Source organism: Cryptomeria japonica, chromosome 11, assembly GCF_030272615.1.
Source record: "Cryptomeria japonica chromosome 11, Sugi_1.0, whole genome shotgun sequence".
NCBI classification, from domain to species: Eukaryota; Viridiplantae; Streptophyta; class Pinopsida; order Cupressales; family Cupressaceae; genus Cryptomeria; species Cryptomeria japonica.
Window position 1 is genome coordinate 60,186,660 of NC_081415.1, and position 72,089 is coordinate 60,258,748.

Below are 72,089 nucleotides of genomic sequence, written 5' to 3' on the forward strand. Positions count from 1 at the left end.
CCTCTGTACTTATCAAACTTAGGTGTCACAAAGTGTGTAGGAAATGGAGGCATTGGAATGCTTTTGTCAAATGGATACGGACATATGTCTCTCATTGTGTAAGATGGCTTTGGTGTATTTATGTCCTCCATTTTATTTTGTAAGTCCTTAATTTTCTACTCCAAATTGTTCTCAGGTGGACATCGACTTCTTGGTTCATACCCCATGCCTGAACCACCGGGTGGAGGAGCATGTTGCATATATGGATGGTATTGATCATACACATGTTCATATGGAGGAGGTCTATAGTAATGCTGCGTATAAGGACCACTTGGTATAGAGTCATGATGAGGAATGGAATATATGTTTTGTCCATGTATACCATACTCTACATGCATGTCATGAGTTTGTTCTAATGAGTTGCCCCCAAATTTGACGCGGGCTTTCTTTGTGTCCAAATTTTGATCATGCCTTTGGATATCCAATTGCTTTGGTGGTTGGTCCTTAGCATTGGTATGTGAATGAGTATATTTTTCTGCATAAGACTTCCATAATGGTCTACGAAGGTGAGTATCGTATGCTTGACCATGTGTGTATGGGACCTCAGGTTTTTGAAACAAAGATGATGGTGATTCAGGAATAATATGTGGTCCTCTATTGCCTCCACTATTAGGCCTCCTTTGATCCATGTTGAGTTGAGGTTCTTGCAAAGGTTGATGTTCCATTATTTGAGACATGTCAAAATTATGAGGAATCTTGGCTCCACTTTGTGCCATCACTTGTAAGAAATATTGTCTATCTCTCCTCATTATTTCTTCAACCAATCGATTAAAATGGGGATCCATAATGGAGTCTTCCACTTCTGCTAAATGTACGAAAAAGTTGTCCATATTGTCATTGTGTGTATCATTGTTGTTTGTAATGTCCATGTTCTCAACATTTGGAATGTTTCTATAGGCATCCATGTCAGGTAATGTAGTATGATCAGAATTGAAAAAGACATCGTTATCCTACTCATAGGCACTCATGTTTGCGGACTCTTGAGCCTCTTTAGTTTCTCTCCTAGATTTTTGGGAATGAGTTTCAACTATGAACTAGGTCTTTGACCAAGATGTGTGAGACTAGATGAAAATGGAAAGAGTATCGAAGAACAAGAGTTGGATGGAATGTAAATGAATCTGAGGTGTACTTGCAATGTCCAAAGTGTAAGACCAAGTCTGTATGTAGTAGAGTAGGTGTGGCTTCCAAAGAGATGATAGTTTCTCTTGATGAGGTAAGTTGACCTTGACTCTAAGTAAGACCAAATGAGACCCAAAGGTGATAGACCTTGATGAGGGACCACTTAGAAAAATGTTGTTGTATGTAGTGTGTTGACAAAGCAAGATGAGGACAGGCATGTGACCTTTTGACTCAAGTTTAGACAAATGTGAATGTAATGCAAGATGTAAAGTAATGATGAACTTTGTGAGACCCAAAGATAGGTTGAATGCTAGATAAAAACCCAGAGAGATAACCTAGGAAGCTCAATAAGTCTGAAACTAACTATTCTTGTTTGTTGAACTGTAAATTTTTCCAATTTGTGAAGTTGTTTGTTGTGACCAAATCTGAATTTTTTGACTGTTTTTCATGACAAGATGACAAAATGTTGATGAGGACTCAATGTTTGCAAGTGTTTAGACTCAAAATGACTCAAAAAAAAGTGTGTTATTTGATGTTAAAATGTTTGGCATACACTTAAAGACACAAAAGACACAATGTTTTATGTTTGATCTTGAATGTTTGAATGTTTAAAAGAAGACAAGCACAATTCCTAAGGCTGGCCAGGACAATAGTTGTTGATCCCACATGGGGTTTCCCCCGAGGCTACGTTATTCTAAGCAGATACCTAGATGCTTGACCCCACTAGCTCTAGCCTCAGCACTCACTTCTCTGGGGCAGCCAAGCATCAATCCCCACAAAAAATCCCATGGCGAAATTTGTATCTCTACTAAGAACCGTATGTGTGTGGGTTGCTCTAAAGGTCCAACCTCCTGACCCAACAACTAGAAGGATTTTGGATTTCTAAAACAAAAAGGTGCCAGTAAGGGCATCCACTCGTGTGGCCATACATGCGACACTTTCAGCTCTATAAATATAGAAGGCTCATAGCCAGTAGGGGTTACGCCCTACAACTGATCAAATAAATTTGATCAAACGGGTTTATCAAGAGACATAGTGTCGGTATGAACTAATCAACACACGTTACCCATGGTTTTCACCATGGATATAGTTGTTTATAGTGGTTCGGAAGAGGTGGGTTTTCCTCACTACCACTTGGGTCGTTCTCTCCTCACTATTAGTCCTAATGACCACACAGGGAGACAGACCCTCTAAAGATTTAAAAAAAAGAGCCTATTGCTCAAGACACAAAAGACACTAGTTCAATTTTAGTGCACCAATTGAAGTGTTTGATAATCTATGAAAACAAGGCACACAATAAAGATCAAAAACCCTTGCCAAAATATTGTAACAAATATTTGTTAGTAGTTTTGCAATAATACCCCTCCTGCAAGCACACAAGTTAGGTAAATTTTAGATCCAAAAGACTTTATGAAATAGGGGCCTTCAACAATGCGTTTTTTTGACCAATTCAAAGATATGATTCATCATAAAAAAAGACCAGATGTAAAATTTCAATAAATTTCCAGAAATGTAAGAAAATCCAAAAAAATTGCTAATTTGCTCCACAAATTAATTTTTTTATGAAAAATCATAAAAAAATCACAAAAAAGGCACAATTCTTCCAAAAAATCTGAAATTTTTACTGGACACTCCTGATGGTTTTCCAAACCTATATTAAAAACTTTTTGTAAAATATCCAAACAGTTTGTGAGATATGAGCAACATAATACAAAACCCTAATTTTCAAAGATCCATTTTTTTAGGAATGATTTTGCATCCAATTTAAAATAAAAAAGAATATAGCTTGTGTATAATTATGATATATTTCAAAAAATGTAACAAAATCCAAAAAATTTGATAATTTTCTCTCAAAATTAGTTTTTTGTGAAAATGCATAAAATATTCATAGAAAATTCAAATATGCTCGAAAAAATATGAAATTTTTCTTGAGCACCTCTGATAATGTTCTTGACTAAAAAAACAAATTTGATGCAAAAATGCATAATCATTTATGATAACTAATCAAAATAATGAAAAACCCTAATTTTTAAAGATCCAATTTTTAAGGAAATATTTTGCATCAAAATTAAAATCACAAAGAACATATCATGTGTATAAATCAGAGATCTTTCAAAAAATATAAGAAAAACCTAAAAATTCGCTCATTTTCTCTCAAAATTAATTTTTAATAAAAAATCATAAAAAATTAAAATATGCTCCAATAGATCTGAATTTTTGTTTGAGAGAATTTGATATTGTCTTTAACTTGCCAAAATTATTTGGTGTAAAATTTCTAAGGCATTTGAAAGATCGGATCAAATCTCTCCAAGATCTTGATTTTGTGTCCAAAACCGTAGCTGCACAAGGTTATTCTCCAAATTGTTTTAGAAAACAACAATATAGGGTTAGAAAAACCTGCAAAAAACATAGATCTAACAAAAATCCATGTGCCATGGGGCATGCCAAAATGTTTATGGTGAAAAGTGGAAACAACAATATTGAAAGACTAAATGAATTCAACCACAAAACCCTAGCCTAACAACAACAAAGATACACCATAACATATGAAGATTACCTAAGACAATGCAAATCAAATGAAGTCACAAAGATTATACCATCACATGTCCAATAGGGTTTGAATCTCCATTCTTCCTATCTCCATTGATCTTGCTTGATATATTTGCTCTTAGATTTTATGTCTCCACAAGAGCTCAACAAAGAACGCAAATGTGGTTGCAAGTTGGCTTGATCGCATATGAAAGTTCAAATGCTAGAATAGTCAGGGGGAGTATATTGAATAGTTGATTAGAATGATTAGGAGAATAGATTAATTAGTTGAATAATTAGAATTGAATGATTCATTGATTAAAAGAGATAATGAAGGAAGCATCTCCTTATATAGAAGGCACTATAAGAAATGGAGGGATAAGATTAAGAGGTGTAAAAGATAAACGGTCAGCCAAGATTAGAGGCTAGGTAGAGAAAATAAAAAAATAATGAGAGAGTGGGTAGTGCAGGAATTAAGAGATGAATGACATGTGTCATAGGTAGAAAAGGCTAAAGAATTAATTAAATAAATAATTTTTTTTAAATTAATAGAAGAAGTGGGATCAATTAAATAAATAAAAGTATTTATTTAAATGAGAACTAAGGCTAGAGGAGGATAAATGAATTAATTAAATAAATAAAGATTTATTCAATTAATAGAAGAATCAGGCTAAGATAATTAAATAAATAAAATAATTATTTAATTAGATAGGACAATTTTAGGTGTCTACAGTAAGTCTATAAGAGAAAATCTTATATTAATAAATGATTATAGCATTTCCTTGCTTCTACTTGATAAATAGCTTGGTAGGTGACTATGTAGGCAACTAGGTTAACTTGTCATTCATTGGATCCCCTCCTAGATTACATGTAATAAACCTGCAAGACTAATAAAATAATACAAAAAGAATTTTGCATAAATGAGAGTAGCATAATATTTTTATTATTTTCACAATGCCACTTCAAGGCAACAAACTCCAAATATAGCATACACTCCGATTATAATTATCCAAGATGCCTTCCACTCAGGATGTCATGTCATATATATTCTCCCTAAGACAAACCCTAATATCCCATGCATGTAATATTCTAACTAACTAGAGGTATGACTTACAAAGGATATGAATTCATATGCTTATTTAATATCACCTATCGGTGAATCACAAAATAGATGCATCCACATATTTATTTAACATTGCCTATTAGTGACTTATGAAGCATATGCACACAACTAATACTAACTATTATAAAGAAAAATGGGGTGTATAACATTGTGTCTCCCTTCAAAAAGATTTACCTTAAAAGATTGAGATGAGGAAAGTTGGAGAGAATGTTGGAAGGTTCCCATGTAGTTGATGGGTAATGATGAACAACAGATACCCCAACCGGTACTAAGAGTGGGGGGGGGGGGTGGTGAATCAGTACAGATAAAAAATTTCTCAACAACTTATCTAGTTAAAGCAATACCAACGAGGTGTCATCATTATTGAATTTAACCACGACAATATAGGTTAAACACAGTAAAATACTAGACACCATAAACTGATAATTCTGAACACTTCAACTATGATCAATACTTGATATCAACTTCACCCATAAACATATGCATGTAGTATACTAGTAATACTATAACCCATTAACTGTGCATGCATAATCTTTCAACCAAATAATTCATAAACATCACATGAAAAATGCATAACACATAACACACAGAGTTTTCATGTGGAAACCCAAATGGGAAAAACCATGGCGGGGATGAATACCAACAAGCTTATTTTTGAACTCTTTTGAAGCTCGCCCTATTAGGAGCCTAGTCCGATTAAAGAATTTACAATAGGTTCTTCTAAGAACCAATCCTGTTAACGATCACTCGATTAAGGGATGGCTATATACCCTGTTAAAGGTTACCTTGATAGAGGATTTGAAGAACTCAATGATCTTGAGTCACCTAGTTACAGGTTTTACAATAACCATGTTAAAGCTACACGGTAAAGGGATTTTCCAACTGCTGAAATGATTAGAAGACAACATGTAAAACTCTGATCTGATAACAACACTACATGCTAAGGCAGATCCTTTTCAGTTCCTCTACTCTGCAATCACACTCTGCAGTTCTCCACTCATTGGTCTGGCAAGTATCTCATCACTCAGATACACACACACACAACATTTGCCAACAAATTTTCAATAACAAACATCATCGACCTTATAGACAATAGTTAGGTCAGTAGCATAAACCCTAAACCCTGAACATCTTAGGTTGACAACACATGTTGTCCAACCCTGACCATCCAAACACATTGCATGGAGCATTACAATTTCAAACAGATCACAAGACAATCTGCATCATTCATTCTTCATCGTACATGGAAATTAGTAACCCATCATGATCTCTTCTCATATCGTTTAAGAAGAATGATCATTCCCGAGGTAGACTCAAACACGATCAATCTTCTCATGCAAGATCCTCATGAAAAACCTTCACATGCACAAAGCTGACGTGGAACCTCGATCACATTCACATCTCTTATCTAACTCATCACAGAGTGTCATCGGTTGCATCGCACAAGCTGGATTGCCAAACCGATAACCCTAGAGCTGAGACTACCAACCGGTAGTCACACTTAGTGAAACCTCGACACTAGTTCACTGCATCTCCTCGTATCTCTTCATACCGGTTCACTTGGTTGGCATTACAGTACAAAGATAGATTGTTGGCATTTCAATAAGGATATTGAGAAGGTTGTTGAAGATTATTGATATAACTGAAGAAGGATGATAACTGTCTTAATAATATTATTTTGTCATTGATGTCAAGAGATTGATTTTCTGATTCAGTATGATGTTGCCATATCTTAAGAAGTATGTTTTGATGACTATTAAGAAGTCGGTAAGAGACACCGAAAGAATATGATAATAAAGGGGAGTAATAAGTTATTCAATGGGAAACTATTACCGAGTTAGACAATAATGAGATCATGTTGTTTTGATTGTTTTGATATCCTACATACGCTTTTTAATACTGTACTAAGTCACTGAGCAAAGGAACCTAGTCGATAAACCCTAAGGTTATCGATGTCGGTAAATGAAGACAAAATGTCTACCGAGTGAAGTTCAGTGTTAACCGAGTAACAACCGAGTTATAGAAGAATGTATTGGATGAATACAAGCATTATTTAATGAAGGACAATGATGAGCTAGAGTTGATTAAATGATTGGTATGTCGTGCATAAAGTTTGTTAAGGATCTATGGTAATAGAAGATCGGCAGGAAGATCTACATCTCAGATTGAACTGCAATCACCTTGTGCAAGTTCCAAGAAAGGAATACAAGTCCCAAGGCAAGGTAAAACTTTTTCAGATTGAAGGATACATTGAACTTGGTCAAGTGTGAAGATCTGATGGCTAAGATTGATCATGGGAAATATGATCAAAGGAGATTAAGCGGTGAGAATTGTTTATAAATAAGGAATTGTTGATAAACACTGTATGTGGGAAAATTGTAAGCACAGTGATGCTACATTAATATTTACCAAGCACAGAAGCTTGGAGATCTAATTGAGAAATAGATTGGAAAGCCCAGCAAGCCCATCAAGGGACAAGATAAGTCTTATGACAAGATTGTTTTGAACAAATAAGAATCTGCTTTAGCATTTCAGATGCAAAGTTGCAGATAGAGTTTATTACAGTTGTTTATTTTGTAAGTGACAAAAATCTCTTAACCAAGTGGACTTAACAGTCTTATTTGTAAATCCTCTAACAAGGTGACATTCTAAATGAGTGTTTGAAATCCTTTGACAAGGTCACTTCTAACAAAGTGCAAGATCCTAACAGATCTAGGGGAAATCCCTTAACTGGGTCACATCTAGCAATGTATTTGTAATCTTTAACAGGATTTGCTTTTAACCGAGCATACTCTAGAAGAGTATATTTCTTAGTGGGTCCGAAATCCCACAGTGGTTTTTCCCTATTTGGGTTTCCACGTTAAATCTGGTGTTATAAGTGTTGTGATGATATATGTTCATGAGTTTAAATGTTTTATAGTTTTATCTATTTTCTGTAATACATGCTACCGAGGTTGAATCTGTTGGATATATTGAAGATTAAGTTTGTATGATTCACCCCCCCCTCTCATCCTATTATCTATTGACTTAGAGCTTTACTATTGGCATCTGTACTTAACACACTTGAACTTGTTAACATCAATGACAACATATATTATCATCATATCAATATGTCGGTTCATCATATGTCAATGATATCCAACAATCTCCCCCTTTGGCATTGATGTCAATACTCAGTGTAGCATTGCAATTATAAACATCATAGACTAGTTTAATTGCATCATCAGATACCTTCTCCCCATACATCAAATATCTTCTTCCCATACATCATATATCTTCTCTCCCTTTGACAACAATGCCAAAGTGGAGGCACAAGCTTCCAAAATCTACTATGCTGCTCCCCCTAAGGAGTAGCATCCTTGAACACATCAATCCTAAAAGATTTGTCATTGTAGTACTTGACTGATGTGGAGCACACATCTTTTAGTTGACTTCATGAAGGGGCAGAACCCCTAATTCACCTCTCAAATAGTTAAATGTAATCTTCAGTAAGGGCTTAGTGAATATATCTGCTAGCTGCTCCTTACTGGAAACATGTTGTAGTACAACCTCCTTATTCTAAAATTTCTCTCTTAAGAAGTGATATTTAAGCTCAATATGCTTAGTTCTAGCATGAAATACCAGATTCTTGGAAATATTTATCGCACTTGTGTTATCACAAAATATGTTCACCGGTTCAGATACAGGTACCTTGAAACCTTCCAATACATGCTTCATCCAAATTGCTTGAGTGCAGTTCATAAATGTTGCCACATATTCTGCTTCAGCTGTAGATTGGGAAATACAGCTTTGCTTCTTACTTGTCCATGATACTAGTTTTCCACTGAAAAAGAACGCTCCACCAGTTGTACTCTTTTGGTCATCCACATTACCTGCCCAATCGGCATCAGTATATACCTTGAGATTATAGTCACCATTATATGGGTACCAAAATCCATAATCAACTGTTCCTTTCAGATATCTAAGAATCCTTTTGACAACTAAGTGGGATTCCCTTGGACATTTCTGAAAATGAACTACTATGCCCATTGCATGAGCAATATTTGGTCTTCTATGCACCACATAGTGCAGCTTACCGATCATTGACCGGTACTCCTTCTCATTCACCAGTGTTGAATCATCTTCCTTAGTCAGTTTACAGCCAATCACCATCGGTGTACCAACCAGTTTTCTTTCCTCCATGCCAAAAGTCTTCAATATCTCTTTGACATACTTGGACTGGGTAATAAAGATACCCTCTTTCATTTGCTGAATCTATAAACCAATGAAGAATTTTATCTTTCCTATTAAAGACATCTCAAATTCTTTCTTCATTTCATCTGCAAATGCATGACTCATTTTATCATCTCCTCCAAAGATTATGTCATCCACAAACACTTCACAAATCAAAATCTGATCACCTTCTGATTTCAAGTAGATGTTGCTATCTTCACTTGTTCTATGAAATCCAATTTTCACAAGATGAGAGTGTAGTCTTTCATACCATGCCCTAGGTTCCTATTTTAGTCCATACAGGGCTTTGTGTAATCTACACACCATGTCACTATCTTCTGATAAGGAAAACCCTTCTGGTTGCTCTATATACACTTCCTCTTCTAGGATTCCATTCAGAAAAGTAGACTTCACATCCATCCGATAAACCTTAAATCCCTTAAATGCTGCAAATGCAAATAGCATTCGAACACCTTCTAGTCTAGCCATAGGAGAAAAGGTTTCTCCATAGTCTTCTCCCTCCTCCTAAGTATATCCCTTGCATACAAGCCTAGCCTTGTTCCTGACAATTGTGCCTCCTTCATTCAACTTATTCCTGAAGACCCATTTGGTACCTATGACATTTTTATGTTTTGGTCTGGGCACCAAAGACCATGTTGCATTCTTTTCTATCTGGTCTAGCTCCTCTTCCATTGCTTTAATCTAGTCTTCATTTGTAAGAGCTTCTCTAGAAGTCTTGGGTTCAAATTCAGAAATCATGCAAGAGTTCTCCTTCAATTTTCTTCTTGTGAGTATCCCTGCATCTTTATCTCCTATGATTTTCTTTGGATCATGATGTAGCTTCACATATCTAGGAATGACTCTAGCCTGATCTGCTAGCTTTTCTTCTTCTTCTTCACTGACCTCTTCTTCTTCTCTTACTGCAGCTTCTCCCAGTATAGGAACACTGAGATCTTTACAAGTTTCTTTCTTAACCAGTTCCCAGAAAGCTATACCCAGTTCATCTTCCACTTCTTCACTGCATGTTTTCTCAGGTTCCTCAAGGGATTCATCAACCCCGACATTGATACTTTCAACAATTTTTTGAGTTCTATTGTTGCAGCACTTGAGAGCTTTGCTCTTAGTGGAATATCCTAGAAATGTTCCATCATCACATTTTGCATCAAATTTGCTCAAATGCTCAGCTCTCTTGATATTGCACTTACTACCAAACACTTTGAAGTAACTCACAGTAGGAGTTTTCCTGATCCAATATTCATAAGGGGTTTTGTCTTTGCCTTTCTTGATGAGTCCCTAGTTCATAGTATAGACTGCAGTGCTCACTGGTTCTCTCCAAAAAGTGTGAGCAACCTTTCCTTGGATCAGCATAGTTCTAGCCGCTTCAACTACAGTCTTGTTATTTCTTTCTGCTATGCCATTCTATTGTGGTGTCCTTGGGAAAATAACTGCCTCTTGATACCGTTATCTTTACAGTACTTATTGAATTCATTAGAAGTGAATTCTCCTCCTTGATCAATTCTCAGGCATTTTATCTTTTTACCACTTTCTTTCTCTACTAATGCTTTGAAAACTTTGAATTTTCCAAATGATTTAGACATATCTTTCAAGAATGTGACCCACATCATTCTTAAGCAGTCATCAGTAAGAATCATAAAATACCTATCTCCTTGAATACTTCTAGTTTTCATAGCACCACATAAATCAGTATGCACAAGATCAAGTAAATGTTCTGCTGAGAAAGACTTACCTTTAAAAGTTGAGGAAGACATCTTCCCAAGTTGACATTCTCTGTACAAATAATTCTTAGGTTTGTTCAGCAATAGTAATCCTCTTACTGCCTTAATATTACTAGAGCTTTAATAATATTGTCAAAGTTCATATGACAGAGTCTCTTATGCCATATCTAACTATCATCAAACTTAGCCATTAGACATCGGCTTATCTTGGCATTCAACTGAAATAGGTTACCTCTGGTCTGCTTACCAGTGTCAATAAGTTCACCACTCTTTCCAATTATACTGCAGACTCCGCCTTTGAATTCCAGAACTAGTCCTTTGTCATTCAACTAAGCAACAGTCAACAGGTTATGCTTAAGACCTTCTACCCATTAGACATCATCTGCACTGCTCTTTCCATTCAGTGAGATGGATCCTTTACCTTTCACCAAACATGATGCATTGTTGCCAAATCTGACAACACCTCCATCATATTCCTCTAGAGATAGAAACTTTCTCCGATCGTCAGTCATGTGGTGAGAACAACCACTATCAATTATCCACTCATTAGAGTTGTTAATGCGAGAGACAAGAGCTTTCTTGTTAGACACTTCTTCCTTTACTGCTACAAACACTATGTCTTCATTTTCTTCATCCTCTGATTCTTCATCAGTGACACCTTCATCCATAGCAACTAGATAATTTCTTTTGTTTGCTCCTTTATACTTTCTGAACCTCTCTGGTTTATCCTTATTGTCATTGTTAGGACAATTGATAGCTATATGTCCTATCTTGTTCCAGGAAAAATATTTCAAAGGAAGTTTACCTCTATACTTTCCAGTTCCCTTCGGAAGTGTTTTAGCAAGAAGAGCTTCGAACTCCATCAGAATCTCTTCATCATCCATATCTCTACATAGTCTGGATTCATAACTGGTACTAGGTTCTTTTCCTTTTATGGATGGTACAGTAAATGCCTTAAATGTTGACTCAGTCTTCTGAACACTACCATCATAGCTATTCAACTCATATATAGTTAACTTTGCAATAATAGAATCTAAGGATACCTTGGTTTTATCAATAGACCTTAGTTCCTAGATAGGAGCAACTTTGATTGCATAAATTGGTAACAATGATCTAAGGAATTTACTAACAACAGTGGTATCATCAATAGTTCCACCAGCACTTTTGATATCTCCAACCATAGTCTTAATCCTAATGCCATACTGTTGAATGGTCTCACCTTCAACCATCCTCATATCCTCAAATTTACCTCTAAGGCTCTCTTCCTTAGCTTTCTTTACATGCTCATCACCACCATATATGTTTTCCAATGCATCCCATACCTCCTTAGGCATGTCCTTGTCTTGTACATCAATAAACTCAATGTCTGATAGGCTGCTGATAAGGGCTTCCATGACTTGCCCATTTTCCTGGATCTCTCTCTTCTGATCATCAGTCAGAGTGCCAGTGAGAGCCACATAGGAATTCTCAACATAGCTCCAGTGTTGATCACCCATACTCTTGATGTAAATCTTCATTATGTCTTTCCATATCTTAAAGTTATCTCTATTAAACTTAGGACCTTCCCTCTTCATCATTACAACATGATCTTTTACCTCAAGCGGTCAAACTTATATCACTGAGGACCTGGAGGTGCTCTAATACCAATTGATGGGTAATGATGAACAACAGATACCCCAACCGGTACTGAGAGGGGGGGGGTGAATCAGTACAGATAAAAACTTTCTCAACAACTTATCTAGTTAAAGCAATACCAATTGGTTGTCAGCATTACTGAACTTAACCACGACAATACAGGTTAAACACAGTAAGATACCGGACACCATAAACTGATAATTATGAACACTTCAAATATGATCAGTACATGATATCAACTTCACCCATAAACATATGCATGTAGTATACTAGTAATACTATAACCCATTAACTCTGCATGCATACTCTTTCAACCAAATAATTCATAAACATCACATGAAAAATGCATAACACATAACACACATATTTTTCACATGGAAACCCAAATGGGAAAAATCATGGTGGGGATGAATACCCACAAGCTTGTTTTTGAACTCTTTTGAAGCTCGCCCTGTTAGGAGCCTAGTCTGATTAAAAACTTTACAATAGGTTCTGCTATGAACCGATCCTATTAGAGATCACTCGGTTAAGGGATGGCTATATACCCTGTTAAAGGTTGAAACCCTATTAAAGGTTACCTCGCTAGAGGATTTGAAGAACTCAATGATCTTGAGTCACTTGGTTACAGGTTTTACAATAAGCTTGTTAAAGCTACATGGTAAAGGGATTTTCCAACTATTGAAATGATTAGAAGAAAACAGGTAAAAATCTGATCTGATAACAACACTACATGCTAAGGCAAATCCTTTTTAGTTCCTCTACTCTGCAATCACACTCTGCAGTTCTCCACTTATTGGTCTGGCAAGTATCTCATCACTCGGATACACACACACAACATTTGCCAACAAATTTTCAATAATAAACATCATCAACCTTATAGACAACAGTTAGGTCGATAGTATAAACCCTAAACCCTAAGCATCCTAGGTTTACAACATAGGCGGTCCAACCCTGGCTGTCCAAAAACATTGCATAGAACATTACAATTTCAAACAGATCATAAGACAATCTTCATCGTTCATTCTTCATTGAACATGGGAATCAGTAGCCCATCATGCTCTCTTCTCATACCATTTAAGAAGAATGACCATTCTTGAGGTAGAATCAAACGTGGTCAATCTTCTCATGCAAGACCCTCATGAAAATCCTTAACATGCACAAAGATGATGTGGTACCTTGATCACATTCACATCTCTTAGCTAGCTCATCAGAAAGTGCCACCGGTTGCATCGCACAAGCTGGATTGCCAAACCGATAACCCTAGAGCTGAGACTACCAACCAGTAGTCACACTTAGTGAAACCCCAACACTGGTTCACTACATCTCCTCGTATCTCTTCATACCTATTCACTTGAACTTATTGACATCAATGAAAACATATATTATCATCATATCAACAGGTCAGTTCATCATATGTCAATGATATCCAATAGTAGTATCTTCAAAATGTAGCTATTTCTACTAGATGGGACTCTCTTCATAGAATGAAGATAAAGATTCTTTGTGTGATTGTCTGATATAACATCAAGTTCTAAAAATATGGAGCCCTCCTCAATTTATTTAGGTAGTTGTTTTGGAATTCAAACAACAACCCCAATCACTTTCTTGAAGCAAGAGACATGAAAAATTAGGTGAATCTTAGAAGATGGTGAGAGTTTCAGCTTGTATTGCACCTCTCCAATTCATTGAGATCTTCGTAAAGACTATAATATGTGGGACTCATGTATGACCTCACTTGTTGGATAAAGAAACTTTCTTATAGGATTAGAAATGTAAAGAACCCAATCATTAATGTCAAAGATATGTTCTTTCTAATGTTATTTAACTTTCTATTTCATGTGATCTTGTTCTAGGGCTAGATTGGCATTATGGAGATAGAAAATTTCCTCACACTTGGCCAAAGTAATATCAACTAATACAACCTCGGTAGAACCTAGAATTTAAGTATCCAAGAAAATTAGGGAGTCCATAGAGGGCCTCATGGGTGACCATCTTGGAAGCTCTATTATAAGTGGTATTATACCACCCCTCAATTGGAGGTACCCATCGAGTCCATTGTCCCTATTTCTTAAACACAAAATAATGTAAGTCAGTCTCAAGATATTTGTTGATAACCTCTATTTTTCTATAACTTGAGGATGATCAATTGAAATCGTGTTAAATTAGTACCATGTAAGTTAAAAATACTTCTAAAAAATTATTGGTACAAGGATGATAATTATAGCTAACAATGGAGTGGGGCATGCTATAGACTTTAAAGATAAAATCAAATAAGTATTGAGCAACCATAATATCAATGTAAGGGTTAGTTAATGCATAGAAACAAGCATATTTGGTCAAAAGCTCATAAACTAAAATCACATGTTTACCCCCAAATACTAGAACCCCCAAAATAAAATGCATAGAAATATTGGTCAAGTCTTATCCAAAATAAGAAGTGGCACAAAATTCTTGAAACTTTGATAATTTCCCTTTATTTCTTTGATACACATCACATTCAACTTAAAATCCCTTGACATCCTACTTAAGTCCATCCCAAATAAATCCCTCTACTCTCTCATAAGTCTTCAAAAAGCATGAGTTTCATATAGTAGAGGAGTGAAATTTTGAGGGTAACTAAAGCTTGACTAGAGTTGGAATTTGAAAAAATGTGTTCCAATTAGTTGAGGACTTAACATACTCATCTAATCCTTGATAGAAATTATAAATCCTATACCAACTATCTAATGATATTTTGAACCCTCATAATATCCAATTCTCGCCAAATTTTATCTATCCAATTTTATACCAAGATATAAAGAGAAAGCATTAAACCTTCCTCATCATACTAATAAGAGAGGACATCCACAACCACATTTTTCTTACCCTTCTTGTAGATAGTTGCATAATTTTTTTAATGATCTCTCCCAAATTAAGTTATCCACAACTAGAAGCTAGGGAATGCAAGTCATTTAACAATACTGGCTCAAGAAACTAATGCAATTAATAAAGAACATATTAATGTAGGAGGCAATTGCATCATAAGGATGTCACATGTAGAAAAAAAGCTTCACAGGATGGACACCATATCTAAAAATATTGTGGTAAACTTGCAACAGACTTTCAAAATACCAAAACCAAATTCATTACCATGAAAACTATTCCCTGGACCTGCAGGTTGAGGTCTGATCTAGACCAGTTACAAATCCCGCCCAGAGAAATAAACATAGCATTCATCCATTTATTCGAAATATAAATAAAATTCCATCTGCATTAACAATATATTAATAATGAATTAAAATACATACATAGTCACTTTAATTTCATATCCCTAAATTTGAGACAACTATGTTTGTCATTCTTGAGAGATCCTAACTCTAAAAGATATTTCAAATGATGATTGATTTTAATATGGAAGTTCTATCCCAAGAGGTAAGGATTCTCATGTTGGATAGCATGGAGGATAGTATTTCTTTTCATGTGTAGACTTAGACAAATTGCACCGTGTGAGTTGGTTGCTAATGAAGGCATCGGGCCCAACTTATTGCATCAATATTGCACCTATACCAATGTTAGAGGAATCACATTAAAAAATAAAGGGTTTCTAAAAATTTGTTAGGGTGAAAGATTGAGTGGAACATATGCTATTCTTGAGCATAGTAAAGTCCAAATCAATTGATTTGGTAATTTTTAAGAAATATTGTCAAAGGTTCAATATTTTTACCATAATTATGAACAAGCTTGTGATAATATCCTATCAAGCTAAAAATAACATGGAAAATTTTGAGTGACTAAGGTTGAGGTGAGTCCTACATTACTTTAATCTACCTACAACAAACATGGACACCTTTATGTGAAACAATGCTACCTATATACTCCACCTTCTAGGCACCAAATGCACACTTATAACTCTTAGAAAAAAAGAGAATGCTCCTCTAAAATCTTGAAGGCAATCTCCAAATGAGAAAGATGATCAACCTAGTTTTGATTGTACATGAGAATGACATCAAAGAATACCAATATGAATCTACATAAATAACTATGAACCATTGTTTTCATGAAGCTCTAAAAAGAAGTAACATTGATTAAGCCATAGTGTCCTTCATGATCCCTCAAGGTTGCTTTAGGTATATTAGCATCTTTAACATGAATTTAGTGACAAAAAAATTAAAGATCTAGTTTAGTAAAACCTATTGACCCCTAAAAGTTTACTTAACAAACATTAACAACAAGAATAGGAAATTTATATTGATTGTTAGTTCATTAAGATCACAAGAATTAAGGCATATGCACCATCCTCCATCTTTCATTGAAACTATAACTATGGGACAATGAACTCTTGGATCTCGGTAACCATCTTCTCAATTTAATTATTTTTCTCAAATGGGTGTTGACAAGTTTGAAGATATGGAGCATGGCTACCAAGAATGTGGTGATTGACATCCTCATGGGACCTTTGGGACCAAATTATTTGAGATCATAAAATACTTGTTGATAGTTATCAAGTAGGCATTCTAATTTTGACAAAGAAGTAGAAGGATATTAAGCATCTAGAGAGTGGAATTGTGCAAGATGCCAAAACTTCCCTTCTTAAGAAAAAAATCCATATTATTAGAGCTAACCATATCAATATCATCAACCTTTAATTCTTGTAATCCACATTATTTTCTATTATGGTTAAATTCGATTCACAACTAGGTATAGTCACAAGTTAGTGGTCTTAAGGTTTACAACCCATAGACACCCTAAATGCAAATATGTGCCACCTAAGAAAAGGGAAAACGTACCAATTTCCAATAGATAGTCCCCTATAGTAAGTTGTACATTATGACACTTTCCCCCTACAAGGCATAAATTAGCATTGGCCACCATAATTTGAAAGAGTTTATGCATCGATATGATAGTGGATTCAGTGGCAAGTGAAGTTATGGGTGCTACCCCATCCATCAAGAATATTGCCTTTTTCCTGTTGATATAGTTAATGTTTTTAAGTATTTGGGGGGAGAGAAATTGATAAAAGTTTGAATATAAATATGAGTATTAAGAGTAGAATTTTATTCTAGGAAAGCCAAATATTCATCCTCATTTGAAGATTTCTTTAATTCACCAGGGGACCTATAAAAATCAATGAGACATGAGTGTTTATCTATACAATTATGAACTTTCTCCTATTTTTCATCACAATTGAAACATATTCCATTGGCCTTTTTCTCTATCATCTCCTCTTTGGAGAGTGTATGAATGTTGGGTTTAGTTTTTCTATTTTGGGGGATGGAAAGAGGAGGACCCAACAACTATTTTCTAGGCTATAATGTTTTCCTTATCGCTTGCCTACCTAAAGAAAGAGCATTGGTATAGAATATTAGTTTAAGAATGAGAAGATCTACCTAGAGATCCTCTTTTAGACGGCTTATGAAATTACTTTTGAAAAACCCTTCATCAAGGCTATAATTCTAGTTAGCCAATTTCTAAAACTCTACTTTAAAGTCTTGTAATAAATATATCTAGTGTAAGTTAGTGAGGGCACTAGAAAAATATTCATAGGAACTAGGGCCAAAGTGGAGGAGGGGTTCCTTGTGAAAATTTATCCAGGCAAGGAATGAACAAGTCTTATCTAGCAATTGAAGCCATTAAATGAGTTTCTTGCAAGTGAAAATGTGTAATAGAGAGTTTTTGATACTATGGAATTTTATGTTTTATATAATATTAGTTAGCCTTGTACAACCAAATGGTAGGATTTGTATCATCAAACTTAGGAAAGTCTAATTTATAGGGCATGAGATTCAACCTAAATTTGGAGAGTGGGATCTATTAGTAGTAATAGAGGACTAACCTCTATTTGAACTCTACATGGTTATCATCAATGATGACATCTACTTTGATGTCTTATTGATTTTTTCTTTAGTACAATGTCCATTTGCACTTGATCCATGGATCACTAAGAGAGCACATAATAAGATATAATGGGACGTGAGAATGATGACTTGCGATCATAGTCAAAATTTGGAGGTGGCAAAAAAAAAACCAGAGTGATGGCCATGTGTTGTTCATTCTTTTTTGGTAAAAACATAAAGGTTCCTTGATCTCTTTATTCTATTGAGTGTGAAGAACTTGGGAGAGATATATATACTAGTGTTGAGAGATGTATCAAAACATATTTGTTTTGCAGAATTTGCATATCATTGTATGCTACCTTAACATTGTGTAATAGAGGAGTTGGCCACATCCTCTTTGTGAAGTACTATAGGTAGGCTTGGTATGCCTTGATCTATTTTCAAATTTGGCATAACTCTTGTAATGAGAGTTTCCAGATATATGTTTTGTTATCCACTTTAATATCTTGGTTTGTGATTACTTGTACAATGATGAGTTTGCATTTTTATTGGATTAGGATCTATAAGTTATTCATCTATGTTGGTTAATCACCCATTTGATTGCAGTGGGATGACTCATATGTAGATTGCCTATATCCATAAGATTGTTTCAATGTTAATGCGGACTTTGTTAGTTGGCCTTGTCTGTGAACATTTTTGAATTGTTATGTTGCATTTGAGATAAGAGGATGGATATATAGAAAATTGGTTGTAGTTTTGGATCGGTATATATCAATGATATTGAGTTCTATATATGACGGTTTCCTCTTTTTTGACATATGGTTAGCTTGGATGAGTTACAATTTTTTGTGGTTACTATTCCAACCAGTATGAGTAAGGAAACTATGCAGAGCCTTTTTTATCATTTGAATTTGATGCTCTTGTCCATGTAAATAATGGTGTATGCTTTAGTAAAAATCAGTATGTGTGTGTGTGAAAAAGGGTCTGTAGCTGCAAGCACAACACTTCAATTAAGTCATTACATGTATGGTTAGTAAATCAATAATCAATAAATAATAAACAATAACAAAGTGACTAATTGCCTTCTAAAAGATGCGAGTATAAGATTGCTCTCAGATTTTTATAAGCAATACCAGTGACTAGACTACACCAAGATGAAGGATTTAATCTATATGATATTAACTATATGGATACAAGATGAATGAATAATTCAAGCAATAAAAAATTCAAGCAATATGGATTCAAGCAATATGGATTCAAGCAATAATGGATGCAAATAATCTAAAAAAAGCATAATGTATTCAATGACTCTAGAGCAAAAATCAGTGTGATAATAATAATCTCCAAGCGTGTTCTCAAAAATCTCTGGGGTGAATTGGAATGAGAGTTGAAGACTAAATTTATAGAGAATTACAAGAGAGATGATAAAAAAAGCTCAATTTAGGATTAATTGAAAATAATTAAGAAATCAAGTTCAGTTAACCTCAAGATAGATTCCAATTATAGTTTAATTGAAATGCATATAAATAAGAAGTTCAAGTTGCATTAGAAAAAATATTAAATTAATTCCATGCATTTGTGATAAAAATAGATAATTCTTTGATTTATTCAAGAAAAAAGTCTTTTCAATGCAACTAAACTTCTTTTTCTGAAAAGCTTTGAGTTCTAATTTTAGAGAATAATCAATAATTCAATTAATTGCTTTTCTGATTTCAAGTTCTAAATTTAGAAAAAGAAATAATATCTCAAGTTTGATTTCTCTCTCAATTCAATTCTTTTATTTTATTTTCAATTCAACTCTTGCTTTGTAATTAATTCCTCTTTTGTAATAAATTAATTCCTTTTGCATGATTAAATGGCAAATTTATTAATTAATTAAATATGCAAGGATATTTAATAAATTAAATAGGATAATTATGATATTCTTGGAAATGATTCAATTAATTAAATAAATATTTAATTAATATTGAGTGATTGATTTGCCATGTGATATTTGATGATTAAAGAATTAATAATGTGCTCAAGATTGATTTAATTGCCTTTGGTTAGGACCTTGGTGATGTTGTGGAGATTAGGGGCCCATGGTTTAGATGACCATTCTTAGGGTATTACAGTATGCTTCATCATGGCATATTCCTTCTTCTTTCATAGATGGCATGTTGGAGGATGTGAGGATTTTTTGCTTGATGGTGATCATCATGGTTTCTTTTGAAAGTATCTTGTTGGAGCATAAGAGCATGTTGAAGATTTAGGTGATATATGATTGTCTAATGGAATTTTTTTACCTTGTTTGTGATTCCTATGGGGGTATTTGTATTGTATGATGTCAAGTGGGAAAATGTTAGGATTAAGGTGTCATCTACCATGTAAATCCTATGTCACATTGTATGGTTCCAACATCATTGGAAAGTGTACCTAAGCATACTTAAGGTATATTGGAATAAGTTATGTTTACTCACTATTGTTTGTAATACATAGAATTTTATAATTTAAACATGCATAGGGTGTGTAAAGGGGAAATTTTGATTTGGCAATTTACAACATAGAAGGAGAAATCACTAAATCAATTTTTGCTTTGGGGGTGATTTTCTTTACATTCAAAAGAGGGGAGGAATCCACTAGATTCAATCACAGATCAAATCACTAATACATTTGGACTAGATTTCTGACGGAGAAGTTATATTGTGGCCAAATTTGATTTTTTTTTGAAAAAATGCCCACATTCATCGTAATTCCGACGACAATTTGCCATTTGGTTTCGACGAAGAAGGCATTAGCAATGAGAATTTTCTTTTTTTCAAAAAAGTGCTCAAGTTCATTGTAATTCTGATGACAATGACCATTACTTAAAAAAGAAGAAGACGGGAATTCATTTGTGAATTGCAATCCCGCGTAGGCATCCATGACGACTTCAACCCCCAAGAACATCAAACCTGCGTCAAAGGCATTTGTGGCATTGCTTGCAATCCCGTATAGGAGGTAAGTTCAAATTGCCCTAGTTTTTAATTTCATGTGGCAAAAAATATACATGTGGTGGTTAATTGCCCTAGTTTAATCTCATAAAACCATAGAACTGTGATTGAGGAGTGAGCGTTCAATTTTGTAGCAGCAATCCCTTCTTCCCATATACGCGTGTGTTGATTGTTCACATGAGATCACATCTCTTTGCGGCATCGTATCAAACAATTCATGAGCCTTGTCCATGTTTCCACATTTTGCATTCATGTCAAGTAGGGCATTTGCAAGTACAACACCTAACAAAATTCCTCTATCTGTTATGCTTTGATGGATGTCCATACCCTGTTCCAAAGCTCCCATTTTTGCATAGGCAGGGAGGATGCTGGCAAAGGTTGTGGAATTTGGCTTTATGCCTTCCAATTTAATTTGCTTGAAATTGTCTAAAGCCTTTTTGACAAATCCATTTTGTGCATATCCAACAATCATTGCAGTCCACGAGACAACATTTCTTTCAGGCATTCTATCAAATAGTTCACGTGCCTTGTCTATGCTTCCACATTTTGCATACATGTCTACCAGGGAAGTTGCAACTACAACATCTGACAAAATTCCTCCATCCTTTATGCTTCGATGAATGTCCATACCCTGTTCCAAATCTCCCATTTTGGCATAGGCAGGGAGGATAGTAGCAATGGTCGTGGAATTTGGCTTTACACCTACCCATTGCATTTGCTTGAAAGTTTCTAAAGCCTTCTCAAAAATTCCATTTTATGCATATCCGACAATCATTGCAGTCCAGGAAACCACATTTCTTTGAGGCAATCTGTCAAACAGTTCCCGTGCCTTGTCTATGCTTCCACATTTTGCATACATGCTAACAAAGCAGTTGCAACCACATCCGACAAAATTACTCTATCTTTTATGCTTTGATGGATGTCCATACCCTATTCCAAAGCTCCCATTTTGGCACAGGCTGGGAGTACGCTGGCAAACGTAACTAAAGAAATGCAATGATCAGCTCCAAAGACATCAAACCACTACTAACAAAACTGAGAGTCTAAAATATGATAGGGAATAGTGTGAGCTGTCCTGAAATAAAATATTTTATTTTCAATTTCAACTAAAACATAATTACTCAGCCATTTAATGTTATTAATAAGTGTTTAATTTATGAAAGAGATAAATGGTTGGCCACAAGTACATGAGTTACTAAATGCACACAAATAAGTGAATTTGATATTCAAAACTATCTACAATGAATTCAATTCTTGTCCATTAGACATTTATGTTTGCAATAAGCATCTTTCTTAGTTTTTCTTAATCTTTATTTATAGTTATGTGCATATTTCACATTCTATAATTAGGATATCAATTGCTATGGCTGAACACTAGCATGATGTTTGTGTTGTGGTATAGATGTGTGGAAACATAATTATGGGATTGTTATATTATAGAGATCATAAATCTAGATATCGCATATTAGTTCTAGCTCTTCTTGGATTGAGTCTGAAGTTGACATACAGTCATAAAGCCATTATTAGCAGATCTATCCATTTCTAGTAAAGACAATTAAGAAAGTCATTTTGATATTGAGAGTTTCTTATCTGTTTACCTATTGATCATTATTAAGCCATAATATTTAGGTCTATTTATCTCTCTTGCAAAACCTCTGTAAGTGTCCTATATTGTCCCTACTACTCACTCTTCAATGAAATAGTGGAGTTCTAAAGATTTGTTGCACAAGATGGTGTTGAACGTATCAACAAGGCTAGCATGGAAGGCATGTTCAAGCTTCCACTTGTACAACTTACAACAAATGATTTGTTGATAGAAGAAATTCTTGAAATAGGGATACAATCGAAAGACAAGTAAGTACATACAAACCTCCTCAGTTGAAAGTAAAATCTGTGTATAAAAAGAGTACATTGAATCCCAATCCATAAACACAATAGAGATATTGATGGAGACTTAATTGGATGTAGCATGTCGCACCAAAGTTGTTAGAGTATGCTAAGCTAGTACATAATGTTTCCTAAAGCCACATTAGTATTTCACCCAGATCATTATCTACCAAAACTAACTATAGTAATCCTTTTGAGGATTCATTTCATGGCGCTAGATCTTCATTTAGTTCCACTTCTTGTTAGAGAAAAGACCATTTATTTCTTGAGGTAGATGAATATCCCATCAACAAAGGAAAAGACCCTTTCTAGAATATAACAAATTCTACTCCAACAAAAGATCATGGGGATTTCACTAGAGATATTAAATAAGAGATAGACTTCTACTACTGCATTAAAATCATTGGCATGTTCTTCATTTATTGATGTAAACTCTCTGTGACGCCACCACAACCAACAAAGGTGTAAAAAGTTGTTTGCAATGCATGGATTTTTAGGATTGTCCTTTGAGAAAACATAATTAAAGTATGGAAGCAGGATCTACCAGCTCCTGAGGGAATCTTGATGAAAAATAACTGTAAAATATTTGGGCGAGATTATATGCAAAAACTCATGCTTCCTGATGGGTTTATGTACATAAATAAGCACGAATTAAGTGGTAAAGGGGATTATGGAAACAAGAGGGATAGAGAGGCAGTGGAAGTGAAAACTTCTGGTGTTGTGTCTGCTCCATCTCAGAATTGGAATGACGAAGGTGTTGTAAGAGGAGATGAGAAGGGTGTTGGAAGAAGTGGGGGTGTTTACATTCCCCCATTTAAGCTGGCTCAAATGATGAAAGATGTGGAAGATAAGAGCAGTGTGGAATACCAAGGCATGACATGGGATGCCCTTCAGAAGAGTATCAATGGGTTAGTAAACAAGGTAAATGCATCTAACATCAAGAACATGATTCCAGAGTTGTTTGCAGAGAATCTCATCCGTGGGAGGGGTCTATTTTGTAGGTCTTGTATGAAATCCCAAATGACATCCCTTGGATTTACAGATGTGTTTGTTGCGTTGGTTGCTGTGGTAAATACAAAATTTCCTAAAGTTGGAAATCTGCTTTTGCGAAGAATTATTTTGCAGCTTAAGAGGGCATACAAACGCAATGACAAGCACATGTTGATAGTAGCAGCCAAATTCATAGCTCATTTAGTGAATCAAAAAGTTGCACATGAGATCATTGCCTTGGAACTTCTCACCCTTTTACTAGAGAACCCCACAGATGACAGTGTAGAGGTTGTTGTTGGGTTCGTGAAAGAATTTGGTTTTTTGTTGCAAGACCTTTCACCCAAAGGTCTCTATGGGATTTTTGAAAGATTTAGAGGTATTCTCCATGAGAGGGAAATTGACAAACGAGTATAGTTTTTATTTGAAGGCCTTTTTGCAATTCACAAAGCTAAGTTCGAGGGTCATCCAACTGTGCGTCCAGATTAGTTAACACATGAAGTTTTCCTAGAAGATGAACTTGATCAAGAAGCTGGTTTGGATGTTTTCAAGCCAGATCCTAATTTCTTGGAGCATGAGGCAACCTATAAAAAATGAAGAAAGATATCCTTGGAGATGCTTCTTTAGATGAAGCAAAAGGGGAGAATGATTCAGGTGATGATTCAGATGATGATGATGATGATGATGATGATGATGATGATGATGATGATGATGATGATGATGATGAGGAAGGTGAGGAAGCACTAAAAATACAGGATGAGACAGAGACAAACTTGGTCAATTTAAGACGTACAATTTATTTGACAATCATGTCAAGTGTTTATTTTGAGGAAGCTGGTCATAAGCTACTAAAGATCAAGCTTGAACCTGGTCAAGAGAGAACATACCTTTGTTATTATGGTATTCTTGGGCAAAGATTATGTATGATCAATAAAATTATGAGGAATTTTTTGATAAGTGTTTTGTACAACAATATTCTATTATACACGGACTGGAAACAAATAAACTACGTAATGTTGCAAAGTTTTTTGCCCACTTACTTGGCACAGATGTTCTTCCATGGCATTGGCTTGCTTATATACGTCTGACAGAGGAAGATACTACTTCCTCTTCCCGTATTTTTATAAATATTCTCTTGCAAGAGCTGGCAGAGCAGCTTGGTATATTGTTGCTTAATGAAAGGTTGAATGATCCAACAATGCAAGAGTCTTTTGATTCAATTTCTCCAAAGGACAATCTCAAAAATTCATGGTTTGCTATCAATTTCTTTACTTCTATTGGTCTTGGTGGTATCACTGAGAGTTTACGTGAGTATTTGAAGAATATGCCAAGGCTTGTAATGCAGCAGCAAAAGTCTATTCTTGAGTCAGATGAATCTACCTCTAATGATGATTCTTCTAGTTCATCAGGGTCGTCAGATTCTGATACATCAGACCCAGATTCTGAGAGTGAAACTGACAGTGAGAGCAATAAGGAGTCATCGAGAAAGAAAAATAATTCAAAGAATGACAATGAGTATGAAAAAATCAAGAGGAAAGAAAAGGGCGAGGGCATCTGACTCAGATGATGGAAGTGACAGTGAAAAAATCAAAAGGAAAAAGAAAATGAATTAAAAATCTTTCTAGTCAGTTATTCAAGGCTCTAGTAGACACCGTTTTCCTGAACTGTGACAAACAAAAGAATCACTCCCAAGTGCTTTGGTTTTATAACAGACGATTATAAGATGCTACAATGTTGTCTTATGTATTTAATTAGCCACGAGTTTTAGAGTTTTGTACTTGATAGGTAATGGATAAACAGTGTTAGAAGGAGAAAATATTGAAGGCCAAGTGCAGATTGTGATAATACTAGATCAATGAATCTTGTTATTTATTGAGTATTTCTTTTTTTCCATGTTGTGTGATGTACCATAAGAAAAATAGAAATATAAATTCAATAAGATGCTTTGTTCAATGATGATAATTTCTATTTTCTTTCCTATGAAGAAAGACCATGTCAGACAATATCAACAAACAACAAAATAAGGAGACAATTGCTAGATTGTGGTCTAACTTGAAAAGAAAAGGTGATGGAAAATGTTATTGTCCATGCAAAATTTGTAAGGGGTTAAAGACTAGAATACTTCTAATCAAAACAATGAAGAAACATTGTAGGCTGCATGGTCACATTGAAGGTGGACATGATTATCATCCATTGGTAATTTTTTCATTATATCATTTTGACAATTTACATACATAATAAATCACTTGTTGATGAGATCATGATCACGGTTTATTTATGTTTATCAATTTTATATAGGTTGAGCACCCTGGAGCACATGGTATGGATCAACACAACCCTGAGAATATGGTTTTCGAAGTAGATGAACATGGAGGTGTGAATATCGAAGATGAAGATAATGATCCCATGGAAGATGACGATCATGAGCCAGAAAACACAATTGAAGATGACGGTACAAATACATTGATCCATGAATCATTTAGTACTCGTGCAACTGGTCATGATGATGAAGATGACCTTGATGTTGTTCATGATGTCCCTCTACTTGAGAAGGCATCTGAGGCCCTTTACGAAGGCTCATAGGCAACTCTTCTCTTTGCTATATTATTGTTGGTGAACTTGAAGGTTATGAATGGTTTATCCAACATAACAATGTCATGTATGTTAAGGTATGTCATATATGTCATAATAAACTATGAATCATGGTATACCATTAATATTCTTTATTATAACAAATTATATTTTTTTGATGCAGATTGATAGGTGAGTTTTTGTTACCACCATCAAATATTCTACCTTGCTCATACCGAGAATTATTTGTCGTTATGAAAGATATAGGAATGGAGTATCAAGAAATAGATGCTTGTCCCAATGATCATATTATATATCACAAACAACATGAATTTTGAACTGAATACCCTGAATGTCATATTAGTAGATATCGAACAGATCAAATAACAAAAAGGGTTCCTCGCAAGGTTCTTCGCTATATTCCCATTATTCCACGTATGCAACGATTATTCAAGTGCACTAGCTTGGCACAATTTATAGATTACCATGCATGCAATAGAAGTCGAGATGACATTATTTGAATGCCTGCGGATGGTTCAACATTTATGGGCATAGAGGAAAAGTGGCCACACTTTAAAGAAGAACCTCTTAATCTCAAGCTTTCATTAGCAGCGGACGGTGTCAATCCATTTGGAGAGATGAGATCTTTTTACTCAGTGTGGCCTATTTTTGTTATCAACAATAGCACTCCTCCATGGATGTCAATAAAGAGGGAGCACATAACGTTGGCAATGATTGTTCTAGGTATTTTATCATTTAAATATAGTCATCTAAATATAATTATAAATATTGCAGTAAAATGGTCATAATAATTATGTAATGTTTTTGTTCATTCGATTAGGTAAGTACCAAGTTAAAGATATGAATGTATATATCGAGCCTCTTATCGACGAGTTGCTGGAGTTATGGAATGGTATCACTATGTATGACGTCTCTAGACCAATCAGACAAAGACAATTTCAATTCCATGTGATGCTTCTATGGACAATACATAATGCCCCGGGGCTAACACATTTTTGTGGTATGGTATAGTGTTTAAGTTGTGCATGAACATTATAATTCAAAAAATTATCATATTTAATCCAATTATACATTATCTTGTAGGTCTTCAAACAAAGGGAAAATTTGCATGTCATGTTTGTGGTCCAAAGATGAAATCTCGTCATTCAAAAATTTTAGGAAAGCAAGTGTTTGATGAGTATAGGCACTTTCTCGACAAAAATCATAAGTATCGAAATACTCAAAAACATCTTTTCAATGGGAAAGAAGAGAATTCATTATGTTGCACAGTTAATCTTATTGAATAATGAATATTGAATCTTAATTGCAGGGTCCAACAGAGCCAACACGAACAACAACACCACAAGTTGTTGGGTATAATGAACTCCCATATTGTCTTGTTTGTACACGAACAATATGAGTTGCTTCTAGTGTTGATATCCAAGGTAGGACTGCAAAAGTTATGAATATGCCTCATCCTTGTAAGTTTTTTTATTACTTGTAAGTAATGAATATGCCCCATCCTTGTAAGTTTTTTTATTACTTGTAAGTCATGAATATTGCTCTTTAGTTGATTAAAATTAAATGAAAATCTTTAATGGATACACAAAACTATATACATATGCAGGCACACCATGGTTGAGATGGTCCAACTCCCTAGTCTCACTCTACGACTAAGCTCATGCCATATCTAAATCAAATACATCTCAAATACATCATCAATGGAAAGTTGCAAAATGCCATTTTCATACATAAGCAAGACATACACAATTGGGCACAATCACCAAGAGAACGGTAAAAAGTGTGTTTGAGATTGTATCATGGATGCTTTTAAGGATTGTATCATGGATGCAAAAAATCTCTTCATTAATCCTTGACTCATGATTGCTATAACACTTCTTTAGACTTCTGATGTCATTTGTTGCACTTCTTCACTATTTTGGACTGAGTTTCAACTACGTATTTGCCTTGACTTATGATTGTACCTAGCTTTGTCCTATCTTTGTAAGCTTCCTCTTTGAATTGTGGTTGTAGCTTTGATAATACCTTTTTAATGTTGCACTATTTGTAAGGAGGAAAACTCCTAATACATGTTGCAAATTGTGTTCTAGTGACTGAGACTAACCTTTTTGTACTTGATGTTTTTGACTAGTTGTCATAACCTTTGACTTTGATGCTTGTGCCTTAATAGAACTAGATGTTTCTTGTATGCATACTTGGTGAAGGACTACATTATGATGCTATAGGGCTACAAACTAAGATTATTTATTATATTGAGTTGCACATTTGACATGAGTTGCCCTATGACTACTATGCCTCTTGAGGTTATAAGGTGTTGTTCTTGTCAAGTTTTGACAATGGTGCAACAATAATGTGTTATTTGTTGTTAAGGTTTGAAAAGACCTTTTAGAAACTTATACCCTGCTCTTTTTCACTCAGTAGACTTGATTAATGTCATTTTATTTGGTACTAGGTATGACTGCCTATTGGCTTTACTGTAGACTGTAATATCTCTAGACTGTATTTTCTAAGTGTTGTTGTTCTATACTTGACCATCTATTAGGAAAACATAGCTTGAAATGTCCAAAACAATTAATGAATGACTGCACTATCACCAATCTATCTTGAAGATTTGACTACTCTTTAGATTATGATTATGACTGTCATGATATTTCATGAGACTACTCTATCCCCATATGAAACCCTTTGTTCCCACAAATCAATGCTTTGAACTTGACTGCAACTTTATAGTGATCACTATCTTTGTACAGTAAGCTTGCTACTTTCTCAACTTTTGATATATTGGAGGCTCCTAGGATGGTTTCTATCTTATAGTCACAATACCTTGCTATAATTTGCATTTTAGATCACTGCTTAATGATCATATGATGTCTTTGTCTTTTGAATTTGACTCTCGAGCTTGCTCTATTTCTTGACCTTTTGAATAATTTTGGGCCACTATTCATTACTTTTATTACCCATATGTAAAAGACCTTGCTCACTACTTCTCATACTTGATCTTTATCTGGTTTGTGTCAATCCTACTATTGCACATTTTCTATTTATGATTGAGATTTATTTTGGGATTAAAAACTCTTGATGATTTCACTAAATGACTTTTGCATGACTGTACTTTCTAAGCTATCCTAGGGAACAAAAGTGACCTAGGGATTTGCTCACTTCAAGGAAAAAGAAAATATAGCAAGACAATCAACCCTTTTAAATAATATGTGGAACCCTTATGGTGAGCAAGAAAGCATTGAAAAACTAATAGATGTTGTCATGCTGCCATCTAGAAAATTCTATGATCAGTAGTTTGTACTTCAGTAGATTACTTCACAGTATGACAGAGTTTGAAAGAATTTTCGGGTTCTGCAACATGAGACTGATATATGGTAAAGCTCTACTTTGGAATTTGTATGTACAAGTTTAATCAGTAGTCAATGTTAGTCCAACAGTGTTTCCTTCTAAATTTGGCCCCAAACCAATATTTATTACAATGTCTTGCACTCAGATTGCTATAATTTAATATATTTTTATCTGAATTATTATTTTATTTCTTTTGACTTTATCATCCTTCCACCCTTCCTTTCCACTTTGGCTCTACTTTTAGTAGCATTCCCATCCAGCTAGTCATCCAATGATAACAGGGTACACCACTACAAGGTGCACGTCTTGTCCATAAACATTTCAATTGAATAGAACCAATCGAAAACCAATTGCCCAACACTAAGCAGGAACTATGCTGCCCTGCAGCCCTTGTTTATGATGGAAAGGAGACATTCCATATCTGTTAAGACTAGAAAAGAGAAAATCCGCAAGGAAAAAATACTTGATTCATATTAAAAAATTAATAATAATATAGATAGAGAGTTTAGATTCAATTTTGAGGCGTCTAAGGCATAATTTAAAACATCTTTTATATGACAATGATAAAAACTGGAAATATTAATTTTAAATACTTATGACTAATTTTCTCCTTGTCACGAAAAGTCACAACGATCTAAACACCCCTCTTAATGTTTAAATAAGCATTCCCATCAACTGCTTGTAAACACCAACTGTTTGTATTGAAGAATAACCAGTTTGCACTGTATCAATTTAATTTCTAAGAGTGTTATTTTTTTCTGCATCAAACGCATTATAAACTTGGGTGATAAAATGAAGATAAACGACATGGACCAAATCAATAAGGAAGAAGAAGAAATAATGCACTTAAGTGAAGAAGAAGAAGAAGAAGAAATGCAGTTAAGTGAAGAAGAAGTACTGAAACCATGGCTTGAAAAATGGACAAAATTATCCTACTTTTATTAAATTTTTAAGCAATTATAATATTTCCTATTTAACCATGGCTTGAAAAATAAATTTCATTTATATGATGTGGACTTTATATTTACAAAATATCATTAAGGGTGAATATTTTTTTTATATAACATAGTGAAGTTTATTTAAAAGAAAAATAGTTTTCTAGATAAAATTACAATTATACTCATTTTTCACACACATTTCTTTTTTGAACCATAAATGTGAATCAACTATCTTTTTATTATGAACTTTATAAAAATATATTTAAAAGATTAAAATATTTCTATAAAAAAATTGGTTCAGAGCAAACAAAATAACTCATGATTTTATTTTATTCACAACTCTTGCATTTTTTACATTATTTCTTTAGACCACAACATTTTAACCTTAAATAGGGAAGTCCTAAAACTTAAGGACTTAACTTCTAGAATATATACATTTTTAATCTTTAGGTTATGAATATATATCACAAACAAATCAAAGAAATTACTAACTGTTGTTCTTAGGAAAAGACAATTTTAAGTATTTTCTTATAAATTAAACAATATATAACAAGTAATAAATGGTAAATATTTTTACACAAAGATTGAATTGATTTAAACAAAAGATACAATCAGATAAAAGGAATCAAGAAATTGCATATAAAACTACAATTGCTAACTTTATAAAAACTTGCAATAAGAGCTTGCAAATTCCATAAAATAATTATATCTACATGTTCACACATGTACAACAACTTTAATAAATATGCATAAAAAATGTTAGAAACAATAATACAAATTTACAATATTTTACATTAATTAATTTTAAATTTCTTTAAACCTTAACTAGAATTTATAAGCTCATAATAATTTCATTGCATAGATTCCAAATACATAATACAATTTTCTTCACAAATACTAAACTCTAAATTGGAAAATTTTCAACTAGATTTCTAACAAAGGTAATTCTCAATAAAGATATATATTTGAGCAAATTATATAAAAATCATTTCTATATAAATAATCATTAAAATTGCACTTTCCTCTTTAAAAATGATGACAATTAAAATTGCACGAGCCATTCACATCATAATTTGACAAAAAGTAGTCAATTTGACAATTGACTCTTGATGATAATTTTGACAAAACTCCTCTTTTCTAATTAGAATGGATCCTCTAAAGAAAAATTGAAACCCTAATGACTATTCTTCATGCATTCAATCCAATTTCACTCTGTCATGTTGATTTTTATATCAAAACTCTAGTTGAAACATGTAATCTTGGATACAGTAATATGACATGTTGTTTTGTATCATTTTTTTTATCAATAAAAAATTTGTATGAACAATAACAAAACCCTACTCTTATGTTATGTACTTGTAATCATTCACATTTTGACCACACCATATATATATATATATATACTCTCTCTAGTGGACAATATATTTAATCCTACAACTCATATTGTTCATTTAATAGCAATTTGTGGATTTATTTTGTTATGAGAACTGTATCATATGCAATAATATTACTACCATAAATTTATTAAGTTGATCCTTGGTAATAATACTGCAATATAACATAATTAAATTGTCTTCAATAACTATAACATTGGCACCCTTTTCGTAATTTTTGATGCCCCACTTATAGATAGACATAGATGCTTTATATTTTGATGCTACTTTGAGTTAAGTTACTTAATTTGATTATACTTACAAAACCTTTTATATCTAAGAATAAAGTTGAAAGCGTAAAGATGACTTAGTTGATATAATGTACTAACATAGAATGAGAAAATAGTTGAAGGAAATTGTATATTGAATTTTATAGATCATGATGTGAATAGAGACTTGGTGTTATATGATGATTATAAGTTTATTTTATTTTGGCTGTGATGGTATGTTGTACTAACAATTTGATTGAGTATGATTCAACTTTAGACTTGAAGGAAGCAAGTTAAAGGGAATAAAATCTTTGGTGTTGAGGTAAGTGTTTTTCTACCTTGCCTTCTTTTTGTGAAGTCCCATCTATAGTTGGCTATCCATGTTCAATATTTTTATTTTACTTGAGATGTTTCAACTTTGAGTGCAATACTATGTACTTTGATTTATGGTTCAATCTTCACTATGGTTATGTTGTATGTGTATGTATATACATACACATATACATATGGATGGATGCATATATGTAGGTACGTGTGTATATATATGTATATATGTGTATGTATATATGCATGTGTATATATGTATGTGTATGTGTGTCTCTGTGTGTATATATATGTATATATGTGTATGTATATATGCATGTGTATATATGTATGTGTATGTGTGTCTCTGTGTGTATATATATGTATGTATATGTATATATATATATTGTATAATTTTTATGTATGTATGTATACATACATGCATACATATATACATATACATATACATATACATATACACATATATTATACATATATATATGTGTATGTGTATGTGTATGAATGTTGGTAAATAAATAAATCATAACTTGATTTTATTTTCACATATTCCTAAGGGTAAGTCCTTAACTCTATTTTATCCAAATTTATTATCTCAAATTAAATTTGTAGATGTGGAACATTACCAATTCAACTTTACAAGTGTAGAGATAACCCCTAATCTTATATGTGCGTGTATATATGTTTGCAGTGGTATGTTTTAACACATTATCAAATTATCTTTTTTTAGTTTTATGTTCATAGCGTTGGGAAGAGGATTCAATAGTTAAGTGTTTCAATTTTGTGTCTCTCAAAATCTTATGTGGCAATTTCAAATCACTCATATTTTCTTAGAGCAAATCACTTGGTAAGTCTCTAGCTTATAATCAAGGTTTTAGGTCCACATCATCAAATATGATGCCATATCATTATATTTTTTTGGTTGGGGTGTCCAAAATGACCCCAAAACAAAGACCGATGGTTATGCACTAAGTAATATTATATTAGTGTGCTAAAGTGGCATCACATGATTTGTTGCTTTCTAAATGTAAGGAATACATTTCATACAATTATATGTACTCGTGATCAACACTAACTTAAAGTTACAAGTAGTAGTGCTATAATATCAAAAATATTAGGCATTAAATCAACAAATTCTATAACAACTATTGAAAATTGCTCAACTAGTGGATCTTCTCCTCTAGCAAAGTGATATTAGTCTGTGGTTTGTCTCTCTTTTTTAATAATTATTCTTTAAGAAAATGACATTGTAGCAAGTGCTTAATTTGTAAGGAGGAAGATTTTGACAATTCTAACTACCCCACTTGTCTTTCAAATCAACTTTGATGATGATTGTATCCATGTAAAGGAATTTTCATGTATTCAACTTGAACTCTAAATTTTAATATAATACGAGGGGCCCTAATCTTTTGCTTGATCTATCATAGAATAATAGTAATTTTTGAATAATTTTAAAATGAAATAAAATAACTATTTGGTAAATAAAATAATTCAAGTTTGATATATCTGAATTTCTTTCTTGATAGATATATTTAAGATATCTATACTAGTTTAATCTTTCTAATTGTTTTTAAAAAATAGAGTAATTTATATTTGCAGATTATATATTCATGCATGCATACAAGGATGAAAAATCATATCTGCAATTTTTTTTGCTTAGATCTATTTTAATTTGGTTGCTCAATATAATGATTAGTATATGCAATTTGATATGTATTTACATGAAATAAGATGAACCCGCTTTCTTATAATTAAAAGGTTTCCATGCAATTTGTAATTTTATCTGTTCATTATTTTAAATCAATTTTGTATGTATGAATTCAACCCTCCAATTTGTAAATTCAGGTCTAAAGCTAGACTCAAACTAAACCTAAATAAACATTAATGTCTTTATATTTAAAAATAAATATAGATTCTAAATATTTTTTGATCACAGATATTTCTCCCTTATTAACATCCTACATTACACCTCTCAATATAATTATTATTTGAACACGTGGACATCAAATATTTTTATCTTTATTCTATTGCAGAATGAGAATACATTACAAAGTGATATAAATTAACCAACCTAAATTAGTATTTGAAGATGGGTTCACCCAGGATTTCCACCTTGAACATAATTAAATGTACATGCCAAGTGATCTAAATAGATCAACTTACATTTTTGGACACTGGATCAAGTATTTCCATAATTGCCCTTATTGCACAACAAAATACATCATCATTCTCTAACAGTTGTCATACTTAGTTGAACTCCGCTTCACCAACCCCTAACCAGTTGTACTTGTCTATGGCATTAGGTGATTGAGTTGCTTATTCCATTACCATAATAATTAACCAAACTAGCTAATTGAGAAAGTTCATTGTGCTGGCAAACTCAAGACAATCTCCATCATTCCAAGCAGCATATCACTATCCACAAATTTCCCAAGATTCATAATCAGCAGGAGTCTCCAGTATCAGAATCTAGGTTCTTACCGACATCATATATTTCTTCTACCAGTTCATTTTCCAAATCTGGGCACTGGAGACGCTCACTAAACTGCCCCATTAGTTGAACAATATTAGTCCATGCCACCTCCCTTGCCACCAGAGGAAATGTAGTAGGTTACCACCCTATAATGTGGTAGGTTACCACCTTATAATGTGGTAGATCAGAACTTGTATAGAAAGCATGGATCAAAAGTACCATAACAAATTCTGATTGCACTAGAGCCAAATCCAGCAAAAGCCCATATGATATGACCTTGTTGTTCGTGGTTGTTAAGATTTGAAAAATAGTTTGATGGTGCATGGTGATGTAAGAAAGTCAATTGCACATACCTTTAGAGCCTATCCTCATAATCAGAGAGGGGAGTGATCTGATCCTTGAGCCCCTTCCTCTTGCGGATACCAATGACAAGTCTTCCTGCCTGTGAAGAAGGATCCATGGGATCAGTACTCATCATATCCTAGAGGTGAAATACACACTGAGGAAAAGCCTGGTCACCTGTGGCAAGTCTAAGGGTATCTGCAAACTTAAAAGATTCAATGGCAGGGCCTCTTTTCTGGTTCAAAACATTGTAAATGCCGCCTAGAGCTTGCTCAGGGGCCTGAATTTCGACCAGGTAAACCGGTTCAAGAAGCCTGGGCTTAGCAGTAAGATGACCCTTCTTGTAGTTGGGATAAGCTAACCACCTCCTCTGTGGATGGCATCAGCATGTAAAACCATGTCACAAATTTCAAAGCAGATACCCCTCATGTTCTCCTCTGCAAGGGCCCCTTCTTTGGATGCCCATTGGAACGCAGCAACAACAGAGTCCTTGATTTCATTCAGGTACTAAACTCCCTTGCACATATCAACTACCATGTTCGGCCCAATTGTCTCAGGCCCAAAGCACCAGATCTTCTTTGCTAGATCCTTATCCCATCCAAATTCTTCACTGAGCACTTTTCCCCTGACTTTAGGATCATCCCTTGGGCCAATTCGGCCCTCATCAATTGCCTCTACAAGACATTCTTCCATAGGCCTTGCTTCAAAGTAAAGCCTGTTGTGCTTATTGGGAGACTTGCTCATCACAACATGGTGTGATTTCTCTAGAACGGTTTCTCGGAAGGAAACAATGGGATCAGACACAACTATTTCAGCTCCCTCCATAAAATCCTCCTGCAAGTCCTTGAGGCATATCTCAACGTGAAACTCCCCTGCGCCTGCAATGATGTGCTCCCCTGATTCTTCAATGGTGCATACAACCATAGGGTCTGACTTGGCCAGGCGTTTCAAGCCTTCAACAAGCTTTGGAAGATCAGAAGGTATCTTACACTGCACTGCAACACGATAAACAGGAGAAACAGAGAACTTCATTGCTTTGATAGGGTGGGCATCCATCTCTTTCTCATTTGTCAGAGTAGCATTCTTTGTTATACACTGGTCCAACCCTACCATGGCCACAGTGTTTCCACATGGCACATCATCTACTGTCTCCTGCTTCTTTCCCATCCATATGACAGTCCTTTGAACACTCTTTACGTATAGATCCTTCTTCTCTCCAGGCACATAGTTGGGACCCAGGATCCTAACCTTCATACCCTTTGCAAGTGTCCCTGAAAAGACCCGGCCAAAGGCAAAGAACCTCCCTTTGTCAGAGGCTGGAATCATCTTGGAAATATACAACATCAAGGGTCCATCAGGGTCACAGTCCCTGATTGCCTTGGCATAGACATCATCCAGCAGCCCTTCATACAAATTCCCCACACGGTATCTCTGGGCCATAGAAGGGGATGGCAGATGGAAAATCATCATTTCAAGAAGGGCATTACTTGCAGGCAGTAAGCTTTGTATAACACGCTTCATGAGGGCCTTCCCAACTAAGTCCCTCTCTTCATTCTTCATTGCAATCCCAAGGTTCTGCAACATAGGCCATAGCTTATCCTTCTCATTGTCATACACCCATCGATAATCTGCCTTATTGTCTCATATATAAACTAAACAAAGCCTCTCTTGCAGGTTCGTGAGCCGGTATTTGTGCTAGTCCATCTTCTTGTGGCTGTGTCAAAGTAATTCTCACCCCACAGCCTCTCCATCATCTTCAGTTCATCGACCCCAAACTTCTTAGTATACATTTTTGCAAAATTTGTCATTGTAAAAGCCCATCCATGCAAACCAGCTGAGAATGCTACAGTACGTTTCTCTGGATAAACTTGAACATCACCAAGAAGAGCGTCCTCGTAAGTAGCCATAATCATATTTGCACTTTCAATGATCCTTGATATAGTCTGATAGGCCTCCTCTCCATCAACCTGAAGCTCAAGGAAGCACCTATCAATCTTGTTTACAGAAAGGATGGGCTTAATCCTTTCTGCCAGAGCTTGTCGAAGAACAGTTTCTGTCTGAACACAGACCCCCTCAACACAATCTACCACAACCAATGAACCATCTGTGATTCGGAGAGCTGCTGTAACTTCTGATGAGAACTCAATGTGACCTGGAGAATCAATGAGATTTATTAAATACTCATTACCTATTCTCTCTCCCTTAAAGCTGCTCAGAGACTCCTCTGTCATCTTATAGTATAAGGAGATCCCAGTTGACTTGATACTTGATAGTGATGCCACGTTCAGCTTCATCTGCACGAGTATCAGTCATCCTAACATCTCCTGCAACTTCTTGAGCTATAATTCCAGCTGCTGCTACTAAAGAATCTGTCAATGTGGATTTCCCTGTTAAGATCCACAACAATGACATGCTGGTGAGTATTAAACATAGTCACCATGTTTTTCAACAGTTATGTGGGTTTAGGTTCACCAAAGCTCTGAATTTAAGAAAAAAAATGTTTGAACTTTGAAACTATGCAGCATCCAACTCTAAACTGAACCACAGCAATAAATTGTTAAAAATACTCCATCTAGCTTTCAGGCCCTGTTTGTTCAATAGAATCATTTCAAATCTTCTAGCAGAGAAACAAAATGGGAAACGCACACATCTTTCCTGAAAAGGATTGACTAAAGATGTCAAGTCTTTGAAGAAGTTCCTAGTACAGCTAAACCTAGTACATTGTTAACAAGCAGCAAAGCATACACAACAGACCAGAATTTGGCAGTAATCACTAAATCCATGAAACATTAATGAAGATTGTTACCATTTTGTTCATAGATGACTAAAAACCTGAAGCGGCTCAACAATTTGAAACGGCGTTCGAATTATTCCTGGAGTCCACCAAACAAGGTAAAATCACAAGTTGATACAATGACGTGACAACATAATCTTCAAATTTTTGTGAGCTGATACTAGAAGTTGTATAAAAGTTGTCCACCTAATCTCAACTATGAGTGCACCAAGCCAATTCACCACTTAGCTACTAAACCAGAATGTGTTCCCACAATGTGCAATGAAGCGTGTCTCAATCAACTGCAAGTTCGAAATGTGCAGGGACATCTTAGATTATATCAGTCCTAGTATAGAATTCAGAGCAGGAAATATATATGCAAATCTATATATCCAAATGTTCTTGTACAAATTTCAGAATTTAGAGCAGGAAACATATATGCAAATATATGTTCAAATGTTGTAACTATAAGAATGTAGAATTTTCATGGGACGGTGTTAAGGTGGGCTGTTAAGAAAGATGCACGTTGAAAACCCATTGAGAATGCATTCAACTGCCCAAATTAAAAGCTTTTTAAGAAGAAAAAATTTGATCGAAATTTGTTCAACTAGAATTCTCCTGTGTGCCCAGTCTCACAAAGAAGAAGACAGGACCCAAGTGATCATATGGGCCTTCCGACAATGTGTGTATTCATAGTTTCATCTGGCTTGCTCTCCAAGTAGCCAGCCTTGTTTTCTTGGCGTGCCCACAAAGTTTATTCAGGTCAGACAAAATTTTTAAAATATATTTTCTGCAATTTTGAATTGTCCCGCTTATGAATTGTTGACAGTGTAAGATTTTAAAGATCTCTTAAAAAATATTACACTAATACATTTGGACTAGATTTCCAATTGAGGTTTCCGACGGAGAAAGTATATTGTCATGTCCCCTTTCTAGAGTGGACATCAGAGACGGAGGAGTTGGCCTATCATTGGAGTCTCGTAGGCTAGTAGAGGTTGATTAGGACTCATTCAGTGCATATAGTGACTGGATTTTGGCTTTACAGGCAGTTTGGAGCCAGTTTGGACCAGTTCCTAGATTTTAGGGGATATCCCTAAATTTTAGGAGGTCGTGACAGTTGCCAGTCGTGAGGTTATTCATGACCTTTCAAATGGTTTCAGTTTTAGGATATTCGGGTGTGTTTCCTAGTTTCTAGTAGTTTCTAGGTTTTAGGGATGAGACTGCCAATTGATCCATGATTTCCGACATCAGTCACAGACAGGTGACAGGTTCAGTTTTAGTGTTTTGGTGTGTTTCAATCTTTCTGTAGCTATTTGGATTATATTTTTAATATATTTAAATATTTCTTAAGTTAGCGTTTTAATATTTTAAATAAGGCTATGTCTATAGCCATTTCGGAGTAATAAGGGGTTTTTGGCTTCATCTGGATTCGTATAACCATGTGTTATAGCTCGTTGGGAAGGTCTTGAACTTTTCTAAATCTTTTTCACTTGTCAGGGTCCTTTTGGCGCTTGGAGTTATTTTATATTGAAAAAGTGGTGTTTTCTCTATACTTGGGCGTCCAATATTGGGAAATATGACTTTATATTAAAGTGCACTTTTCATATATATTTAGGGTTCGATTTGGAAGGAAAGAGATATAAGGAGAAGGAAACCTAATTTCTCATTTATTTTTGCATATTGAAAACTTGTTTGGTGTGATTTTGCTCTGGTAGAGCAATTCTTCAATCTGGGATGCAAACCCCATGATTGGTACTGGCTAGGACGTAGCTCTCAGCTATTGATTGGCAGTGGATTCTTTTGGCATTGGCATTATTGGTCAGAGTGTATGCGCTATTCCTTGTGGAGATTCAGATTACTTGGTGAGGGTTTCAATAGGGTGGTTGAATTTCCCAGCTGGGGCGTGATTGTTTCAGCTTGATGCCACCATTACAGCAGGTACACTTTACTCTGGAAGTGGTGAAGAATTTCATTCAGCCATAGTTGGTGTTCTTGGTTTGTGTTCATCATCTACCCTTTAGTTGGCGCCATTATTGGATGTAAGAACATCCCCAGTGCGTAGGAAATAAACTGGATATTATAAATCAGAAATCTGCCTGGTACGATTTGTATCAATTCTGATTTAATTGAATGTTCTTACTTGTTTTAGCTTCCTTCCTTATTTTCTATTCTTTATTCATTACTTTCTTATATATTCAAAAAAATACAAAAAGAAACCAAACATTCTGCAACTTCTCTCTATTCTTTAAGATCATCAGCAAAATCACAAGAAAAATATAGTTTATTATATTAAAAATTACAACAGATCAGCAAGGGGATCCATCAGGGATCTTTCATATATTGTGGCCAAATTTGATTTTTTTTTGAAACAATGCCCGCATTCATCGTAATTTCGACTGTAATTTCCCACTTAGTTTCGACGAAGAAGGCATTAGCAATGAGAATTTTCTTTTTTTCAAAAAAGTGCTTGAGTTCGTTGCAATTCTGACGACAATGGCCATTACTTAAAAAAGAAGAAGAGGGGAATTCATTTGTGCATTGCAATCCCGCGTAGGCGTTCGTGGTGACTTCAACCCCCAAGAACATCAAACTTGCGTTGAAGGCATTTGTGGCATTGCTTGCAATCCCGTACAGGAGGTAGATTCAAATTGCCCTAGTTTTTAATTTCATGTTGCAAAAAATATACATGTGGTGGTTAATTGCCCTAGTTTAATCTCGTAAAACCATAGAACTGTGATTGAGGAGTGAGCATTCAATTTTGTAGCAGCAATCCCTTCCTCTCGTATACGTGCATGTTGATTGTTCACATGAGGTCACATCTCTTTATGGCATCGTATCAAACAATTCACGAGCCTTGTCCATCTTTCCACATTTTGCATTCATGTCAAGCAGGGCATTTGCAAGTACAACACCTAACAAAATTCCTCTATCTGTTAGCTTTGATGGATGTCCATACCTTGTTCCAAAGCTCCAATTTTTGCACAGGCAGGGAGGATGCTGGCAAAGGTTGTGGAAATTGGCTTTATGCCTTCCAAATTCATTTGCTTGAAAGTGTCTAAAGCCTTTTCAACAAATCCATTTTGTGCATATCCAACAATCGTTGCAGTCCACGAGACAACATTTCTTTCAGGCATTCTATCAAGTAGTTCACATGCCTTGTCTATGCTTCCATATTTTGCATACATGTCTACCAGGGCAGTTGCAACTACAACATTTGATGAAATTCCTCTATCCTTTATGCTTTGATGAATGTCCGTACCCTGTTCCAAATCTCCCATTTTGGCACAGGCAGGGAGGATAGTAGCAATGGTCATGGAATTTGGCTTTACACCTGTCGATTGCATTTGCTTGAAAGTTTCTAAAGCCTTCTCAACAAATTCATTTTGTGCATATCCAGCAATCATTGAACTCCATGAAACCACATTTCTTTGAGGCAATCCATCAAACAGTTCACGTGCCTTGTCTATGCTTCCATATTTTGCATACATGCTAACAGGGTAGTTGCAACTACATTTGACAAAATTCCTCTATCTTTTATGCTTTGATGGATGTCCATACCCTGTTCCAAAGCTCCCATTTTGGCACAGGCTGGGAGCACACTGACAAATGTAACTAAAGAAATGCAATGATCAGCTCCAAAGACATCAAACCACTACTAACAAAATCGAGAGTCTAAAATATGATAGGGAATAGTGTGAGATGTCCTCAAATAAAATATTTTATTTTCAATTTCAACTAAAACATAATTACTCAGCCATTTAATGTTATTAATAAGTGTTTAATTTATGAAAGAGATAAATGGTTGGCCACAAGTACATGAGTTACTAAATGCACACAAATAAGTGAATTTGATATTCAAAACTATCTACAATGAATTCAATTCTTGTCCATTAGTCATTTATGTTCGCAATAAGCATCTTTCTTTGTTTTTCTTAATCTTTATTCATAGTTATGTGCATATTTCACATTCTATAATTAGGATATCAATTGCTATGGCTGAACACTAGCATGATGTTTGTGTTGTAGTATAGATGCGTGGAAACATAATTATGGGATTGTTATATTATAGAGATCATAAATCTAGATATCGCATATTAGTCCTAGCTCTTCTTGGATTGACTCTAAAGTTGACATACAATCATAAAGCCATTATTAGCAGATCTATCCATTTCTAGTAAAGACAATTGAGAAGGTCATTTTGATATTGAGAGTTTCTTATCTGTTTACCTATTGATCATTATTAAGCCATAATATTTAGGTCTATTTATCTCTCTTGCAAAACCTCTGTAAGTGTCCTAGATTGTGCCTACTACTCACTCTTCAATGAAATAGTGGAGTTCTAAAGGTTTGTTGCACAAGATGGTGTTGAACGTATCAACAAGGCTAGCCTTGAAGGCATGTTCAAGCTTCCACTTGTACAACTTAAAACAAATGATTTGTTGATAGAAGAAATTCTTGAAATAGAGATACAATCGAAAGACAAGTAAGTACATACAAACCTCCTCAGTTGAAAGTAAAATCTGTGTATAAAAAGAGTACATTGAATCCCAATCCATAAACACAATAGAGATACCGATGTTGACTTAATTGGATGTAGCATGTCACACCAAAGTTGTTAGAGTATGCTAAGCTAGTACATAATGTTTCGTAAAGCCACATTAGTATTTTACCCAGATCATTATCTACCAAAACTAATTATAGTAATCCTTTTGAGGATTCATTTCATTGTGCTAGATCTTCATTTAGTTCCACTTCTTGTGGGATAAAAGAATAATTATTTCTTGAGGTAGATGAATATCCCATCAACGAAGGACAAGACCCTTTCTAGAATATAAAAAATTCTACTCCAACAAAAGATCATGGGAGTTTCACTAGAGATATTGAAGAAGAGATAGACTTCTACTGCAGCATTAAAAGCATTGGGATGTTCTTGATTTATTGATGTAAACTCTCTATGACACCACCACAACCAACAAAGGTGTAAAAATTTGTTTGCAATGCATAGATTTTTAGGATTGTCCTTTGAGAAAACATAATTAAATTATGGAAGGAGGATCTGCCAGCTCTTGAAGGAATCTTGATGAAAAGTAACTGTAAAATATTTGGGTGAGCTTATTTGCAAAAACTCATGCTTCCTGATGGGTTTATGTACAGAAATAAGCATGAATTAAGTGGTAAATGGGATTCTAGAAACAAAAGGGACAAAGAGGTAGTGGAAGTGAAAAATTCTGGTGTTGTGTCTGCTCCATCTCAGAATGGGAATGGTGAAGGTGCTATAAGAGGAGCTGAAAAGGGTGTTGGAAGAAGTGGGGGTGTTTACATTCCCCCATTTAAGCTGGCTCAAATGATAAAAGATGTGGAAGACAAGAGCAGTGTGGAATACCAGTGCATGACATGGGATGCCTTTCAGAAGAGTATCAATGGGTTAGTAAACAAGGTAAATGCATCTAACATCAAGAACATCATTCCAGAGTTGTTTGCAGAGAATCTCATCCATGGGAGGGGTCTATTTTGTAGGTCTTGTATGAAATTCCAAATGGAATCCCCTAGATTTACAGATGTTTTTGCTGTGTTGGTTACTGTGGTAAATACAAAATTTCCTAAAGTTGGCAATCTGCTTTTGCGAAGAATTATTTTGCAGCTTAAGAGGGCATACAAATGCAATGACAAGCACATGTTGATAGAAACAACCAAATTCATAGCTCATTTAGTGAATCAACAAGTTGCACATGAGATCATTGCCTTGGAACTTCTTGTAGACGTATAAAAATGACCATATTCCTAAATGAATGTTTTATGTTCATTTCTCTATTTGATTAAATCCAATTTAATTAAATTATCCACATTCCTCTATTTAATTAAATAAATTACTCAATTTATTTCAATTAAATTCACTATACCCATTTAATGAATAAATCATTTTATTCAATAAAATTCCCCCTATCCACTTTTAATTAAATTCAAATTTAATTAAATAGTTATCCTAAATTGAATAAATCTAATTTATTTAATTTCTCCAAATTGCAACCAAATTGAATAAAATCATTTAATTCAATTAAATCCTATTATCTCTCCATCCACTTGCAAAATCCCAAACCCCTTTCTAATCCCTTCTAGAATCTTCTAATCGCTTCTAATTAACCTAACCCTCCCCTAAACTTTGTCACATCCCTAAGCAAAGGGAAGTCACTTCTCAAAAACCTTAAAGTCTTTGATAACCATTGAAGGTTTTCAACCTTCAACCACTAAAACCCTTAAAGTCTTTGAAAACCATTAAAGGCTTCCAATCTTCAACCACTTAATCCCCAAAGTCTCCAATAACCATTAATGGTTAATTCAAACCCTCCCACATGGTTAAAACATTTGTTTTGACTCAACCTCTATCCAACCCAAGGGTCTCATCAAGCCATTAATGCTTTGACCATGATTATCTCTTAATCATTTGCACAAAGGTTTATCCTTGGATTAACTCTTAATCCAGTGGGTAATCTTAATTTAGACTTGACCCTTAGCCTTTAGATAACCATGAGGTCTTCTCAGGCCTTTAATGCCTCCAACCTCTTCTCTCAACCCAATCCTATGTTGACACTTGTCATCATTTCATTGGTGCAAATTGTGCACATGGATCCCCAACTTTCAAACTTGGCCCTTGATTAAACCTTTCAATCTTGACCATCCATTGCCCTGTTTATGTTATAAATAGAGCTCTCATTCCTCCATTATTAACAATCATCTTTCAAATTTGAAGCATCACACTTATGCTCAAATTCTTTCAAGCTTTCATTTCATATATGCTCATCATTTAGCCTCTTTTAGATCATAAATTAGACTAATATGCATGCTTAGATTACTTTCTTTATCATTTTAGTTCAATTATAGACTAAATATAGTATGCTAGGATAGTATTCATACTAACCTTGTCATATTATAGTTAGTTTATTGTATTTTAAGCATCATACATAGCATACAACACATCTCATACTAAAATCAATCAAAAGCATCTCTCGTTCTCATATTTGCCATCCCTAAACCATTTTGCTCAGTGATCTGAGAGCAAAAACGTTGGTTTGAGGGACATTGTGAGATAGAGAACCATGGGACCCTCCTTGGGAAGCTGAGTAACACTACGTTACTCCATAGCTTGCATCAAGAAGTCCTGTGTGTGTGTGTGGACTAGTATTTTGAAATATTTTCACATATTTAGTTTTATTCGCCCACTTTTCCCGCATACATTTCTGGCGCCCACCGTGGGGCTAGACTCCAAATAATAAATCGGTTTTTGAAATTAATCTTTTTTGCAGGTCCACGGGAAACAGGAATTAGCGCGTCGAAAACATACATTGGCGCATCCGCTTAACAGTCTAGCGCTTCTAGCCTACTGTTAAGCGCGTGGGCTCTTTGTTTTAGCGCATGAAGACCTTTTCTTAGCGCATGATTTTGTTTAACAATTTTTCCTATAGGTCTCGACGCAGGCATAACAAAAAGTAGCGCATCGACCCAACAGATTAGCACATCCGATCCCCATTTTAGCGCCTCTACTACATCGTCCAGCGCTTAAAACCCAAACAGTAGTGCATCAAATTTAAAATTTTCCTGCAGAATCGATCGCGGGAAAAGAAAAACACAGAGTAGCGCTTCCAACACCAAGAGCAGCACATCCCAGTAACAGAATAGCACAGAGAAACATAAGTATAGCGCATCTGGATCATATTGTAGCGCGTACAGTTTGTTCTGTAGCACATCAAAAACAAAAAAAAAAACATTGTTGTAACCAAATTGAAATTTTAGACTTGTAGAAGTCCCCCGAATCACCTGACATTTTATCTTTTTGGTTGCAGGATTCTAACGGTTTCTTGCAGGTAGAGCGAGGAATTTTATTGTTACAAAAACAAAAAAAATGATTTCTTTTGTTGACCTCCAAAACGAAAAATTTGCTTTGTTGACCATTTCCATTTTTCTAGATTAGAAAATCTTTCTTTTAAAGATTAAAAAGAACATCATGTTTTTGTGGAGCAACATCTCTACATAGGTTAGCAAATCACTAAATTGGAGGCTTAAAAAGAATCTTTGTTTGCTTTGTCTCGAAAGTGGAAGGTATGTTCTCTCCCCTTAACTGGGTGATCAAAAATCCAGACCACTCTTACCGCTTTCAGTTATTTCAAAGTATATACATCCTTTAGCAGGCCTGCCTTCCCAAGGAGTTGCAATCAACTCTTAAAGCCGTTTATGGCCGGTGTGAAGGGAACGACCTAAGTGGGGAACGACTTTGACGCCAAGAATTCCAACCCACTATAATCAAATGTGGAAAGTGACAAAAGTCCTTTTCAACGGTTGCGCACAGTGATTAGCCTTCCCGAGTATCCTCGAGATACGTAAAGCCTTTGTTCTAAAGGTTGGGAAGCCTCCTGAGGGAGTTTATGACTGACGACCGAACGGAAAGCCTGATTACGAACCATAGAATTAGAAGCTTTGAACCAAATCAGTAACCAAACATTTGTAACATCATAGTGCAAGGGTGGGGAAGAATCCACCCCCAAGATTACTCACCATATATCTCCTAAGATAACTACTCAACTGTGAAGCAATTCACTTTGGGTTAACTTCTAGCAAAAGGCAAAAAAACGGGCGCCCCCTAGGGGGTGACACGGTTGTTTGAGCTGACGGAGTATCGAGACTAGTGAGCTATGATGTTATTTATGACCCTTGAATAAAGAGTCTTTCTGAAGTGTATTACTTGTATCCAAACCTATTAAAACATTGGGGATTTGAACACATCCTCGCAGAACATACACTTTTTGTTAGATTAGGCGAAATGGTTGTCCTTTTTGTGCAGTGCTTGTATTTATTACTTCAGAAAATCATCCATCGCACTTGAAAAATTCTCAACAAAAATCAAAAATCTCAAGAAAACACCCAAACCGAAAAATCAGGGCAGTCTAGCGCATAAGAACAACATCTTAGCGCGTCGAAGACATTTGCTAGCGCATGCAAACCTCAAATTAGCGCGTGGAGTCAAAACAACAACGTTTTATCCTCAGGCAAAAACAGTAACAATCCTTTAGCTTATCCATAACACAGTCTAACGTTTCGCAACAACCTCTTAGCGCGTAACAACCAAGTATTAGCGCATAAAACAAAACAGTTAGCGCTTCACAAGCCTAGTGCAGCGCGTAACATTTTCAAAAAATTCAATATCCATTTTCAACAGTCCTACTTTTAGCGCGTGGCAGCAACAACCTAGCACGTAGAATAGATACATTAGCGCATTCACTCAAAGAGTTAGCGCGTGGCGGGCCCAGAGTAGCGCGTATCTTTTTCAAACAAATTTCAAACAGTCCTTACTTTAGCACGTGGAAGAAACAGATTAGCGCCTAGAAACCATATTGTAGCCCATATACTCCAACAGTTAGCGCATTTGAAGCCCAGTCTAGCGCATATATTTTTCACCTGTTAAACAAAATTTTTCCAAAATCCAAGTTTTAGCGCGTATCTTGGGGCAGATTAGCGCGTGTGGTCAGTCCTTTAGCGCATTAGATCAACTCAGTAGCACATGTAAACTCTGTTTTAGTACGTGACTACGGCCGAAAAACAGAGAAGTCCAAAACTGAAATTTTTTGAAAATTTCAAAAACATTTTAAAGACTTTTTTTCATCAAAAAATCATCTTTTATCAAACCGGAGAGACAAAAACAAACTATTAAAAAATTTTCTCAAGCTAAATTTGTGTCAAACAAAGTTGTCCGAATCCGAAACAAATCGAACAATAGAGGATGTCTCTCCTATCATAATCCGGAAAATTTTCATCATCGGTGTCATCAAAATCCTTTACCATCTTACGGATTTCTATCTCAAAACACTTGTTTAAAATTCTCAAATTGTCAATTCTAGTTTCCAGATCAGGAAGCTTTTATCCATATCATTTGACACACTTTATCGTGAAGGGACAGCTAAACCTTCACTCTGATAAAGTAAGATTTGAAATTTCCAAAACAAGAATCAACTGAATCCAAAACCAATCAAAGGAAATCATTGATCACTCTTGCATGACTAATCCCCTTATTCTGAGAAGAAAGAACCTCTATCGTAACATCACGTTGAAGAAACAACAACCTAGTTTTTCCAAATTCATCAAGCGAAATAAGTTTTTATACATCAATCGTCAACTCTTCAAATCTCATCGGGTATTCCTTCATCACATCAAACGTTATATCCAAAACAAATCTAGCGAATTTGACAAGGAACCCTTGAAGACAAGAGCATACTGTCAAAAGTCTGCTTTTAATCAAACTATAAACTGTGGCGGAAAAATCAATCCAGCATTCTTGCCCGACGAGTGCATCACATATAACACATCTCAACCAGAACCACCAACGCCCACGCAACACATTGAGGAGGCTTTTTTACCTTTCATCACTGAAAGCTTCTATTAAAATGCCTGTTACTCGCTCTCAACGAGACAAACAAAGCGAGGCACACGCTGAATCAAGTATGAATCGCAGATTATCAAATCCTTTTAAAGTTCCACCCATAGAAGAACCTGAAATTACCGAAACCCTTCTTAGGGAATGTCAAGTAAATCCCACCTTCCAAAAACTTATCGAAAAGCTCATGGAAAATGACAAGGAAAAATATTTGTTGATGCTCACAAGCAAGGGCGTTAAACTTCCTGAAGATTTTGACCCAAATCTTTTTCAAACTAGATCTCAGCAATATGCATCTCAAGAACAAAACCGAGAAGAAGAAACTCACATACCTGAACAACATAACTTTGAACAACACATTCCAGAACAATGCATACCAGAAATGCGTATACCTGAACTAGAAACACCAGAGCAACATATACCATTTACCACTCCTTTTCAGCTGAGAACCAATACAAGGCAAGAACTTTTTCCTCGGCAAGACAATGCACCCTTGATTGCTCTTACTCAACAAATGCAAATGTTGCAAAGGCAAATATAGGATATGCAACAAGGGACAACAGTGCGGTACTCTTTAAACGAAATCTGTCCTTATCCATTTGACAGAAGCTTGAACATGGTGCCTCTTCCTCCAAACTCCGACATTCCCAAATTTGATAAATATGATGGGAAAAGTGATCCCAGAGATCATGTTCAAGAATTTTGCACACTGAGCCTGGAATTTGCTCATGATGACACCTATTTGATGAGGTTATTCCCCAGAAGCTTGGGAGGGAAAACTATGGAATGGTTATCCAAAATTTCGCCGCTTGTTAGATCATTTGATGAATTGGTTAACAAATTCATAACCCACTATTCCTACAACATCCAACATGCCATAACCATGCTAGATGTTTGCAACACCAAACAAAAGAACAATGAAACATTTATGGCATTTCTGCAACGCTGGAGACGCATGGTCTCCAGATATCCTCGAGATATTCCTGAAAAGGAGAAAATGGAAATCTTCATTGATAACTTGAATGGCGAAATGAGTTACAGACTAAAACTTCAATGCATACCATCTTTCGTTAAATTAATTGAAAATGGCATTCAAGTGGAGGAAGCATGTGTCAAAAAGGGAACACTCAAATTCTACAAGGAAGGAACAAATTCATCAAACTACAATAACCAAAACAACACCAACTTTGACAAATCTCGATTTTGGACTCGAAACAAAAACGAAGGCAACAACGAACCACATGATCCTAAATCGAAACAACCAGTGCTTGCATTATCTGGAAATCATCATAACACGAAAAATGCTAAAAATGCTATTCCCAGTGCTAACACATATGCGCAAAACACTGATCAAGGACAATTCAACAGAAACAACACCAACGATAATCAAGGCAAAAACATGAATCCAGGACCTAACAACAATCCATGCAACAACACGAACAATTTCCAAAAGCGTATCTTCACACCATTGGGACAATCACTAGAATCCGCATTCAGAGAACTTTTGGCAAACAAGGTTCTTTCTTTACCACCACTCAACAATTATGAACCCCCAATCAAACCACCTTGGTGGAATGATTCACACTATTGTGATTTCCATCGCAACAAGGGTCATAGAACAAATGAATGCATAAGATTGAAACATATAATACAGGACATGATTGATCGAGGTGACTTAACGTTCGATGGTCTCAAAACAAATGGTGATCACGGAGCCTTTAAAAATCCTATCCCAAATTACAACAAAGATGGAGCATCCACTTCAGATGATACACGCGGAGCTCGTATTAATCACATCTACAATAACACTATCAACCATATATCAGCTGAAGATCATCAAGTAAATGTCATCACCATCCGAGATCAGCGTGATCATGAATCTATCAATGTAACAACCCGCACTCAGAAATACGTCTTGAAAGGACATACTGCACCTGCAACTACCACACCAAAAATCCAATATGACTTGGTTAACCAACTACACAAGACTCCAGCTCAGATATCCATCCTGGAATTATTGAAACTATCACCCAAGCACAAAGACATATTGGAGCAAGCATTATTGGAAACAAATGTACCTCAAAATCTGGATACAGACAGATTTCAAGCCATGGTCGCCCATAGAACAGGACCTCATAACCTCACCTTTTCCGAGAACGACAATGCTTCCTTAATCCATCCACATAATACTCCTCTCCATATTGAAGTCATTGTTTGTAAACACCGAGTCAAAAGAGTCCTAATAGATGGAGGAGCCGGTCTTAATATATGTACTTTAAAGCTTATTCGTGCATTAGGCTTCTCAGAAGAATCTATTGACCCTTGCAAGAAAATTACCATAAAAGCATATGATGATGAAGAGAGGTCCTCTAAAGGCACAGTAATATTACCTATTCAAGTAGGCCCAGTACAAAAGGATACTATTTGTCAAGTCTTAGATATTGATCTAACCTACAATATTTTGTTAGGACGACCCTGGATACATGAAATGCAAGCAGTCCCTTCTACATATCACTAGTGTGTCAAGTTTCCTTATGATGGACAAGAAATCTCCGTATCTGCTGATCATAATCCATTTCAACATTGTAATGCAATGGGGGCAGCCCAGGATAGTTTGGTTCCTCATAATAGAGAAAAGCAGCAATCTTCAACATCAGATCCATACACAGCAAAATCCAACTCCTTATGGGGAGACTTCAAGCAGAAAATGCAAATCAAAGACCAAGGCATGGGAGAATACTCTTTGGAGCCTTTATGTTTGGCAAAATTGCCAACCTCACCTAGATCGCATCATTTGCCTACTACATCAACACAACTGGCTACTCAACCCATCACTAAATTTGATGGTACCTTCATCCAATTGGGTACTCTAGCACATGAATCAGAAGACAAAGACATTCTTAGCTGGTTATACAAAGATGAAGAAGAAAATCATAGAGCAGCTGCTCTGGACATTGTTCTACCAACACACATGTATGGAAAAGGCTACTTAATCATGAAGCAAATGGGATATGACGGTAAAGGACCCATTGGAAAACGTAAAGGAGTCACTGAACCTATAAATCTTCCTTCACAACCTAGCAGAAACAAAGCAGGATTGGGTTCTAAACTCACGTTCCTATTGAAGCGGCCGCCTCACCTACCTATCAAACCTCAATGGAAAGTAAAGACACCGTACCAAGAAGAATCTTGGCAGGAAGCACTTTTTGAATCAGCAGAAACAATCCGCAAGGCACAGGAACGTCAAGATCAGAAGTTACATCAAGAAAAACTTCTAAGTCACAAAAAGGCCCTATCCGCAGCAGTAGCTCATATTCAAACACCAATATCTCAAGAACAAATCAGGTCATCTTCAAATACCGTTATTCCTCCCCGACGAAGCACAGTCTATGAACAAATCCAGCAAGTAGAGGACGGCTCTGATACAGAATCTACAAAAACCATCAAAATAGTATCTATCATCAAAGATTTGTTTTCACCGTACAACACACCTGTTTACAGCACAGATAGAATCTGGGATGATGCCTATGAGACAGATTCCAATGAATATGAATGGGGTACCTGCTCCAATGCTACTACTGATATCCTAGATGATACTGATTCTTTATCCCTTTCTCAGGAAGAACATAACGTAGAGGATAGACCTCTTGAATTTGGACCGCAACATATCTATGACGCTTCGGAAAGTGAACAGAAACATTATGAACAAGTCTATGTGGAAGATGATACCATCGAGGACCTCGACGAAATCCTAAATTTCTTTAAACCAAAAACCCAGCACGATGAAAACTCTATTCTAACACTTACGTAGCCGAACTTGATCCACCCAACTATTCCTTACCACTTGTCTTTCTTGACCTCATCGACTGGGACGAACCTGAAACAGATGATATACCTATTTTCCCAGATGATGCATCTATTGTCCATTACCTATGTACCATAAATCCGGAAACAGACTCTACCAGTGAACGAAATAATGATATCTATCAATCAGGGAGTGCCAAGTCTCTCAGTCGCAAAAATGCATCAAATAACGAATCTAATGCTGAAAACCAGTCAATGGCAGCTCTAGATCATAAAAAAGTAAAAATAAAGGACGCATCAGAGGGTGAAAACCTTTTTAAGGCACCTAACGATGGGAGACTTGACACTCTTCCTGAGCACTTTCATGAGCGATCGCCCATTTTGATTGAGCCTACTCAATCAATCAACACTGGTACCACAGAAGCAGCCAGAAATATACATCTTGCAGAATCTCTGACAGAGGAAGAAAGATCGGCATTCATCATCTTCTTTAAAGAACAGCAAATCAACTTTGCTTGGTCATATGCTGATATGCCCGGAGTAGATCCACACTTAATCATGCATCACTTGTCCATCTCTACAGGAGTTAAGCCAGTCAAGCAAAAGCTACGAAAAATGAATCCACAGGTGGCACTCATGGTCAAACCTGAACTAAAAAAATTATTAGACGCCGGATTCATCCGACCCATTGACTATGCAGAGTGGATATCCAATATCGTTCCAGTATCAAAACCGGATGGTAGTATCAGAATATGCACTGACTTCAGAGAGGTCAACAAAGCTTGTCCAAAAGATGACTTTCCTCTGCCAAGTATCGACATAATTGTAGATCTCATAGTAGGCCATGCAATGCTCTCACTAATGGATGGTTTCTCAGGCTATAACCAAATCAAGATAGCTCCTGAAGATCAAGATAAAACAACATTCACCTGTCCTTGGGGGACGTACTGTTGGAATGTTATGCCTTTCGACTTAAAGAATGCAGGGGCCACTTATCAAAGAGCAATGACCACAATATTTCATGACATGATGCACACATTTATGGAAGACTATGTGGATAACTTACTAGCTAAATCCTTCACCAGAGCAGAACATCTTGGTATCCTAACAAAAATCTTTGATCGATTGGAGAAATTCCAAGTCAGGCTTAACCTTAAGAAATGTGTCTTTGGGGTTACATCAGGCAAGTTGCTAGGCTACATAGTCTCAGCTAAGGGTATTGAAGTTGATCCAGCAAAGGTACAAGCCATTATGGAAATGCCACCACCACAGAATATCAGTCAACTCAGATCTCTACAGGGATGACTTCAATCAATCCGACGATTCATCGCTCAGCTAGCAGATAAAAGTCTACCATTTAACCATTTGCTATACAAAAATGTACCATTCAAATGGGAGGCTAAGTGTGCAGAATCTTTTTATCAAATCAAACAGTACCTGATGAATCCACAAGTTCTAGTCCCACTAGTCGCTGGAAAGCCACTTATTCTATATATCTCAACAACAGATATTTCACTGAGGGCATTATTGGCACAAGACGATCAACAAGGAAAGGAACGTGCCATATACTACATCAGTAGAACATTGAATGGCTATGAGCTCAACTATACATTTATTGAAAAGGCTTGCCTAATAGTGGTCTTTGCATCTCAGAAGTTCCGGCATTACATGCTAGCACACACCATTAAGCTAGTTGCAAAAATTGATCCTCTCAAATATCTACTCAGCAAAGCCGCTCTTGCAGGCCGATTGGCTAAATGGGTCATGATTCTCAGTGAATTCAACATCCAATACACAGAAAGATGAGCCATCAAAGGACAAGCAATTGCAGATTAGTTGGCTGAAGCACCGCTACCAGGCAAACAAACCATGGAGGTTGAATTTCCAGACAGGGATGTACTCGCTCTTTCTACTAAACAATGGACCCTATACTTTGACGGATCCTATACTCAACATGGTTCAGATGCCGGCATTCTGTTCATCACTCCTGAAGGACACACTATGCCAAAATCGTACAGACTTATGTTTCCATGCACAAATAATGTGGCTGAATATGAAGCACTGGTCATAGGCATCAAAATGGCTATAGAATGGAAAATCACAGAGTTAAAAGTCTATGGCGATTCACAACTGGTCATTAATCAAATCAATAACAACTATCAGACAAAGGACGACAAGCTACTACCTTACAAACGAATGGTGGACGACTTCAAACAGTATTTTGTGTACATCACCTTTGAACAAATACCAATGTTGAACAACAAAGTAGCCGATGCAATGGCTACAATCGCTTCACTACTACAAATTCCTGAGCAATAGAGTCGTTATGAGTTCCTGGTAGAGCAACTGTTCTCCCCCGCCTATGACCACTCTGAATCCCATGTTATCTATGCCTTGACTGGTTCAAATTCTCCGCTATATGGACCAATATATGACTACCTCAAGCATAATATCTTACCCATTGACCAATCCTGTAACCAAAAACGTAACTTTATCCGACAAGCTGCCCGTTACACCCTTACCGCTGATACTTTGTATCGTCGAGGTCTCGATGGTACTCTTCTTCGTTGTCTTGATCGTAATGATTCCGATTTGGCTTTACACGAGCTTCATGAAGGTATTTGTGGCACACATTCAAGCGGCACTACTCTTGCTAAAAAGCTTCTACGGATGGGATACTACTGGCCTACAATGGAGAAAGATTCATATCACTTTGCCAAGAAATGTCCTAAATGCCAAATCCATGGCAATCTGATACATGCACTAGCACAGGAACTATAGCCCTTTACAACATCATGGCCCTTTTGTCAGTGGGGACTGGACCTAGTTGGCAAAATTCATCCGTCCTCTTCAAATGGACACAAGTTCATTATAATAGCAACATAATACTTTACTAAATGGATAGAAGCCATTCTCATGACCACGGTGACTGGGAAACAAATTGCCTTTTTTATCCTCAATTTTCTGATCTGCAGATATGGTATTCCAAGTTCAATCGTCACAGATAATGGACGACCCTTCAAAAATCAAGATGTCCAAGAACTATGTGAAAAATTCAAAATTCAACATAGGTTCTCTACACCCTATTACCCACAGGGAAATGGTCAAGCAGAAGCATCTAACAAGACAATACTGAAAATCCTCAAGAAAACAGTGAATGATGCAGGCAAAGATTGGCATGTACAACTCAATCCAGCACTTTGGGCATACAGAACCAGCATCCGCACACCTACAGGAGCAACACCATATTCATTGGTATATGGATCCAAGGCTATTTTACCCCTGGAGGTAGAGATCCCATCTCTTAGAGTCTCTTTGAAAGGCTTAATCCCTGATGAAGAGTATCGAGTTAACCGACTGCAAGAACTGGAACTATTAGATGAAAGACGCCAACATGCTTATACTCATCTCAAAGCATATCAGCAATGCATGTGCAGGAGCTAAAATCATAAGGTCATTCCTCACAACTTCAAGGTTGGTGATCTAGTCCTCAAAGAAAATCCAAGAAATCAGCAAGATCGAGAAAAGAAAGGGAAATTTGAACCTAACTGGTTGGGTCCCTATGTCATCATATCAGTCTATGGATCAGGTGTGTATCAGCTAACAAATTCTAAAGGAGATGTGCTCGATGATCCAACTAACAGCATTCATCTGAAGAAGTACTATACTTAAGATAGCCTAGTGCACGGAAAAAACCAAAAAAAAAAAAAATCAAAAATCTAGAAAAAGCAAAAAAATACAAAGTACAATAAAAACAAAGGGTGAAAACCTGGTAAACAGGTGCCCTTGTGAGAGAACGGCTCCTCTATCTATTTCCATACCATGTTGTCCATACAAACACTATCGGCCATCACCCGACACTTAGCAAATATCCATTCAGGACATACTTAGCGTAGTCAATATCCTGATTTATCTATAAATATCATCCTACCACTAAAACACCATGGCTTAGAATCACTGTATGTATTCACATCAAGAGGCACACTCAGCAAGGGGCATGTAAATCATATCAATATTACAAACACTCAAGACATCAAGACTAAATGCAAAACTCACCAGCATGACATCCAACAAACACAACTACGCTTCATCACAACAACCAAGACAAAAACAAAACACGAAAATCTCAAGGATGGATGATTTTCTGAAGTACTGAATGTTGCACTATAGCATAAAATCTTAACTAGGTTTTCATTTTGAACTTTGTGCATTATTGGATTCTCTTCCTTGTCTCACTAAATGCTTCACAGCTAGAGATTGTGGGGAACTTCCAATATTTTCTTAGTCTTCTGTCTGGGAGGCGATCACTTGTACTGTGTGAATACATGCCTCGAGACGTGATACGCCCAATATCACTGAAGGCTTGATTCCACTTCATGCATACAAATGATCAAATCTTGTCTGTTTATGCAATACGCACTCAGGTCGTCCTGGTTCAATTATACCTTGACGCTTGTGCTACCTTGCAAAATCAAATATCATGTAAATTTTTCTCAGGTCATTATGGTTCAATTATACCATTATGCTTGTATAAATTTTCAACATATCCAAAAATCAATAAATGCTCCATGATGATATTTACAAAGAAAGCAAATAAATGGTTATATCGGATGGCAAATACAAAATGAGAGATGCTCCAAAGACAATTAGTTGCATTTTATTTTACAATTAGTTGCATATCATTTTACAATTAGTTGCACATCATTTTACAATTAGTTACATATCATTCTTATATCATTCATTACATATCATTTTGCATCATTATTACATCATTTTTTACATCATATCATATTACATTTAGCAGCATAAATAAAACAAACATCTCATTTTCAAGATACATCTCACAGCATATAAAAAGCATACATCCTGCATCATAACATTACATCATATATTTAAACATTGCATTATCACATAAAATAAATGCATCCATATCAACACATCACATGATAAAAAATGGTGCCGTATATATATATATATATATATATATATCTCAAAACTGATCAAAATGTACAAAATGTGTCCACGCACTGTGTCCAATACAACACATAACAAACTGCTAAAAAATACAACAGAGACCCTGTCTCTCAAGTATGACTATCTCCTGACGGAGATGGTCTCGCTCCAGCTGCACCCACCCCTGGATCTCCAGGAGGGTCCTGTCTCGCTCCAGATACACTTGCCCCTGGATCTCCAGGAGGGTCCTGTCTCACCGGCCCCGTCACACCTCGGCTCTCAGATCATGTCCCAGCAGTTCGAGATCGACTCGATCTCGACTGTGCAAAGCTCTCCACTCATCGATCTCGGGGTACTACAGCCTCATAATGCCACCTATAATACTCAACCTCTTATATTCTCTGTGTCAGCTCTCTCAGGGTGTCTCTCATCGGACCACCCGCCGCTGCTCTCTGTACACTCGCCAAGGCCTCCTCCGCTCATCCTCGCCGCTCTATCTCAGTATCTCTCTCAGTGGTCAACTGAGAAATCTGCCGCTGATAGGTCAAAATCTGCACCTGGAGCTGCTGAACGGTAATCTGCAGGGTCTAGATCTGTGCATCCTCCACATGACCTGGCACTCGAACTCGCAGTGGTCCCTGTGCTAGAGGAACCCCTCCCACTCGCCCTTTCCTCGGTACTGGAGGTGGGAGTACCCTCCTCCTCTGTGCTGGTCTCACCATCTCCTCCTCACCCCCCACTGCCGCCACAACCTCTGTCCCTCTCCCCTCTCTCCCGGCTCCGATAGCTAATCCTCCTCTCCCCCTCTCAATCCTCCCCTGCCGAACCGCTCTCTCCACACCTCTACCTCCCCGCCTCCCTCTAGCTCCCCTACCTCCTCCATCCTCTCCATCATCTCCATCATCGCCCCTGTCTCCCTCCTCCCCATCCGAATCAAACGCTGGTCTCATCTCCTCTGGATCTGAGATCCTCGCCACTACCCGCGCAGCAAACAAACGGGCGAACTCCTCTGTCATCCCGGTGTCCTAAATCTCTGGGGCATAGTCCCAGACCTGCCCAGCTATCCCCACAAACTCCTCCACGGCCACCGCACTGTCAATAGTCAGCCCCCAATCGGCCACATCCTGCTGCCTTCGTGCATAAAGGCATGCTCCTTGAGGAATCCCCTGCTGGCGTCCGAACTGTCGCAAAACTCGGGTCACCAAAAACCGCTCAATAACGAACGGGGTCCTCCCAATCAGATATCAGCTCATAAAAACAAAGGGCATCTCCAGCCCATCCTCAGCCCATACCTCGCAACCTGTATATAGTCTCCAGGTGACCGTATCTATATCATCGAACACCCTCCTCCAATGCTCTAGTTTTCCCAGCTTACGCTGGACAACTAGGCCTCTATATCCGTAGGCATATGCTACACCTATGGGCCTGTCTCTATCTGCCAATGGCCTCGCTACTAGAATATGCTCCCAGCACCATACCTGTAATAAGGTCACACCTGCTGACAAGCTACTATAACCGAGGTATACTACCTCATGTAAACTCCTATATAAATGAGCCAGCATCGCTGACCCCGATGCAAACCTCCTCCCCTGTGTAACCATCTCCTCCAAAACCAATCCCCATCCCACCGAGAATCCCTTTGACCTACGATCAGGACAAAGGAATCCCCCAATGAATCCTGCCAGTACAGATGGTAGCGGTGCATACCCCAAATCCAAAAATTCCTGCCACGAGATGTCATATCCACAAACTGTGTCATCTTGAAAAATGCGGCACAATGCCTCTGTGCCGCCCTCCTCTGACTGCTCGTAGGGTAGCAGTGCCCCTACCACAGGAATGCGCAAAATCCGGTAGCAATCCTCCGGTGTCACTGTCATCTCTCCAGTAGCAAAATGAAAGGTGTTCGTGTCGCTATGCCACCTCTCTACCAATGCTGTCAAAAGTCCCCGGTTCACAGTGAACCGAGGCATATCCAAAAGAGAGGTCAATCCACATCTCTCTATAATGTCCAAATCTTCCTGTGACAGTTTCGGTATCAACGTCCATGGTCTCGGGAATCTCTCCCTCGACTGAACAACTCCCAATCGCTCCTGTCAAAACAAACAAAAACATATCCAATATCAGTTTCCACATCAAAATAAAGATATCAAAATCAAACTTAAATCAACAACATGAAACAATTTGCTCATCTGCAATCAAAGTTCAAAATCCTATCATTTCATATCATCTTGTAACACAACTCAAGTTCTCCAAAAACCATATCAAAACTTGTAAAACAACTCAAGTACCAAAATCACATAAACTTGTAAAACAACTCAAGTTTCCCACCCATATCAGCTTGTAAAACAACTCAAGTTACCAACCCATATCGGCTTGTAACACAACTCAGGCTTTCACATACATTGAACTTAAAACAGAACACGCAACTACATCATTTTTGATCAACACAACAGATTGATATCTATACATAACTTGGAAAATTGCACATCAAAACAAGTTATACATATACTCATCTTGGATATATTCATCAACACATGACAGACAAACAAAACAAATTTTCAACTCGGGAAAAACTACAAAAATTTTCAGATGCGCTAAACCAGAATTTCAATGTGCTAAATCACCCCTACGTGCTAGGCTGTCTTTTCTACGTGCTAATCTACCTGTTCTATGTGCTAGACTCTGTCTATGCGCTACTCTTTTCCTTCATTGCGCTACCTAACCCTTCCTATGTGCTAGACTCTGTCCACGCGCTAATCTATCCCTCCTAAGCGCTACCCGTTTAGCCCTATGTGCTAGGTTAGTCCTACGCGCTAAACCACCTTCCCTATGCGCTAGGTTAGTCCTATGCGCTAAACCCCCTTCCCTATGTGAACCCCAGCGGCTCCTATGCGCTAGGTCACACCTACGCGCTACCTGATACCTCACATGCGCTATTTTCCTTGCACACGCTAACCTAAAAGTTTCATGCGCTAACCTACGACTTTTGGACGCAACTCCTAAATTTAAGCTTGATGCGCTACTTCACACTTTGCATGTGCTACTGTGGACCTTAGACGCACTAAAATGAAATACCCGCACTTTGAAATTCAAAAAATGACCAAAAATAACAAAACAAACAAATCAAAAAGGGGTCAAAAACGTTGACTTACTGGTGGTCCACGCGTTACAAGCCTCCGGTACCTCCGAACGCGCTCGAAACGGTGTCTGTGATAGGGAATCGACATTTTCTCTCCAGAGCAAATTCTCTTTCTTCACAATCAACAAAGCACGAATGAACCTAAATCAACCACTAAATCCCTTTTATAGGAGGAAAATGAAATTAGGGTTAGCCGACTGACCCTGTAATATGGTCGCGGTCTCCCCTGTACCAAAACAGCTATAACTTATCGGGAGATGAATCAATCTGCACACTTTTTATATGCACGAAATCCTACACATCATACGAACTTCATCAAATTAAATCACAAATTTTCAAAATTGATTCATCTCCCGAGGGGGCATCACACATCAAATCTGGGGCACAACTTGCAAATAAAAGAACGACACAACAAAAACTGCATTTGATCATAAAATCACAAAAACACATCATTTTCTTTGAAATAACATGTGCACACACGTCACTTCAAAGAGGGGCAAAATGTAGACGTATAAAAATGACCATATTCCTAAATGAATGTTTTATGTTCATTTCTCTATTTGATTAAATCCAATTTAATTAAATTATCCACATTCCTCTATTTAATTAAATAAATTACTCAATTTATTTAAATTAAATTCACTATACCCATTTAATGAATAAATCATTTTATTCAATAAAATTCCCCCTATCCACTTTTAATTAAATTCAAATTTAATTAAATAGTTATCCTAAATTGAATAAATCTAATTTATTTAATTTCTCCAAATTGCAACCAAATTGAATAAAATCATTTAATTCAATTAAATCCTATTATCCCTCCATCCGCTTGCAAAATCCCAAACCCCTTTCTAATCCCTTCTAGAATCTTCTAATCGCTTCTAATTAACCTAACCCTCCCCTAAACTTTGTCACATCCCTAAGCAAAGGGAAGTCACTTCTCAAAAACCTTAAAGTCTTTGATAACCATTGAAGGTTTTCAACCTTCAACCACTAAAACCCTTAAAGTCTTTGAAAACCATTAAAGGCTTCCAATCTTCAACCACTTAATCCCCAAAGTCTCCAATAACCATTAATGGTTAATTCAAACCCTCCCACATGGTTAAAACATTTGTTTTGACTCAACCTCTATCCAACCCAAGGGTCTCATCAGGCCATTAATGCTTTGACCATGATTATCTCTTAATCATTTGCACAAAGGTTTATCCTTAGATTAACTCTTAATCCAGTGGGTAATCTTAATTTAGACTTGACCCTTAGCCTTTAGATAACCATGAGGTCTTCTCAGGCTTTTAATGCCTCCAACCTCTTCTCTCAACCCAATCCTATGTTGACACTTGTCATCATTTCATTGGTGCAAATTGTGCACATGGATCCCCAACTTTCAAACTTGGCCCTTGATTAAACCTTTCAATCTTGACCATCCATTGCCCTGTTTATGCTATAAATAGAGCTCTCATTCCTCCATTCTTAACAATCATCTTTCAAATTTGAAGCATCACACTTATGCTCAAATTCTTTCAAGCTTTCATTTCATATATGCTCATCATTTAGCCTCTTTTAGATCATAAATTAGACTAATATGCATGCTTAGATTACTTTCTTTATCATTTTAGTTCAATTATAGACTAAATATAGTATGCTAGGATAGTATTCATACTAACCTTGTCATATTATAGTTAGTTTATTGAATTTTAAGCATCATACATAGCTTACAACACATCTCATACTAAAATCAATCAAAAGCATCTCTCATTCTCATATTTGCCATCCCTAAACCATTTTGCTCAGTGATCTGAGAGCAAAAACGTTGGTTTGAGGGACATTGTGAGATAGAGAACCATGGGACCCTCCTTGGGAAGCTGAGTAACACTACGTTACTCCATAGCTTGCATCAAGAAGTCCTGTGTGTGTGTGTGGACTAGTATTTTGAAATATTTTCACATATTTAGTTTTATTCGCCCACTTTTCCTGCATACACTTCTCACCCTGTTACTAGAGAACCCCACAGATGATAGTGTAGAGGTTGTTGTTGGGTTCATGAAAGAATGTGGTTCTTTGTTGCAAGAACTTTCACCCAAAGGTCTCTATGGGGTTTTTGAAAGATTTAGAGGTATTCTCCATGAGGGGGAAATTGACAAACGAGTACAGTTTTTAATTGAAGGCCTGTTTGCAATTCGCAAAGCTAAGTTCGAGGGTCATCCAGTTGTGCGTCCAGATCAGTTAACACATGAAGTTTTCCTAGAAGATGAACTTGATCAAGAAGCTGGTTTGGATGTTTTCAAGCCAAATCTTGATTTCTTAGAGCATGAGGCAACCTATGAAAACGTACCTTCATTATTATTTGATGAGATAGAGACAAACTTGGTCAATTTAAGACATACAATTTATTTGACAATCATGTCAAGTGTTTATTTTGAGGAAGCTGGTCATAAGCTACTAAAGATCAAGCTTGAACCTGGTCAAGAGAGAACATACCTTTGTTATTATGGTATTCTCGGGCAAAGATTATGTATGATCAATAAAATTATGAGGAATTTTTTGATAAGTGTTTTGTACAACAATATTCTATTATACACAGACTGGAAACAAATAAACTACGTAATGTTGCAAAGTTTTTTGCCCACTTACTTGGCACAGATGCTCTTCCATGGCATTGGCTTTCTTATATACGTTTGAAAGAGGAAGATACTACTTCCTCTTCCCATATTTTTATAAATATTCTCTTGCAGGAGCTGGCAGAGCAGCTTGGTATATTGTTGCTTAATGAAAGGTTGAACGATCCAACAATGCAGGAGTCTTTTGATTCAATTTCTCCAAAGGACAATCTCAAAAATTCACGGTTTGCTATCAATTTCTTTACTTCTATTGGTCTTGGTGGTATCACTGAGAGTTTACGTGAGTATTTGAAGAATATGCCAAGGCTTGTAATGCAGCAGCAAAAGTCTATTCTTGAGTCAGATGAATCTACCTCTAATGACGATTCTTCTAGTTCATCAGATTCGTTAGATTCTAATACATCAGACTCGGATTCTGAGAGTGAAACTGATAGTGAGAGTAGTAAGGAGTCACCAAGAAAGATATAAAATTCAAAGCATGACAATGAGTATGAAAAAACAAGAAGAAAGAAAAGGGCGAGGGCATCTGACTCGGAGGATTTAAGTGACAGTGAAAAAATAAGAAGAAAAACGAAAAGGAATTAAAAATCTTTCTAGTCAATTATTCAAGTCTCCAGTAGACACCGTTTTCCTGGACTGTGACTAAAAAAGAATCACTCCCAAGTGCTTTGGTTTTATAACAAATGACTATAAGATGCTACAATTTTGTCTTATGTATTTGAATAGCCATGGATTTTAGAGTTGTGTACTTGACAGGTAATGGATAGACAGTGTTAGGAGGAGAAAATATTGAAGGCCAAGTGCAGATTGTGATAATACTAGATCAATGAATCGTATTATTTACTGAGTATTTCTTGTTTTCCATGTTGTGTGATGTAACATAAGCAAAATAGAAATCTAAATCCAATAATATGCTTTGTTCAATGATGATAATTTCTATTTTCTTGCCTGTGAAGAAAGACCATGTCAAACAATATCAACGAACAACAAAATAAGGAGACAATTGCTAGATTGTGGTCTAACTTGAAATGAAAAGGTGATGGAAAATGTTATTGTCCGTGCAAAATTTGTAAGGGGTTAAAGACTAGAAGACTTCTAATCAAAAAAACGAAGAAACATTGTAGGTTGCATGGTCACGTTGAAGGTGGACATAATTATCATCCATTGGTAAGTTTTTCATTATATCGTTTTGACAATTTATGTACATAATAAATCACGTGATGATGAGATCATGATCACGGTTTATTTATGTTTATCAATTTTATATAGGTCGAGCACCCTGGAGCACATGGTATGGATCAACACAACCCTAAGAATATTGTTTTCGAAGTGGACGAACATGGAGGTATGAATATCGAAGCTGAAGATAATGATCCCATGAAAGATGACGATCATGAGCCAGAAAACACAATTGAAGATGATGGTACAAATACATTGATCCATGACTCATTTAATACTCGCACAGCTGATCATGATGATGAAGATGACCTTGTTGTTGTTCATGATGTCCCTCTACTTGAGAAGGCATCTAAGGCCCTTTACGAAGGCTTGAAGGCAACTCTTCTCTCCGCTGTATTATTGTTGGTTGACTTGAAGGTTATGAATGGTTTATCCAGCATAACAATGTCACGTATGTTAAGGTATGTCATATATGTCATAATAAACTGTGAATCATGTTGTACCATTAATATTCTTTATTATAACAAATTATATATTTTTTGTTGTAGATTGATAGGTGAGTTTTTGTTACCGCCATCAAATATACTACCTCGCTCATATTGAGAATTATCTATCGTTATGAAAGATATTGGAATGGAGTATCAAGCAATAGATTCTTGTCCCAATGATCATATTATATATCACAAACAACATGAATTTCGAACTAAATGCCCTGAATGTCATATCAATAGATATCGAACAGATCAAATAACAAAAAGGGTTCCTCGCAAGGTTCTTCGCTATATTCCCATTATTCCACGTATGCAACGATTATTCAAGTGAACTAGCTTGGCACAATTTATAGATTACCATGCATGCAATAGAAGTTGAGATGACATTATTCAAATGCCTATGGATGGTTCAACATTTATGGACATAGAGGAAAAGTGGCCACACTTTAAAGAAGAACCTCGTAATCTCAGGCTTTCATTGGTAGTGGACGGTGTCAATCCATTTGGAGAGATGAGATCTGTTTACTCAGTGTGGCCTGTTTTTGTTATGAACAATAACATTCCTCCATGGATGTCAATAAAGAGGGAGCACTTAATGTTGGCAATGATTGTTCCAGGTATTTTATCATTTAAATATAATCATCTAAATTTAATTATAAATATTGCAGTAAAATGGTCATAATAATCATGTAATGTTTCTGTTCATTCGATTAGGTAAGTACCAAGTTAAAGATATGAATGTATATATCAAGCCTCTTATCGACGGGTTGCTGGAGTTATGGAATGGTGTCACTATGTATGACGTCTCTAGACCAATAGGACATAGACAATTTCAATTCCATGTGATTCTTCTATGGACAATACACGATGCCCCGGGGCTAACACTTTTTTGTGGTATGCTATAGTGTTTAAGTTGTGCATGAAAATTATAATTCAAAAAATTATCATATTTAATCCAATAATACATTATCTTGTAGGTCTTCAAACAAAGGGAAAATTTGCATGTCCTGTTTGTGGTCCAAAGATGAAAGCTCGTCATTCAAAAAGTTTAGGAAAGCAAGTGTTTGGTGAGTATAGGCACTTTCTCCACAAAAATCATAAGTATCGAAATACTGAAAAACATTTTTTCAATGGGAAAGAAGAGAATACATTAAAGCCACGAAGAATGACACCTCACCTGTGGAAGTTGGAATATAATATAATTAATCGTCAAGGTAATGCCATTCCATCTATTTGTTTGCCATAAAACATATTTTCTATTTTGTTTTGTTTACTGATGATGTGATTGATGATCATGAAGGTCGTGAAGGCATAAATGACCACCTTCCTAAGGGACTAAAAAGTTATCCCCAACAATTTAGTAGGTTGCCCTACTACGAGCAGTTACAAATTGTTCATTTGTTTGATAGTATGCATATTGGAAAGAATATAATAGAGACACTATGGAAAATATTGGATGGAAGGCGTGACAAAGAAAATATTGTCAAAATATGTAGTGACATTCAAGATTCCAATCATGCAATGATAAATGTCATTCAATCAAATAGCCATGGAGACCAGATTAATATAAGTGAGCTTCCTTGGTTATTAACGGACCAACAAAGCAATGCTATAAAAGAAGTCATATGAAAAATTCGATTTCCCACAGGATTTGCTGCGAACATAAACAATGTCATATCAAAGAAAAGTGAATTTGGGCTAGGGATGAAAACGCATGATTGGCATACCTTCATTAAGGTAATTCATGTTCTTGTGTTTTTAGTATGTATTTAAGTATTGCGCATACTTGTACTTTTCATTATGTTACAAAAAAATGAAAAGATAATTTTATAATTGTTGCAGTACGTTCTACCTCTATCTCTCCCAGACGACTTCGACAATAATGTCAAGCAAGCCATATATGATCTTGGAAAATACATGAGGTAAGTAGTGATATTTGTTTATTTCGTTGTATAGATATTATATTTGCGATTTATTTTACTTGTTATGTAATATATTTTTTTGCATCTTGAATACCTTGTAGGTGGTTCTCATGTACAGAAATCCATAAAGATGATATAAAATATTGGAAGAGAAAAATTCCTCATTTAATGTGTGAAATGCAAAAGTGTCTACCTCTAGCTTTTTTCAATGCACAAGAACACTACCTCATACACCAAGTTGAGGAGATTGAATTATGTGGACCTGCACACACTAGGTCAATGTGGATGGTTGAGAGGCACTTGAAATTTTTGAAGGCTTTGGTTCGACAAAGAGCACATCTTGAGAGTTCTATGGTGGAGGGATATATGGTATACCAGACTATGGTGTACATTTTTGAATATCTTCCTAAGTTTGCAGCAAAGATCCACATGGATCGCATTTGGGATCCCAACACCATTAACAAATTCGAAGGGGAGTACTTGATGGGGAAAGGTAGATTGAGGAAAGTGAGAGGTAATTATAAGATGTTATTGTAGTTAATTAATTCTTAATATTCAAAATAAATCGATTGTAAGACGTCTATTTATTTTTTGTACAGTTGGTCGAGAATGGGATGCACTACATTTGTATATTGCAAACAATCTTGATTGGGTGATGGTATGGATTGAACGTTGTCAACATTTTGGATGCATGTTAACATGGGAAGGTGTGGCTTCATTGGTTAAAGAAGCACATCGTAATGGAGATTCCAATGTTACACAAAGGGAAATTGATTTAGCATATGGTTTAAGAGATAAACAGGTACGTATAAATTTATTAATCACCCATATGTTTATCAACTCACAATGTAATAAATTTTACATTTTTGACATATCGCAAGTCAAACACCACAATGCTATGTGTTGCAATGGTCATAAATTTCGCATAAAAAAGTTGGATGACACAAAGAAAACTTGTGATTCTGGCATCACTGCAATCTTTGAGGTGACAAATATTTTATCGAGAAATGACATTCATCCTCAACAGTCTCAAAATTGATACTATGGCATTTTGGATGACATACTTGAGTGTGACTTTAATTCCTTCAAATTAGTTTTGTTCGTCATCAAATGGTACAGGCTACAATTGAATAAAAATGATCCTGATAGAACTGTTATTGAACATGATAATGGTTTTATAATGCTAAATACAAGGTCATTTGAACCAGTTGGGGATGAGCCCTATGATCTTCCAAGCCAATGTGAGCAAGTATTTTACTCAGAGGTTCCACATAAACCGGGTTGGTCATTTTTTGTTAGACATGATCCAAGAGGAAGGTCGATAAAGTATAATGTGATGGAAGAAGAAGGTACCGAAGAAATAGAAGATGAAGTGGATGATGATCATGATCGACAGTTTCTCAATGACGATGAAGAAGAACAAGAAGAACAAGAAGAAGAAGAACAAGATGATGATGATGATGATGATGATGATGATGATGATGATGATGATGGTGATGGTGATGGTGATGGTGATGGTGATGGTGATGGTTATGATGATGGAAAAGACGTTGATGATGATGGCAAAGACGTTGATGATGATGATGATGATGACGACGACGACGATGACGACGACGACGATGATGACGACGACGATGACGACGATGATGACGATGATGACGATGACGAAGAAGACGACAATGACGACAATGACGATGATGACAACGACGACGATGACGATGACGACGATGATGATGATGATGATGTTGGTGATGATGACCTTGATGTTCATGATGATGAAGAATGAAATGTATGAGGTATGTGATTAGTATATTATCTATTTAATATTGACTTCTTGATAGAATTTATTTTACATAATTAATTCATTATGTTTTGAATTCTAATGCCATTACATAATTAATTAATGATGCACCTTTTAATATGGAGATGGAGATAGGGAGAGTGACTATTTATGTGACAATTTTTAAACTGTGTTTATTTAAGGAAATTGGATTGTTTATTGGCTATGTGATGGATGCTGATTTAAAATACATATGTGATGGATCACATGTTTATGATGATGCATGTGACATTTTATGACCTTTGTGTTTATTTATAGAATGTGGATTGTTTATTACCTATGTGATGGATGGTGATTTATGATACATATGTGATGGATTACATGTTTATGATGACACATGATATGTGATGCTAATTGTGATGCTCAATTACATATATGATGACACATAATGTGATGCTTTTGATGCTTATGATACGTATGTATTTATTGTTTATCAACTTACAAATGTAGTAATTCTTATGATGCTCAATTGATGGTGTTGATTTCAGGTATAGTCCCTGTATGATGATGTCACCCTTGGTGGGAATAGGTCGTTGACTACAGACATCATCAACCATTTAGTTGAGGATCCTGCATAGTATACATAAAGTAAAGGTAAGGAATTAAAAAATTTACAATGATTTTGATGACAACATCTTTTTATTATTTAATACTCTTTTTGTCTATAAAGTTCATGATGTTCATGTTGTGTACTATGTAATTTTTAGCTAACATAAGATAATTGAATTACATTGTACAGGACCCCGAACCCCTTTGACGAGGATCCTGCACAGTCTCATGGATGGACAGGTATAACTAGTCAATACACCCTATAGAAATAGTTTATTTTTTAAAAATTACTTGGAAAACAAACCTCCTCAGTTTTTCAAACCTCGACATTAGCAGCAAATCTAATACTATTTTCAACACTTGAGGCCTCGGTTGGACTTATTCCAATTTTCATCCCAAAATCAACTTTAGGGCTGATTTCTTCATCAACATTACCCTCATTTGCAAAATTTCTCTCTCATTACCAATTAACTCTCTCATTTCATGGAGTGCAGGTACCCCCAAATAAGTATTTGTCAGATCTATCTTCGTCGAGTGAGGAAAATGCAGTAATAGAAAATGAAAGTGACAAATGTAGTAGGTCTACAATAGGGAGATCAACAAGAGGTCGAAATATTAGAAGAAAATTCAATAAACGCATGAAATTTTTCCTTGCTCAAGGGGGCTCATGTTCTTATGATGATGAGACCAAAGGTGACATTGAGGTGCCACTGAGGTACAAACATCTACAGAAACAATGAGTGCCCAAAGAACTTCCTCCAATAAACATCAATTTTTGTGTTAACGATAGGATATATCGCATAGCACCTTCATCGTTACATGGTTTAGGCTTATTTCCATGAATGACATAAAGGCCTATTACAATAGAGTTGCAGAATTGATGGAGTTTGTTGGACCTTGTTACAATTACAAACATTGGATGCATATTGTTAAATATAAAAAAAGTATGCGTAGGTATGCACTATCAGCAAATTATATACAACAAAAAGATAATGATCAAAGTAAACGAGTGGCTGTATACATTGATGGTCGGCCAAAAGCAATAGGGAATATTGCAGGTTTTATAAACAGTATGCGACCTGGGTCAACTAATAAATAACCCCATTTCATATTTCAAGCACGCGAGGGAAATCATGTATTTGTATGTGCGATAAAATCAATAAGTGCAGGCGAAGAGCTTCTAATCGATTACAGTTTGAATCATATAGATACAAAAAAAGTTAATATCATGGGGGTGGTACATACTATATACCATTTAAATTAATCAACCTCCAATTAATGAATCAAATATACCATTTTATTATGAATTTTTTTTGCTAAGTCTATTGGTTTAATTTCGCTAACGTTTTTTATATTTTTCTTTTTCACAGGCCAACATGGATCCATCACATATCGTAGACAGAGATGTAGCTTGCGACACTTCTACCAAGCATGTAAACCTCATTGTAATTGTACAAATTAGATAGAAGCAAATTGTTACATTATTATGTTCTTTTTTTTAGTGATTTATACTAATTTTATAATTGTTAATGATATTCTTGAAGAGACGGATGTTTGGGGAAAGGGAAAGGGAGTTGCAGTACCTGATCACCTTTCTAGGGATGTGGAATCATTAGGGTTAAGTGACGATGACCCTGAACATCCCATAGACCTTATGAAATTCTTTAAAATGCCTCTTATAAAAATTAGAAAAGAGATTGTTGATTTGGCAATCGTGCATCCTATCACTGATGAGATACGAGAGAGGGTGGAATTATTGCTTCGGACAACAGGAAACTTGCAAGTAAGCAGTAATGAAAGCTTTAATTATAACAAAAGTTTAATAATGGTTTATATTTTATTCTCTTTTATGTCATTAACTAAAATATGTATGTATTGTTTTTACAGCAATGTATCCACCCTCATCAAATTCATTCCCACGATTAGGGTGTTGCAGGATCTTCAGGTGATGACGATTTTCTTGTATTATCACTTGCTTGGCTTATCACTCTAAGTACCCAAAACACATCATACTTGATACTGTCAATTTTCAAAATAAAGGTTCATCCTTGTTTACAATTCTTGCACTTTTCATATATTTAATGTTTGATATATTTAATGTATTATTCTTTAGGTGTTGTCAATGTTACTATGCAAATGTCATCACCACCTCATCAGAGCTTATCCTCACCTATATTACCAACTGCAATGTCAGCAACACGTAGCATGCAGACATCCTCTAGTGCACATCATATTGGCCCACCCACTATTGGTAGAAACCTATTTTTCTCTATCTTCTGTCATGTGTTTATTTCCCTTCAAGCATTCTTTCTTGAATTCTAATGCCATTTCATAGTGGATTCATTTTTTGCAAGAGGAGATGCACATGAGGATGTGCCAGAGGCGACTACTACTGATAACATACCATCATTTCCTAGATCTTCTCGTATTGCTAATACGGGAACATTGCGGGCCACATTGGTGGTGAGCGACGAAGAAATGATTCCCTTAAAGATACAAAAGGTTCTAGGTACTTTAAAATTATTATTATATATACTCTAATTGTAATTTACTTTATGATCACTCATTTTGGACTAATGATCCCATAAATTTTTTGCAGGCAATGATATTTTCTATAAACATCAAACTGTTTTGTCAATAAGGCACATGTTGTGTTTGTTCTTATGCTCTGTATTCTTTCCTTCAACTTTTTG

At 36.0% G+C, this 72,089-nt stretch overlaps 1 pseudogene; it reads right to left on the reverse strand.

Moving 5' to 3' along the window:
* Positions 1-35,098: 35,098 nt before the first annotated feature.
* On the reverse strand, positions 35,099-38,120 carry LOC131859857 (elongation factor 2-like; annotated as a pseudogene).
* Positions 38,121-72,089: the final 33,969 nt, after the last annotated feature.